This window comes from Ornithodoros turicata, unplaced genomic scaffold (genome assembly GCF_037126465.1).
Source record: "Ornithodoros turicata isolate Travis unplaced genomic scaffold, ASM3712646v1 Chromosome14, whole genome shotgun sequence".
Lineage (NCBI taxonomy): Eukaryota > Metazoa > Arthropoda > Arachnida > Ixodida > Argasidae > Ornithodoros > Ornithodoros turicata.
Window position 1 is genome coordinate 2500052 of NW_026999314.1, and position 62390 is coordinate 2562441.

The window sequence follows — 62390 nt, forward strand, 5'->3', positions numbered from 1 at the left end:
ACGAAGCTGCAGGCAATGCTCTCCTCAGCTAAAGGTGCGAGTCGCTAAGACAGCCAAAGAAGCGCCTGTTCTCCCAATGTTCATTAGGTTATCTGATTTCGTTTCCCATTTACTTGTCGTAAGGATTCCGTGCTCTCGCATATTATCATGCCGTGATGTGTTCCTTGTTAACTATTCCTGCTAAGTATGACGCTTCGTGGTAATTATGGGCTAATGTATGCTCAATTACCATGCATCTGCCTCTCTTTAAAGTCGGGTGCGTTTTATATGCTCAGTGTGCTCTTTAAATGCTCATATTGTTCCAAGGTGCATGCGGTCATATACCGGGTGTTTCACGAAGGTCCCCCGGCTGAATAATTCGTGAACAGGTGGCGCTAGCGAAGATATTTCTTTTTGGTAAAGATCCTTGGGACATCGGCCATGAACCGTGCAGTGAGCGGCTCATTTGCATGCGCTCACTAATTAAATAAACCTCCTAACTTTTAAATTTTATTTCGTACGCTTACGGTACCTCTGTTTTACGCATCGGGGCCTTCAGCAAAAAATATTCAAAGAAAAACAATGCGTCGACACCTAGTGATTTTTCCGAGTAATTAATCGGTTTCGTTTACATATTTCTTGCGCGGAGCAGTGTACCATTGCGCTCTTTGCATCAGGCATCCGGCTGTCAATTTTGTGTTCATCCGCCTGGTTGACTCACGGGGGTGACGAACGTTATCAAATGTTATCTCAATGTTATCCCCTCCCTTCACTAGTGAACACCGTTTACATTTGGACATAACCAGACCAGTCAGTATCTCATACACGCTATCGGTAAGAGATGTGGAAGCGGTGCTGATGTAACTGTTTCCTGCCTGTTGAAAGTGTGTCGCTTTCACAGTATAGCCTGGTCCGCACCATTGCATTTGATGCGTCCGTCTGCGTTACGTCTGTCTGCGAGCCGACCGCAAGCCTTTTCGGAGGTGACAGACGCATGGCCTCGGATAAATAAAGCTACGCAAAGAATGTCTGTAATTAGTGAGCTTTAGTATATCGTATGATATCGCCTTTGCGTGCGTAAGCAATAGCGTGGTGGGTCTGCGCAGTGCGCAAAGCCTGCTTGTGCCTTGCGCGTGCGCCGAACCACCAACTTTATCTCTTACGTACGCAAGGGCGATACCGTACGATATACTAAAACTCACTAATGTATGTCATTAGTCAGTTTTAGTATATCGTGCACTGTCGCCTTTACGTACGTAAGGCACAGCGTGGCGGTTCTGCGCAATCCGCAAAGCTGTTTGCATTGCGAGTGCGCAGAATCGCCAACGTTATCCCTTACGTACGCAAGGCGACGGCGCACGATACACTAAAAGTCTCAGATATCCCTCGCGGATCAAAGTCTAGCGCAGGAGTGACCTGTGCCATGACTTGTGGCACATGCGTGAGGTCACATCGTCTAAACAGTATAGCATCTATCTTAACTGCAGAAATCTATGCCATCATTCTTGCACTTAACCACATTCTTCAAGGCTGCATCCGGTCAGCAGTAATATATACAGATTCTTTAAGTTCTGTTAATTCTATTTGCAGCACACACAAACCAAAGAATTTTTTGATACAGCGTGCACAGTCCTTAATCAGTATGGCACAGAAGAGGGGATATTCGGTTATTTTATGCTGGGTGCCTGCCACACAGGCATACAAGGAAATGAGTTTGTCGACCGGGCTGCTGCTGCTGCAGCTTCAAAAGACGTGAGTCCTTTCGAGATACCCATGGAAGATATTAGGGCAGCACTTAGGACATAGGCGCCGACTGCGGGGGGGCGCGGGGGCCCTTGCCCCCCCGGAACGTGAACTAGGGGGGGCGCCGCCTCCCCCGGGAGGTCCCGCTAAGAGACTGACACCAGCCTTTGGGGCTCGGCGCGCCCGGATCAAAAGCGCGAAGAGGCACCAACCCCAAAAATGCATCTTGCAATTTGTAAAATATCTATCCGCCCACCATACTCATTATCACAGTAGAAGATGAGGCGAAGAAACACAGAGGATGACACAACACATAGACTGAATTTCGCCCAAAGCAATCCGATCAATGAAACGAAGCAGTCGTAAAGGTACCAGCAGCTGCCAGTGAGGTGTAACGGTAGGATCTTCGGAACGCATATCCGTTGGGAGCGGGTTCAACTCCCGCTGCTCCATTTCATTGACCATATGTTGCGCGCATTTCCGGTCAAACACCGAGGATTCAATGCATTTTGTTCCTTTTGCACTCAGTTTTCAAAGGCGTGATGCCTTCAGTTGTGCACATGTTCACTGTTTACGTTCTCTCTGTTCTTTCTTTTTCTTTTGTTTTTTCTGTTCTTCCTTCCTCTTATTCCTATACCAGTTCTGCATACATCATAGGATCCCGCCGGAGTGTGTGATTCTTCAACTTTAGTTTTGGGTTCTTCATTTTTGTTTTCTCCTTTTTTTTGTTTTTCCTTCTTTTCTTTGCCTTTTTCTTCCCCCTTTCACTTTTTTGTTGGAATAACAAGCCGACATCCATCTGGCTTTCTTTTCCTTTCTTTTTTTTTCTTAATAAATATATTCCCCCCCCCCTCCGTGCCAGAGTACTTACTTCGCGGTGCGCCCTTGCCCCCCTGGGAAAATGAAAACTCTCCGCCTCTGACTTAGGAAATCACTGTACACAAAATGGCAGAGCTTCTGGAACACTCAGACACAAAACAAGCTACACTTGATTAAACAACACATCCAAAGTTATGGAGATCGCCAGGAAAATCGTCTCTTGAGTGTTCTGCGAACGAGGTTGCGGATAGGCCACACCTTCCTTACGCACAAATTTTTACTCTGTGGAGAAGAGCCACCACTGTGTGAAAGCTGTGGTGAACTCCTCTCTGTCATCCATGTTCTTATCACCTGCCCACACCACGAAATCCATCGTCATCATCATTTCACAGAGTTTTATACGTATTTTTTTGCCTCTTCATCTAGCGCTCTTGCTTGGCGATGAGGCTTTTATCCCTTTCAGTAAAATTTTTAATTTTTTAAGAGACATTGGAATCGTAAGTCTTCTGTAGAGTTAGTCTTGTATTTTAGATGTTACTTCTCCCGTTTTTAAGTATTGCACCTACTTTTTACTAGTCTAACTTTCATCACAGTGTTGGCGCATTATAACCTGTGTTGTCAATGCGCCATTAAAACTCCAATCATCATCATCATCATATCCCTCGCGCACCCAAAGGCGATAGCGTACCATGTTCTTAAGTGCTCTATCGCGTACTGCTAGTGTAGAAGGGGATTCATTATTGAGGGGCGGTGACGCAAAGAGCTCCTGCACCGGATGACTCCTACCCTATAGTGACGCCACTGATCGTGATGTCGTTCCTTTTATTGATATTGCTTTTTTTTTAATTTCTACGTTGGCGCCACGAATCATCTGTGGCTATGATCGGCGTACAGAGGTGGACAGATAGAGACTGGACAGCAGAAAATGGCGGATACATGGATAGTATACGTCCTGGGCCGACTTAAGGGGAACTGGCCGACATTCGTCCGAGTCGTTTCTTGCAAAGCAGCGTTGCAAAGGTCCGTCACACTCAGACGCTGACAGACGGACGCGTTGAAACGCAGTAGTGTGGACAGCAGTTCTCTTTCCAGAGGGAAATAAATTTTTTATTTAGAAATCACTTCGCACTGATCCAACAAGGCCACAGATCCAAAACTTTTTACATTATCATTCGTGATTAGCGGAATGTTTCCTTCAATAGCTCTTTGATGTTTTCATGCGGAGAGTGTTTTATACGCCAAACTGGTCGACGTGTTACTCAAATAATACGAGGGCATTAAAGGGCTATGGAAGGAAAACAGACCAGTGGTAACGAATGAAAACGTAAAACGTTTTGGCTTCGTGACCTTATTGGATCAGTGCGAAGTGACTTATAAATCATAAAGTTCCCTGGGCAAGAGGGAAATTGTGGACGCGACACATATTCACGTATAAAAACACGTATAAAAAAAAACACGACAGAACAAGAACTAACGAACGGGCGGGACGGTAGATCAGCATTTCTTCCATATCTCTTACCGATAGGGTGTATGGCTTACTGACTGGTCCGGCTAGATTAGCATTTGTTCAGCGTAAACAATGTTCCCAAGTACAGGGAGAGGGTAGCATTTGAAGTTCTAGTTAGGCTTCCGCTTTGTCTTTTTAATAAATCTGCTGCTAGTGAGTGCTTGTCCCAGTCTTAGTCTTCACTGTTTGTGTTATATGCACTATGTTCCTTTTTTCCTATGGCATGTTAAATACACCTGTAGCGCCCTGCTACATCAGCGCAGTAAGCGCGTCAGCGCTATCATACAAGGTATATATAGACAGGTAGCGAAACTCCCATGGGCCTCCGTGTCTTCAGAATGACGCCATGATGGAGGCCGTCAGCGCCATCCATCCGTTGCGCCGACTACTACGATTGTAAATAAATGACGTCAGATATGACGTCAGCACTATGAATAATAAGCAGTGCATAATTAACCATGGCGTGTTTGCAGGTTTTGACGAAGACTACGTGACAACCACAAATAAACAGGAACTTTCACTTAATGGCCATTTCAAACCTAGAGCTAAACGTACACGTAGTGATTAGCCGTTTGTATCTGTTTAATGAGTGGTCGTAATGGGGCTGTTCCACAAAACATGGCATCGTTGGTGCACAGCTGATTCGCTAACACTCACGCTACCATGGCGGTCGCGCCATGCCGAAACCTTTCTTTTTTCTCTTTGTGTGGGGCCAACAACATGGGATGCATTGCACTCATCTGTTCACACGTGTTAATCTTGTCTACTGCTTCGAGATATGAACGTCGCTTTCTGTTTAACACAAAAGCGTATGGACTCCGTGTTACAATGCAAGGACACAGGAGCGTACTGTTACACCAGCGCAGCGAAGCAGGATCCAGAAACGTACTCGGATGGTAGATGATTTCTACGTTCGTACCTGTGCTACCAACACCCCGGATCGCTTGAGTCACGGAGATGACGGTGTTGCCGGGTCAGATTTAGTTTTTTTCCCCGCCTTCGCTACCTGGCTAAATCTACCTTGTATCATCTGCGAGACGCGAGCCAAACTTGCCCTGAGTCATCTTCTGGATTCATCGAGAATAGTTCATTAAAGCGATTCATATTGTGGAGCGTGGCAGCCTGATTCATTTTGCTCCACACACCCACTAACCGAAAGCGCTGCATTTGACCATTGCTCGCATTGACCGAGCATTGGGAGCAATGCTTGGTGCTCGCAATGCGCGCAATGTTCGCATTGCACCGTAGTATATCTTAACTGCTGACACATCACTTGACTGCAATTTTTGTTCCTTCTTTTAAACGAAAAATTTTATAAGTTGTATTACGTAGAACGGCTGGCAGACTTATCAGCGGGTGGTGCGCGATTCTCCCGCTCTGATGTCAACGTCTCGCTTCCCCTGTGCAGTTTTCCAGTGTGTCAAGCCCCCTGTGCTAACTTCCGCGTATCGATTCTCCCGCGCACAGCCTTTGAGAAAGGAAAGCAGAGCTCTATCCTGCGTCCTCTGTAGTATGTACGTAAGAACTTGAGTGTTCACCAGTGAGAACCCATCCTTTATGGGTCACTCTGCCCAAGCGGTGAAAACGCGAAGGGTGAATCGGGAGCGGAGGAAATGTGCTCATTGTTTCTTGCCGGGGGAATCGGAATGGGGAAGATGAAATTGGGTGAATCGTGCTACAGCCTTTATCAGTAAACTTCATTCTTCCTTGCGCCGCCAACGTTGCCAAAGTATCCTCAAAACCCAAATCTGTCTGCAGGAACTTGTCACCAACCGAGTGCTTCGCCTTTGTAGACCAAATCGGGGGATCGGCGTATCGTACCACTTTCCATATTGAATACTACAATCATAGAAATATTGCTTCACATCGTCCCGTGTACACTGGAGTATACTGGACCACAGTTCGCGTGGCGAATTCCCCCTAGCACCATTACTTATTTGCATATTGTTTTTATTGTATCGTTTGCCAGTGATATTTTCAATGTGCAAAAACATGTGCAGATTCTTTGCGTGAACGCATTTAGCATGAGTTTCGCGCAGGGTGCCTGTATTGCATCTGCAACACCACCAAACTTAGTCCATTATTCCTACCTAGTTACATCTTGCTGAATGTTTGTTTGGCAACGTACTCGGCGGAGTACTTGGAGTATTATAAATGGAAATATATTTGCGAACATTTTCCCAAACATGTGGCTGTACGACAAAAAAGGAGCTCAGGTGGTGATGGTGATGGTGAAAGGACTTTCCATTGTCGGCCTGACAGAGGTGGGCAACGTCATGGCTGACGTCCTGTGGAATGTGCGTCCTGGGCCGACTTCTAAGGGAACTGTGCTGTTCATATGTCTGAAAGTGTCAGGGGAAACCCCAGGAAAAACACCCAGGCAGCACAGCCGGCACAGAGAGACAAGGAACTCAGCTTGTGTAGTGTTAACTTGATGTGATCAACGGACTTCCCCCAATTACAGATATCGTCCACCATGCAGCTGGTCTGCGTCTACGTCATTTTATCTGAAACGCACCCCCATGGAAAAGGCAAGGGTAGGCCTCACCTAACGCCTCACAGTCTTTGCAGCAGCCTGCTTTTTATTTTTTTCTGAAATTCCAGAGTGAGTCTTAACTGGTCCTTAGTTGCTATGCCATGCGTATGTGGCGCTCCAGTTCCCCACGGAGCAGAGCCGTATATTAAAAGGGAGTCTGGCCATTAATGGGTCATGCCTATACCTGAAGCTCCACCCACTTTTTCAGCTTTCCGACCAATGAAGGCTAAAAATATGGGGCGCTATCAATAAACCTATCCTCACTATTTGTCCCCCTATCCAACATGGGCAGCGCCATTTTGGGTGGCAAGTGGATTGGATGGGATTGAAATGGATACCTCTCGCAATGTGCAAAACTAGTGGAGTTTTGGTGCAAATTTGATTAACGCCACCTAGGGAGCGTAAGGCACGTCGGGAACTGTCGTCTGCTTCCGTCGTTGTACCGCTGCCGGCACAACCACCTGCTGGGACACATTCTGTTGCCGGTATGATTTTTAAACAAATCTACATGAATAGTTGGAATATAAAAGGCAAGAATGTTTATATCCATGAAATTCAGCAATTAAATATAAGATTCTACAGCACACTGCCGTTTTTGTTATGATTTCATTATGATCGCCGTGTTCACTAGGCCTAACACTGGCGACAAAACGTATTATTTTTAGTTAGATATCGGTGGATGAGCATAAGATGAAACTGATTTCCGAGAAACGTATATGAGGATGTACATTTGCAGCGTAATATCAGAGTAATCTGTGAAAATTTTTTGTCACGAAATCCCCGCTTCACTGCGTTTGTTTTCGTCGCCATTTTGGGTGGCAGTAAGGTGTCATGGCGACCCCCTTGGTAAAAAGGAAACCAATCAGAGGACCGAAACTGTGATTGACAGGTCGAGCCTCTTTTTGTGACTCCTCCCAATGGCCAGACTCCATTTTAATATACGGGGGGGATATATTTATTAGACGAAAAGGAAAAAAAAAACGGGGAAAGGTCAGCCAAACGGGACGTCGGCTTGCTATTCCAGAAATAAGAAATAATAATAATACGGCTCTGCCACGGAGGCTCTGCCACGGAGGTTACTTTGAGCTATGGGATGTGCACGCTTAGAACACGGTTTACGCGTTTGTCCTTTCCGCTTTAATTTTACAATTATTTAAGGATATATTCACATAAAAAAAGGGCCCTCAAAAGAGGGGAAACGCTCAGTAAACAGTAAGCGAATGCAAAGAAAACAAAGTGGCTGTTCACTAAAGTGAAGCAGTGGGTGGTTTTGGCGGTAGACTATATCAAAATCAATGCTGGGCATGTCTTACAATACTTTGTATTATAACAAACAACAACTTCATTACGAGATGATGACTGTGGAGTTTCATCGCCAGGGGCGAAACTCTACCCCATTGCTGGTGTGGATGGGTGAATGAAATAATGAGCCCCTTCAGAATAAGGATCGAAGTTCTATGGTGTCCAGAAAGGTGAAGAGAGCCTTGAGGGCAGAGCGTTGGTGGGCTGGATGTGGCCAGGGACCAAGCAATTTTGTGAGAGAGAGAGGGCGCGAGTCTAGCTCGTTAACGGATCCCGAGAGTACGGTTCGGGAAGGTTGGTAGTGTGGGCAATGGAGAAGAATGTGCTCTAGATCTTCAACAGCACCGCAGTGACTGCAGTTGGGAGAGTCAACGTGCCTCAAGCGGTAACACCACTGTGCTGTGAAAGCCACATCGAGGCGCATTCGATGAACTAGTGCGGCATATTGACGAGAGATATGTCGAGGCATATGTATTATAATAGTGTAGAGGAGGTGGTGTCCCTCCGTGACACACGGCTTGTGATTGTGGCTGTTGATGCAGCAGCAGCGGGATGGCGAGAACAAGAGCGCTGCGATCCGGGCGGGTTCCAGCAATGAGGTGTGAGTGGTTCAGTGGTTGGATGCTTGAGTAGCTGCTGATTGCGTTGAGCGGTTGTTGAGTGCCTTCAGTGATTGTTGCTGAGCGTTGATTGTTGCTGAGTGGGCGATAGTACCACGACCGGTACGAGGGCGTGAAAGCTGGTTGTCGCCAATGAAATGCCGGGGAGGACAATCGTGAAGCAGGTGAAGGCCGTAAACTGAGCTTGCTAGTCTCCCTGCGGGTCCCCGGTGGAACAGTTGTCCCGCTGAGACTTGTCTGCAAGAAGGTGGTTCGCTGCTGGTTTGCCGAAAAATTTAGGGTGATGAATGGCCGAATTAGGCCGAACATGGTGTTCGTTGTGTCACCAAATGTAGACGAGGTGGTGTTCCTCTACACGAGTCTTGACCGGTGATGATGGAATGTCCCAGTGGGTAGGTGGTCGTGACCTCACGTTAGGACGGTGCCGGTAGAACTGGTTGCCAGCCGCAGTAGCGCGCGACAGCAGAGGCGCGTCGTCGTCGTCCACGGGCCGCCACAATAGTATTACTACTGTAATAAATTTTGTATTTGTATTACGAATTATAATACAGGTTTCAGAAAAGTATATGTATAACATAATACGCAAAAACGCGTATAGCAAGTATTATAATACTCCAGTAATACTTCTTGGGTTTTGACGTGTTTTGACGTGTGTTGGATTTTGACGTGTCTGACCTATGCACCATCAGCAAGCGGGTCAGCATACCCCACGTTTTAGGTCACCCGCTCTTTGAACACGTACTCCTCTGGGGATTAGTCAGTGTACCCTCTCTGGTCGTAAAATTCCCTGGAAAGAAAGGAACAACCAGAAGCGTTCCTAGTTCTGTGTCCAAGGTTAATGTGTGCACCAGGGCCGACTTTTACTTCTGTACGCGGGTGGGATATTTTCGCCCCCCCCCCTCCCACGCTGGCAGCGGGGGTCAGCTCACGAGGGACAGTTGCCTTCCTCAACCCTGGCTAGTCTTAAAAGGGACAGGTCTTAGACGCCTTGTAGCATATTCAATATGCAAATATCCAGGGGGGGGCGGTTTCTTTGTCGGGGCGCGTAGTGGGGGATGGGAGAGAGGGAAATCCAATATATAAACTGACTTTTTGGGGGGCCTGCGATCGCCCCACCCCCCACCCCACCCCCCGGATCCACCACTGACTCAAAGATTGAATTTTCAAGAATATGTTATTAAAGCCGAATAGTCAGTAATGCATCTATTGTTTCATACAACAGGCACTCTAAATTGTGAACTAAATGTTGGGTATGCCCTAGGCTTTTCAAAAAGTTATGTATTCATTTATTACGATAATGTATTATAATACAGTATTATTATTATAATACACATTTTCAAAAAGTATTTGTATTAGTACTATAATACGTGTTTCTGTGGAGTATATTATGCATTAGTATTATAATACAAAAGAAATACTATTACTGCCCACCTCTGACTAAAGTTGAACGCACATCAATATTTGCTCGATTTGTTTCCTTTCTTTTTTGTCATCGATGATGACACGTGGACAGGACAGTTAAACGTCAAAAAAGTATTTCAGTTACAATTATCCTATCGTGTGTTCCAAAAAAATTATATCAGTCCTTAATTACTTTTTATCATTAGAGTGACTCCTATTTGATTCATGATTCATAAAACTAATCTAAAGTATATTTTCTTTCCAGCTTTATCTATTTTTCATTAATTACATACATGTACACGATGTGCACTACAAAAAATATAACGCTAAGACGACTTGAGGGTGTGGGTTGTAACAGCAATGAACAACACAGACAGAGACTCCACGCATGAGCACTTGTATGAGTGTATCGTCTCTGCCTGTGTCTGCGTTTGTTCATTACCTCTACGTACAAAAATTTATTTGCTCCACGAGCAAACTGGATACACTATGACCTTAGTTGTCCGTGCGCCATAAAATCCTGAATCATCATCAGCAGCAGCAGCAAACTGGATAGACACAAACTGGATATCTGAGACGACTGGGTAGCACAAATGTGACAATGAAATATAAAGTATCATCTCAGCATACCTTACCGGCCTCGGTGGTTCAGTCTGTAGCGTGTTCGCCTTCTGATCCCGAGATCGCGGGTTCGAACCCTTCCGAGGACATCAGCAACTTGGTGTCATGGTACAAGTTCCTTAGACACGCCGTCTTCCGCGAGGGACGTCAAATGCGGGGTGAGCCTTCATCGCACGTTAAAGGACCCTCACGTGGGCAAAAGCAATCCAAACACCGACCACTGTGGCGTCGGTCATGATCTCAGTTGTCTGGCGCCGTAAACTCCCAATTATAATAATTATCATACCTTTGCTAGTCATTGTCGTAGTACTCGGAAATCTAATCTGAAAGTTACTAAGTAATTCTGTTACAAATACAGATACCTACACAAAAATGTGTGTAATATTTCAGTGGTTGTGTGAACAAGACTAGCTAAATACCATCAATGGGTTAGAGTATCGCCCCTGGCCATGAAACTCCCCATTCATCATCTCACAATCAAGCTGTTGTTGTTTTACTTAGTTTCTTAACAATCCTGCATGGGAAGCTTTCTAGGTGGAGTTTAGGAGACCGTACCCCATCAAATAGCTATATGAAACTCGTCGAGTTGGATGCGATAGAGGTTATCTCTAGTGTGTGTTAGCGGGGCTTTATCTGTTCATAATATCGGAAAGGGTGTGCACGACGACCTGGACGGATGTGCAGAAGGGAGATGGGCAAGGGAGAGCTCATCCTCGATACGCTACGTGGTGGCTTCGGCCTCAACTAATCTGGCTTGTCCCTGAATCTTGCTCATGGAAGGATACGAAAAATAAGTAACTCAGCGACCGCGACGAGCTACCCGTTTACCTCAACAGTGATTAAAACAAACTGTTTATTGCAAGTTTAGCTACGATAAGCTCTTCTTCCCCAAGCTCAACTCAACGACGGTCATGACATTATCACGCACGCTTTCGAATGACCGGTCGCTTTCACTACCATCCATGTCTTTCAGGATTTTTTTTGTGTGTGATTTTATAGCTATGTTTCTTTCATCATTGGTTTGCATTATGTTGCACAGTGCCGTTTGCTTGACACTTTTATGTCGCGCTTCTACACTGAGGTGTACATGAAGACGAGACTTTTTTAGACAAATTAATGGCTTAGACAGAAGGGCCTCATTTTAATATGCTTGCTTCGGTAAGCATACATGCTTTTACGCGGCCTGCGATGAATAGAAGCAAGCAACCTGGTATACATAAACACAAAGCAACAGGCGTAAGTTACCACTGTAATCGCGCATGTAACGCAATGGGGTACACATACCTTCACATGTGTCTTTAAGTTAGACGTGGAGATCTTTTAAGCGAAGATAAACTTTTCTTTTGGAGCACACACAAGACACTTGAAAACAAGACTTCCGTTTTCTTTCCACTCGTGGAAACGAAAAATACTACTGAGTGACGGCAGTGGACCAGACCCAGTGAATAAGACAGACACACTGAGTCATATGTACACCGATACAGGTGACTACACCTTGTTGAAAAATCAGCGACAAAGTCACAAAAACGTGTCACGGTATTTCACGCAAGGTAGATTTAACCAGGTAGCGAAGGCGGGGAAGAAAAGCAAACCTGACCCGGCAACACTGTCATCTCCGTGACTCGAGCGATCCTGGGTGTTGGTAGCACAGGTACGGTCGTCAACGAAAAATATTTACGACGCGCGCATGGGTCTTGTATATACTAATAGTTCATTCATAATTTAAGTATAGAAAGAGCTATTTTTTGCCCCACCAGTACACATATACGAAATCATCTACCACCTGAGTACGTTTCCGTATCCTGCTCCACTGCGCATGTGTAGCAGTAGGCTCGTTTGTGATTTATTTTTCTCTGTTCTCGTCTGGTATTGCTGCCTGGGTGATTCGTATGGTTCGGTCAGGAAAAGGGGAAGGGAATACAACGTAAACGAAGTACGCGAATGCAAACGCGCCTTGGCTAATTATGCACTGCTTATTATTCATGGCGCTATCATTCAACGGATGGATGCCGCTGACAGTCTCTATCATGGCGTCATCTGAAGACGCAGGGCCCTATGGGAGTTTCGCTACCTGTCTATATATACCTTGTTTCACGTGCAGCAAACGCCGTAAACCATCGTAGATTGTTCCAGTGTTGGCGGACTGCGCAGTGCTAGTTTTCGGACTTTTAGCATCGCTCTCGTTCCACATAGTCAAAGTTTCTTGCCTAGTTCACCCTTTCACTTTTCTGCTCCATCTCAAAAGTAGCGGTAGCGGAGCAGCATTTGCTCTGTTCAGATTTGTAGCGGAAATTACGTTTTCACTACACATCTAAAATGCAACGGTACCGCTCCTCCGCTATCACAATAAGTAGCCAATACAGTCGCGGCCCTACTAGTAGTACCGATGTACACCACTGGTGTGAGGTTATCATATTTCTGGTCGTTCTGTGAGATTACGTGCACGTTCAGCTGCTGAACGATTGGGCTGAACCGCTAGACGTGCATTGTGGAATGAATTTGTTGGTCTGTTTCGAATAAACATGTCAACCGCTGCATGACAAATGTCGATTTATTTCGTACAATATGCGCTCGCACATGTAGTTCTGTGGAATGTTGGTACATTTCGCTCCTTAACATATGTCGGCACAGGACAGGTCACCCACTTTCAGTTGATCTCGCCAGTCTTGGAATAATTCGTCAGCAGCGTATGAGCACTCTCCCTGTAGGCCATCCTTCAAACACTTCTCTACTGCTTTCAGGTAACTGTGAAGGGAAATAAAGATATAATCAATGCTCTTATATATGCGTTTCGAATCGGACGTGACTACTTCTAACACAGAATACTTTCTTTGCCCACGGTTTGGTGAGGTCCAAAGCGCATCATCCTTCTGTCACTGGAGCGTACCGTACCACACCAGTCGACCAGAATAAGAGTGTACCGAAGTCTCGTGCCTTACCACAGAGCTACGAAACGAGCGACCTGCGACCTGCCTGCTTAGACTGGCTGCACGTTGCTCAGGGGACAGTGATACGGAAGTTGGAATATTGTGGGACCACAATTTTGCATTGCACTGAGTGCTCTTCGACTTCGCATCACTCGTTCATTCCAAACTGCAGTGCTACCCTGCCATTTTGTTAAAGCCTTAATTATCCTAATGTGACCTTGGTGGTAACGTGATAGACGTCATTATGCGAGAAATATATCTATAGCTTTTTAAACACTATCTCCAGTTTCCAGCACACTGTGCGGACAACAGATACACTTTCCATTAGAATGAAAACTGCGATGTTTGGATTATACCCCATTGAAGATTTTCGTACTTGCCAATACTCATGATACATTGTTGATATATTATTGAAAAAATCTCGTGTTTTACTTTTTCTGGCACGTCTTTTTTTGCTAGTACTTTTTGGCACTGCTTTTTCTGGCATGTCGTTCATCTGACACCCAAAAAATGCGCTTTCTGATTAAATGTCTGTAACGATTTATTGTTTCATATATTTTTTTGGTACTTTTATTCAAAATATGCAAAAACCCTGTTCCTTAGTGTGCGAGTGTAACTCATAGGTACGACCGTAAGTCAATATTAGTTATAGGACAAGTTCTTTTTTTTTTTTTTCAATATGAAGGACATTCATACCAGCAGACGGCCCTGACTTTTGACGGATCTGACAGGTCCGCTTCATCCGCATCGACAACAGCACGATGAATAGGGTCGTTGTTCACCGTGTAAGAGCAGTCCAGAGCCACAGTGAAGCCTCGGTCTCTCGGGCACTCGGCAGACGCCACCGCTGCAGGAGAATTTGGAAAGAATTGCGTAAACAACATTAACGTACAAAACCGTTGCTTCATTCATATAGAAATCACGCGTTCAAACCGTTATTGCTTTGGGATTAGATTCGGACTGAAGCCACATCGGCTCCGTTTAGTACAAGGATATTTCATGTTCTGTAACTTAAAATAATGCTATATTGATGTACGGTACCAAACTGGAGGGAACTGGTTCTGCATGTTGCTCCGGTAAAATGTCAGCGTATCGTTTTGGCTAACGTTCATGGGTTGAAATCGGAAGGTGTCCAAAACCGTGACGGGGCACACCGGGGGTCTCGACGATGTCGTCTATATTTTTATGGGCCTTGTGGGTGACGTGGGGATTCGAGCGGGGCTGCGAAGCTTGTGAACCATTGTGTCACAAGATTCCAATATCTATAGTGCGGTATGGTAGCTGCCGATTCGTTAAATAGGGATCAGGGAATGGCGGGATATCCATGCGGGATGACTTGAAGACATACGTGGCGCGAATGTGGGCAGCCTACTTGTAGGAACTCGACAGTTGTTATTCTGGTAGCTCCTTCTTTTTATCGCTTGATACACTACGCGAATAACAAGGTGGAACCCGCCGGAAAGAAAAAGAGAAAGAAGAAAAGGAGTAGGAAAGGCACGAATAATTGCCGCTCTTTAGTTATAAACTGCAATCTCAAAAACGCTTGACTGGAACGTCTAACAGGTCATTTTGGCCTCGTTTATGCGTCATATTTTGCCGACACTTTATAGTTTCTTTTTCTTTTCTCTTTTTTTTTTGTGAGTGCAAATTCTGGGCAATTCTTTCTACGCCGAGAAAAAAACGGACAGAAAAATGTTTTTGGTACGCCAGTGTCTTAGGTTTTTTACGAGGCCTGATATTTCTATTTAGGACAGCTCGTTCTTAGCAACGGCAGATGAGTGTCCTTACATACCGATGGCCTGTCAACAACGTCGACGCCAACAGTTTCTGTTGGTTTGTTGATGATGAACGGGGTGATACGTCGCACAGCCAATACTTTAACGCGTTGCACGAGGCCTATTAGCAAGGTGGGCTACTCGACAATACATGCAAACGAATGCCAAAGGCGACGAAAAAGGTAACACGTTCTCAAACACAGCAGTCACCCTTTGTTGACTACACTCCTAACAACTATTTCAAAGAGGGTAAGGGAGAAAACGAATGAATGCTGGAATGCAATTCCCTCTGGGGGTTACCTCTCGAGTCTCTCCTTTTCCCTGCCTCGGGGCACCATTCTGTTGCCATGCACAGGCTCGGCTGCGTCCTAGCCCTTCTACCTCAACAATATGTCCCTCCTATGTTGATATAACGTACGAAACCTCCGCTTACCCAACATGGTGCCAAGTACGAAGACAATTGCGCAGAGCTTCATGTCGCTGTTCACTTAGGCTTCCTAGTTTGTGGTAAGGAGCTTCTAAATCTGCAATCATGAGCAACAGGGCGACCTTTTGCATGCATAGCAACAAAAATTCAAGCGAGACAAATTTCGGAATTATTGGATTCGCAAGCGACGTGGAGCAGCTAGTTTCATAATGAGTACACGCGAGTCGTTAGTCAGCGTTTGCTACACGTTGTATCTCTGGCTTCCCGGCGTCGGGACCTTGACGCCCCCATCGCCCGGCAGCAGCTGCGCAGTAGCCCCCTCCTGCACTCACAGTTCTGTCACTGCAGGAGAGAGACCCCCACGTATAGCTGTGTGTGGCTTTCCCGTGTCTGGGGAAAGGGGGATCCTGGCAGTTGAGTGGACCCGGATGTTGGTTTGAACCCTTCGGGGCCCGTCCTGGAAAACAGCACACTGCTTTGGCCCCTGCTTCCCATAGACGGGTGGTCCTGGAAGGCCCGGCCAGGACTATTCAGCTTGTCGCCATCTCGCTTTTCATCACTTTTTCTTAGATAGGTTTTAACTACCACACACTCTCTCTCACATCATCTTTCCCATAATCATCTCTGACACACTCACCATGGTTTTGGCGCTCTATGGCTTTTGTTGCCTTTGTGCCATTAAACACATAATCAATCAATAAACTTTTTCTTTCTTCTCCTCTCCTTCTATCTTTCCTCCTTTTCACCTTCTTTGGCGGCAAGGGTCAACCTTGGGCAGTCTTTTATTCTCTAGAAGCTGCACTTGGGTATAGTGCAGGCGCACCTGCTGCTGCGTCAAACGCCGTCCCCTGGTTGGGCTCCGTGGTGGGCGGCAGGCATCGAATACTTTTTTTTCCTTTTATGGCTTCCTCTTCTTTAAAACACCGAGATCGGAATCCAAAACGGTTTCGCACCGAGTACCAGCAAATTGATTTAAATACCTCAACACCCGAACCATGGTTTGCAAAGCTTCTCGTGGTCCACTCAAATGATGACACAAGACCACTGTCAAAGATGTCTCCTTTTGTAATAGCGAAAGCACTCGAACAGCTCATCGGTAAAAAATACAATGCCAAGAAACTGGGTTCTGGAGATATCCAAGTGCACGTTGAAAAGCGAGAGCAAAACAGTGCACTTTTTTCACTGACAAGCATCAATGGGATATCTGTCACTGTAAGTTCACACCGGAGTTTGAACATTGTTAAAGGAATAATTTCTGAGAGCGACCTTCTTGACTGTTCGGAATCGGAACTCCAAGAAGACCTACAACAGCATGGCGTGGTAGCCGTGAAGCGAATAGTCATGCGTAGGGATGGGAAACAAATCCCAACAAAGCACGTCATTCTTACTTTCAAGCTCCACAAGCTGCCAAAATGAAAAAAATGAAAACTGAGCAAAATTTCACGTACGGTGTAGCAAAGGCACAATTGGCGTTCCAAAAGAAAGGAACCTTCTCTGATGTGGTGCGCAGGGGAGTGGCACCACTCAGAGTATCGCTGGAGACCCAGACCTCTGGGACTCGCCTCCACACTCCCCAACACAAAGAGAGGGACACTGAGGGTTCTCCCTCGGTGGCCTCTCCGACGAACAGCCAGGAAGATGCAATGTTAACCTCAGAGGAGGTTGTTGCATCCCCCTCTGTTTGGGACGGGATTGCCAAGGGCCTGTCTCAAAACACAAGTCAGAGCATGGATCTCGATGACGACGACTGCTGCTCGCAGAAGTCTTCTTCGAGTCTACCAAGTCTTCCCTTGGGCAAAGAACAGAGGAGGAGAAAAGCTGGCCGAGGACGAGGAGGGAAAGCCAAGGAACAACAACAAAGGGTTCCTCCACCGAGAATACAAGCTCCTTAATCCCTTTGCATTCATGGACAATTGTTCCACAAGGTCTTTACGCATTAGAGTAGTCGTTCAGTCCTTATTCATTTCCCTTTTCTCTACACTTCTTGTGAGTTCCCAGAGCATTATTCAATGGAACTGCCGGGGTTTGCTGAAAAATCTTGATGACGTCCATTATATGTCAGGCAGACATCGTGGTGGACACGGATGTTTCGAGTGTTCAGAGTGTTCTGGAGGTGTGGCCCTTCTCACGGCCAGAACACTTCACACAAGAGACGTTCTACTTTCCACAAATCTTGAGGCCATTGCTGTACAGATCTGCACTGACCGTGTAGTGACGGTATGCTAGGGTCGAACAGAGGCAGCTTGAAGATCTTATTAATCAGCTCCCATCGCCTTTTCTACTACTGGGAGATTTCAATGCGCATCATTTTCTCTGGGGTTGTTCCAAAGTTGACACCCGAGGTAAAATGTTTGAGAAATTATTAGCATCCTTGCCAATCTGCCTGCTCAATGCAGGAAACGCTACTCATGTTAATGCTGCTTCGCAGTCCTTTTCAGCCATTGATATTTCGAAGTGCAGTCCATCTGTATTTCAGGACATTTCATGGACAGTGGACGAAAACCCCCATGGTAGCGATCACTTCCCTGTCATTTTAGAGATCAATCGACCATCAGGTGCTATTAGAACCCGCCCACCTCGTTGGAAGACACAGTTAGCAGACTGGGGCCTCTTTAAACAAGAAGCCACACTTTCTATAGAGTCCCTCCTAGGGCTGAACATTAACGACGCAAATGACTATGTCACAGACATTCTTGTAAAAGCAGCAACCAAGTCCATTCCACAGTCATCAGGTCAACTGCCCAGGCGTTGCAAGCCTTGGTGGTCGGAGGACTGTGGAAATACACGAAAAGAGCAAAACCGCGCTTGGTGCAGGTTCAGGCGGTATCCAACCCCAGTACTGGCGTGCCGACAAGCAAAGAGTGAATCATTGAAGGGCTTTGTCTCCTCCTTGAATAGCAACACCCCAACTAAGGTTGTGTGGGATCGACTAAAGCAAATAAAGGGCAATTACACAAGCTTCTCTATTCCCCTTTTCGAGAGGAATGGTACGGTGTGCAAAACTTTAGAGGAACAAGCAAATGTGTTGGGAGAACACTTCCAGAGTGTTTCTTCCTCCTCTCACTACACCAGGGATTTCTTAAAGGTCAAAAATGATGCCGAGAAATGCAAAATCACGTATGGCACCAGTGACAGCCATGCTTTTAATAAACCATTTTGTATGATGGAGCTGCTGCGTGCTCTGCCATCTCCAAAACAAACAGCACCTGGGCCAGATCGAATCTCGTACAGCATGTTGCAGCACTTATCAAAAACATCACTAGAAGGTCTTCTGTACTTTTTCAATTCAGTTTGGCATCAGGGTGAACTTCCATCTCGTTGGAAAGCGGCGACAGTCGTTCCACTTTTGAAGCCAGGGAAAGATCCTTCCAACGCATGTAGCTACAGGCCTATAGCCCTTACAAGTTGTTTAGGGAAAACCTTCGAGCGCATGGTTAACTACCGCCTTATGTACTTCCTCGAAGAAAATGGATGTCTCGACAGATATCAGTGCGGATTTAGAGCCGCCCACTCAACCACTGATCATCTGTTGCGGCTGGAAACTGTCGTCAGGGAGGCGTTTGTCAGAAAGCAGCATTGTATTTCCTATTTTTCGATCTCTAAAAAGCGTACGATACCGCATGGCGATATGGTACCGTTCGCGACTTGTACAATTTCGGCGTACGTGGTCGTATGCTCCACTGCATCGCAAATTTTCTACAGGACAGAACTTTTAGAGTTCAGTTGGGCACATCACTCTCACGTTCTTTTATTCAGGAGAACGGTGTCCCACAGGGTTCCGTTCTGAGTGTCACACTCTTTATAGTCAAAATGAACTCTATTGTCCACGCTATTCCGCCATCCGTCACGTACTCACTAGACGTTGACGATGTTCAGATACCGTGTTCATCTGCAAGCATTTCAAGATGTGAGAGACAACTCCAGCTCTGTGTGAACAAATGAGCAAAATGGTCATCTGAGAATGGGTTTAACTTCTCACCTGAGAAAACGGTTTGCGTACCTTTCTCAAGAGTAAGGGGTATGTTTCCAGAGCCAGAACTTAAAATGAACGGCCAAGGTATTACGGTCGAATCTGAGCATAAATTCCTGGGTATACTTTTTGACCGCAAGCTCACTTTCAACCCTCACATAAGGAACCTACAAAGCAAATGTGGGAAATCTCTGAACATTCTCAAAATCTTGTCACATAGATCCTGGGGTGCAGACAGAGAGGTTCTGCATCGCATTTACACATCTTGCATTCGTTCCAAGCTTGACTATGGATCTTTCGTGTACGGCTCTGCACGAAAGTCCGTCTTGAAAGCACAAGACCCTGTCCACCACCAGGGACTGCGACTGGTCTTGGGAGCCTTTCGCACATAGCCGGTCGAGAGTCTCTATGTGGAGTGCAACGAGTGGTCATTAGAAAGGCGGAGATTTTACATTGCCTCCACATGTGCACTAAAAGTACGAAGTTATCCACAGCACCCAGCTTTCTCTTGTGTTACTCAGACACGCTGCAAACAGTTATTTCTTAACAAACCGTCATGTACACCTCCTTTCAACTTGCGAATCCTGAAGGAAATTGAAACACACAGTTTTTCTGAGTACGATTCTACGCCTGTAGAAACTAATGAGAGGATTGCTCCGTGGCAACCACTGCCCGAAGACAACACATCTTTATTGAAGTACAAGAAACACGAAACCCCCACAGCCGTACTCCTGCAAGAGTTTATGTCCATAAAAGAAGGTTTTGGGGACCATGTCGCATGTTACACAGATGGCTCCAGAACGGACACCGGTGTCTCATGTGCAATGCTTACAGGCACATCTTGCAGATCGCACCGATTAGCAAACACAGCTTCCATTTTCACCGCAGAAGTCTATGGCATAATCTTGGCGCTTAATTACATACTACGACTTTCCATCAGGTCATCAGTTGTGTACACTGATTCGCTTAGTTGCCTGCAGGCCACCAAAAAACCACCAAAAAACCTGCTCGTTCTCCGAGCAAAACACCTGTCTAGCCGCATAATAAACAGAGGTCTTTCCTTGGCACTTTGCTGGGGGCCCAGCCACGTCGGGATACCCGGTAACGAGCTCGCGGACACAGCGGCTACCAAGGCACTCTCAGCTGACATAACCCCCTTCGACATACCAGCTCAGGATCTGAGGTTTGCCTTGCGTAGAGCAATTAACTTAAAATGGCAACATGACTGGGACACACAGACAAATAATAAATCACACTTGATCAAGTGTAATGTAGGCAAGCCTGCAGGAGTTTCTAAAGATCGGCTTTATGAAGTAGTCATGTCTCGTTTGCGTATTGGCCACACATTTCTCACACATGGTTTTTTAATTATCCAGAAGGACCCACCTCACTATGTGCACTGTGCTGAGCAGCAGTCTGTTCACATTCTCATCAGCTGCCCTCTCCAGGAACATCATCGCCAAACTCACTTTTCTGAGTTCTACCGGTATATAATTCCTCTTCACCCAGCCCTTTTGCTGGGTGATGAGCCGCTTGTCAGTTTTAGGAGTGTTTACAAGTTTTTTAGGGACACTGGATACCTAAGAGATATCTGAATCCACATACATTTTTTATCTTTATATCAGTTTTAAATTGATCGTCTTCTTTTAATTGGTAAATAGGCCATACCTCACAGTGTTGGCGCATTATAGCCTTAGTTGCTCACGCGCCAGTAAACATCAATCCAATCTCGGGCTTCATTGTGTTTATGAAATTTTGAGTTTCCTTCCCGCGACAAATCTTTGTTATTGCAATACGCATCATTAGTAGGTCAATCTTCGTCGCAACAAAATGTCAGCGCTGCTACACCTCTCGTAACAATCGTGGCCTGATCTGTACGTTGACGAATCGATGTGCAGAAAATATTCGATCCTTCACACATTGTTAGAATGTAGTTAAAGAGAACGGAAGAGCGTAAGGGGACTTACCGGACGTAACACTTGCGGTGGGTTTGCCGATATACTGACTGTGGAAGTTCTAAGTATGTACACGGGTAGGTGGGCGTGTCTTGCAACAATCTTTCCTCAGGCGGAGCAACCAATGGCTGGTGTTCTATACGTTCTTGTGGATAAGGTTCTTCCAACTGCCTCGTAGGATGATGAATGTTATCGCTTCCGCTTCTGGACGCCATATAGAGAGTTTCCTGTACATGTACTGTGAAGCCAGAACTCCCTGTCATTCGTATTTTGATACGGCGGTTTTCAGGAAGAAATTTTGTCGCTCATGATGAGTACGGGAAGGGCAGAGGAGAGACGCCGGCCCAATACGGTGACACGATGTTAGCAAACTGTGTTAGCAACTCTGGGCGACTAGCGTAGCAATCTGTCGGTACTTAAAAGCAAGGTCCTTATGATGGGAGCCGCTGACATTTCGAGCAGCAATAGTTCCTGTACTGGGAGGAGGGTGGAAGCAGGACATGAAGCACCTGTTTGAGATTTCCAACATGAGGCCTCACGTGTAAGGAAACCATAAAAAAATAGATGTAATAGGCAGTGGCGCCACTAGGTGCGCGTCACACCGTGCGGGAGCTCTTTGCGTCACCCCTCACCAATAATGGATCTCTTTTCATACAAGACCAGAAACAGAAATAAAAAGAAAACGAAAAGCTTACGTGCCCGCAGAGGGCTCCTCATATTGCCCCAGAGATAAAGAGGTACTGGTGCGGCACGTCATCCCCTTCCGTCGCGACACCCGGTGCGGATCGCACCCCCCGCACCCCTCTAGTGACGCCTCTGGTAACAGGATACTCAATACCCAATGCAGGATGTAAAATACTTGGAAGCGGGATTAATCAGAGTAGAGTATTGAATGCCTCAAAAATATAGTTGAAATTTGTTTAAAATACTGGAGGCAGCACCATGCCCATGGTAAGCCACTTATGACTGTTCGATCACCACGTCAGATCGAGAGCGAGACGTTTATGGGCGCCAGAACCACAGTAAGGGGAATCGTAATTGAGGGGCCAATATAAGTATGCCAACATCAGCTTACTTCCTCTCGAATGAAACTGCAGCTCATGAAACTGACGCTTTTCTCCAGAGTACTTTTGTGAAACTGTAGAGTATACTGGGTGTTTGCTCTAACGTGTCCAGAAATTTTATTTAAAGCGAGCGATAAAAGAGAAGCGAGCGCTACTTTTCAGCTACTTGACTAAGAAACAGGTGCTACTAGTGAAGCATACCAGTTTCTTACTCAAGTAGCAGAAAAGTACTACTTGCTTTTCTTTTATCGCTCGCTTTAAATATAATTTCTGGACACGTTAGAGCAAACACCCTGTATAGAGTAACGCATGACGTGGCCTAAGAATTTGGACAGAGTAACACACGAGCCCGGAAGGGGGACATAGCGTGGCAGGTGACCACATCATTGCTCGCTACGTTCTATTATTTTAAGCGATGGTAAAAGAACAAGGGGTTCCATACTAGTTAAATGGTCATTACCGATAGAATTCAAAGAGCTCCAGCTGAGCAAACTAATGCTCTGTCACGGTGATTGACAGGCACTGAGGAACGCTAGGAAGGCTAAATAATTAAATTCCGGGAAAACAGCCTTGTCCAGTCAAGTGGGTCGTTGGATGAAAGACTCTTCAGTCTCTTCAAGAATACGCTACTGCATGGTTCCACAATGAATTTTGGAACAAAAATTCGAGGGTTTTTCAAGGACCTTTTAAGGCTCAGCCGTCAATTTGTCTCTGATGTAAAACACTAGGGCCTAGAGAGAACTGATGTTCTGACGCCTGACGTTTTATGATTACACCCAGGCTTGTAAAAGATACTCACAAAAACTATTTAAGTTAAGTTATTGAGTACTGGGCAAAAAGGGAATTGAGTAGAGTACTAAATACGCAATCTTGAAAAGTATTTAAGATGGAGCATTAAATACTCTTAAAAGTATCTCGTTACTTTCAACATACTATGGCCTTTGTAGTCGCTGCGCCATAAAAACTCTAATCATCATCATCATTTCAAGATATTTTGACGTCCCAGTTGAAATTCGCTATCAAAGGAATACGAAGAGCGTGAAGTTGAAAATGTCATTACCAAGAATTTTATCGGCTCGCAGGAACAACCGCTTTTCAAAATTAGTATCTGATAGGCTACTCTGCTCTTTTTTTAAACACATTACCCCCTAATACTGAACAGGGCTGTTCAGATGCGAACGGATGCTCAACAGAAACGACAGCATTTACTGTCGTTTTACTGCATGTCGTTGCTTTACTTCATCAAGAATTATTAATATTTTACGTGTCCTCTCTCGCTACGGCTTTCGGCAGGAGCCTTCAATCTTTCCTGAAAGGGTCTCAATGGTTTACCTGCAAACCCTTCAGGACAACACATGGCCTCATGCATACTCCCAAACCAGATATGCTGCACGCTCTACCCCTTCCAACAGGGACGTGGATGACCCGAATATCTGAGACGCCAAAGCGCATGTACAGCACAAAACATATAGCCGAGAAAAAAAGAGAATCTTTCGCTGTGCGGGACAGTGGAAAACACTGAACATATCATCATGCATTGTCCAAAACATGCTGCACAAAGAGGCATCTTGAGGCTGACCCTTGGCCATCTCGACAGCAGGGACTTCAGCATAGAGAAAGTCTTAGGCGTATGGGACGCTAACCACAGGGACGCGGCCTTCAATGCTCTTGTCAATTTCATTGTGAAATGTGGACTAGAAACTCTATACTAGACGGAGCGTGGACATTACGGCGGATGTGAACGGCGCGCTCGGTCCTGCGTTGTCGCGGTCGAGACGCTCACCCCGGTGAGCTTTTGCGGTGCGCTCGCACATTCTGTGGTGCAATCGTACCGTTTCCTTTCTTTTTTCTTTTCTGCTTTGGGGTGTACCGTCTTTCTTTTTTTGGGGGTAGCAGAATTCGCTTGCGCGAATTCAACCTCCCCTTGTTATTTTACCAACCACCACCACCACCACCAGAATCTTTCGCTGGACCTCCGTGTGACGCACAGAGAAGTACCTTCAAAGTAACTTGGAAAATGAGTAGAAGTTACTGAAAAATTAGTTAAGTTAGATTACTAAATGCTGACCTTTGAAAGTATTTGCAAATACCAACTTACTGGCAAAAGTGTTTAAGATACGTAACTTAGATACTCTACCCAAGATACTGTAGAAGTGTGGTTACGCCCGATTACTCCCGGTGTGTACCCCCCCTCCCCCGATTCAAATCAGCAAAAGCATGGTTTTGACCCGAAATTAATCCGAAAGCTGCTGGACCAGGGGATCCGACTATAGCACACACACACACACACACACACACACACACACACACACACACACACACAACTACCACATAACTTTGGAAACTGTGTTGTGAATACATAAATATATTCCTACAAGCTGTTAAAACAGATTCCCGCTGCCTCTTAGATGCATGGACGAAGTATTGTTACTCCGTGTCCACTGGTGTAGGATGCACGTTATGCCGATCAAACCGAAGATTTACACCTGATTCATTACGATTCAACCAGAATTGAATCAGGTTCATTCCCACCCGAGTGTACCCGAATTATTCAAGCAAAATATAACCCGATAGTAAGCCTCCGACGTTGCTGAAAAATACAAACCGAAAAATAAAATCAGGCACTATTCGTGATCAGGACTTCAATATTTCACAAAAATATTTGTAAGCTACATGCATCACATGAGAGGATACACAGGTACTGCACAATAGCGATCAGTTCACAAGTGTGACGGACGTCTTCTGAATGTTAAAGATCGTACGACAGAAAGAGCAATTTACTACACATTACGGAGGGTGCCGCTAACTTGCTGGTGACTCCTATTGCAAAGAGTGCTAACTCATGTGGCTTCAAAACTATGGTTCCGACTATGGATAAACGGAATCTACACTATAGCAGATCCATGAGAACAAGAAAAAACATGCAAAATCAAGGGTTTTAAAGGACTGTGAAAAATTCCAGGGATTCCCAGACCTTGAAAACGACAGTTATTTTCAAATTCCAGGATATTCAGTGGTTTCAAAGACGAGTGGGAACCATGTGCTGCTGCCATCACCGTGCTCCGTTATAAAGGATGTTTGAATAACGACGACCAATAGTTCTAACGGCAAAGAAACCGGGGAAACAGTCGAAAGACATCAATAAGTCTACCACGATGAAGCACAGAAGCGGAAACCCAGCTCACTTCGGAAATTTCTAGCATCGGGATCCCAACAGGATGGTGCATGCATTAGAAACAACCACACAAATGCATTTTCTGATACCTCAATCTATATCCTGTTCGGCTCAGTACGGAGAATATCTCCGTATAGCTTACTACAGGATGTGTCCCAGACTGCCAGAATATATGTGCAGATGAATATAGACGTGAAAAAGCAACAATAGGCGCCTTTGTATTTCGCGTCTTTCACATATTTGCGTGAACAGCAAAGTGGTGGAGATGAAGCCGAACCTCCATACTACGTGCGTGAAGTCACGTATGAAGTGTGTGAGATGCCGTCAAAATGTGAAGTAAAACGTTACATCATTGGGTGTCTCGTAGGAGAGACTGAAGGCGATTGGAACAAATTTTACAACAAATTATGTTCTTCGTAAATGACAATGTAAGCCGTCGAACGTTTTCCGTTTATGTGTAGACGTGTAACGTTAGTGACTTGTGTAATGTTCCATTAACCACTCATGCCAGGAGTTGATGTGTATTGAATTATAGGGGTAATCGAATGGAAATACATGGAAATATTGGATGCCACAGTGTGGATAGAGACATAAAGAGAAGTGCTGAGACGCTCTCGTCAAGACGGCGGACTATCCCTTGAGGCATCCCATTCCCAAAAAGAACGTGGCCTTCTCGAAGGACACATGCTGCAGACGACTAGCGGGAACAAACCGTTCCGGGCAGACGGCTGCCAGTGCTCACCCTTTATAAGGCGCACCCAAGGTCGGCAGTTGACAGCTATTTCGTACTGTTTTTGTACATAAAAGTTGTTTGTTGTTGCCAAGTTGCAGTCTACCCCCTCCCCGAACCGAGCGAGAACTTCACTGGTGAAGTCGACAGGATTGTAACATTCACCATCACCGCAGACACTGGCATCACGGAGGGGGACGGTACATCAGAGAGAGCAGAGGGGAGAGGACGAGTGAAAGCAGCATCATGGTGAGAAACTTTGGGAGCTACGGGCCTAAGGAACGGAATGTTCGGAGCGGCACCTGATCTGGAGGTTTCGTAGGAGATATTTGGGTATGACGGCACCTAACAGGGAGATCTAACGTGAGCAACGGCTGGCACACGGGAAGAGAGACCCATCTGAGATTGTATGCGCGGACCCTTAGTGTGTGTCGCGAAACGGGACGGGTCCATCCGAATGTGTATCGATTACATGCTATTGAACGCGATCACCGAACCCTATAGCTTTCCGGTGGAAAACGGAGCCGAGTTACCTTACGATGTAGCCAAAGCGCATTATATCACACGCAGTTTGTCACGTGCCCGCCTTTTTGAACTTCCCGCCACTCGTTAGCTCGTTAGACGTGTAAGCGATTAAGTCCCCTTGAGCTAGCGCGTTGACATTTGCAGATCGCACTTCATGAGGAATCTCAGAAGCTGACGGATTCCGCGCCCTCGCGTGCTGTTTACACCTGGAAAATCATGTGATATGGGTTGATGAATTCCGCAGCGACGTATCACTGTGTCATGAACGACGTCTTCCGGAAACACAGGGGGTTATGCAACGGCATATATTGACGATATTGCGGTTGATTCGGATTCCTGGGTGGGACACTTCGACCACCACGAAAGGAGTTGGCGACAATTTCGGAGGTTGGGTTGGTGATTATCCCGTTAAAGTGCAAATTCGCCCAACCCAGTGTAATACCTTGGGCATCTCGTGGGATCAGGCACGCACTCGCACGATCCGAAAAGGGTAAAGGCTCAACCGCCGCCTAAGACAAAAACGGAATTGCGCATTGCCCTCGGGCTATGCAACTACTACCGTGACTACATCCCGCACCACTTATGAATCTGACTAACAAAAGGGTGCCGAATAATATTCCCCGGGTCAAGGAAGCGGATAATGCGTCCATCAGCGTGAAAATGGCGCTCGCGACTGTCCGGAAGCTGGCAGCACAAGAACCGAAAAAGGGGTATGTACTGGTCACCGATGCGTCTGAGCGAGCTATCGGGGCGTGTCTTTTTCAGACAGTGCAGAACAAGGACATACCGATCGCATATCTCAGTAAAAAGCTCACGCCGACACGATCGCGACGGTCGACGATAGAACCTGAAACGTATGCGATCGTGCGGGCATTAAGTCGTCTGGACACGTGGTTGTTTGGGGACAAAACCAAAGTGGCAACCACCCACAACCCTGTAACTTTTCTCGGTGGCTCAGCGTCCCCCAGGGCGCGTCTGACACGTTGTGCGCTTGCCCTGCAAAAATGCAATATTGAGATTGTTTACGTTCGGGGCAAATTGAGTGAATGTGTCGATGCTTTGTCCAGGCTGGGCACTACTTCCAAAGGAGCGACGGGGCCAACTTAGAGTGTACATATGTTGTTCTACATAATGGTAAATTGCCTGTGTAGCAAACTATCTACGAAGTGGAATGTCTGTAATTCCATCAAAAGCACTGCGGGCAATTACACCTACTCTGTTAACCACGTCTTCACATGCACAAGCTCCAATGCCATATGTATCATTGAATGCGGTGACTGCACGATGCAATACATTGGTGAAACGGGCCAAGAAATGAATAACCGCGTTGCCGGTCACACAGCCGACACATCTAACGAACTCCCCACAGCAGCTGCAAAACACTTTAACGTTCCTGGTCACAATTTTGACAACACTGACAAACGCTCACACACAACGTCCTCATGCAGCTAACTCTCTAAGTGCCAGCAACGCAAACACGCCAAAACACACGACGACATCAAAGGGGACCACAACGACCACTGCAGCCACGCATACATACACAGCAAACGACAACGCTCCAAAAACCATCTGCACAGGCACAAGGTTCCCGCAGAGGAGACACGGAAGACAACTTGCACGCACATACAGACACATGACATCGAGGAACACAAACAGTCCCCACAGTCACAACCCCAACGGCGTACACGCACATCACGCAGAAAACACCGATGACTATCCGAGCACCAATGCATTCGTGTGTGTTATACATACCTGGGTGAATGTCATTAAATTACTGTCAGTGCAAGGAATGCCATTGCACAGTCATTACTGCCAGACAGCCTCATGGCCATGATGGCCACTGAGGCTCTTTCTCTCACTTTACTTCTATGCAGAGTACGTTAGAAGTGTGGCGGCATCATTTTGTGTTACTGTTGGGCCAAATCGCTATGCAGTACATACAGTGCTTTCACAAAAAATTATATTCACATGTCATTCCGCGGTCTGGTAATAACATTTGCGGTCGGTGCATTTCATATTGATCCCTTCACAAAACGCAGCAATATTTAAACCTGCACAATCCCTTCTCTAGCTGCATGCATTTGTGGTAAAAGAAATAGGATGAAATTGGAGCAGCGACTCTGGAAGAAACATGGTGCCGAAATGCGAAATATCTGTGCATTTATGTCGACAATAAACAAAATAGTGCAGAATAGTGCATGTAGGTATTATTTAAAAAATCTTTTCAGGAACAAGAGCTGCCTCTCTGCCCCATAATCAAGCTCATCGATATAAACATCATTGAACATGAGCTCGAGCTCGAAGTGATAAAGACTCGGGAGAAGTGCATCGATTTTGTAAATTTATTTATGTACCACTGTAAATAAATATTTTCGCGTTTGGTTCACAAAACTTCGCATTGTCGTTGAAGTTATTTTAGGTACAGACATGACGCACTTTATTCCTTGCGTGCTGGTGCAAAGAAGGATACTGTTCTGCACCCAGTGGTCTAGATTTCTGTACCTTTGCAGTACCTTGCCGCTTAGATTAAATTTATACCTTCAAGTACCTGATAGAAACCTTCTAAACAGTATTTATTCTGCACCCAAAGGCGAGGATTTCTATACCGTTACTATACCCTATTCTTTTGATTAAATTCATACCTCGGGGTATATAATTTGAACCTCTACATGATACATATTTTAAACCCCAAGGGTTACTTTGTTATACCTTTGCTATACCCTGTTCCTGGGATTCAGTTCATACCTTGAGATGTTTAAGTTATGCCTTGTGAATGGTATTCATTTTGCACCCAAGGGTCTACATTTTTATACCTTTGCTATACCCTGTTCCTGGGATTAAATTTATACCCTGAAGTATTCAAGTTATACCTCATGTATGGTGTATACTTTGCACCCCAAGGTCTGAATTTTCATACCTTGCTGAAGGGATAAATTATTATACCTCACCTGGTGGTATAATTTTTATCGCTTTTGGGGGATGAGCCACACGACAAGCCATTTCTACCTTTAAAGGTATAAATTTGGCTGAGAGTGCATAGCTGCTTGTCATGTGAGGAAGGAAATAATGTCCCATGGAGTCCAAAATTGCCAAAAGAGCTTTGAGACCAGGCATTCGTGGGCTCGATTTAGCCATAAGCCAAGCAATTTTATCTGAAAATGGCAGTTTGGAAAGCTTGGCAGTGTGTGCAATGACACAGAATATACTCTAGGTGTTCTACAGCGCTGCAGTGACAGTATCTGAGAGAGTCAACTTGCCTCAGATGGTAATGACACTGAGCTGTAAATGGCCCATTGAGTCACAGTCCATGAGTCACAGTGCACTATCTTGGCGAGAAGTGTTTTGTGGCATCCAAAAACCAAGCTCTGGGTCAATATTGCTCAGTATAGACGGGAGGAAAATGCCAGTTGTCCATTGACAGGAAGACTATTTATACAATCCATTGATGTGTTAGTGAACGAGATCTGCTGTCTACATGACCAGTAACAGTCCTTTGCTATCTTTCACTGTGATTTAGTTAAACACCTCCCTCATGTGACGGTGTTCCCGGCACAGTTTTACCTTGCTGAACCACTTTTCGCGGCTCTTATCAAACGTAATATTACCGGTTCTTCGTAGGCTGCGGCGGAACGCAAGAGACGTTTACATGATGTTTACGTCGTTACCGTCGTGACAAATGGTCGACACAGCAGTTTTGCGGTACGTTTTATATGTTGCTCATCATGGACATTTTTCGCTACCCGATTTCCTGTCCGAAACAGCTACGACTGCAATGTCACTTCACCCATGAATTCCTTCATGAGTTACACGCGCGTGTTAGCACACCAAGTCGTTACACGTCTGAAAAATAAATACCTGACGAAATCGGCAGAAGAAACATATGCTTTATTAGAGCTTGCAGTGATTATCCTTTTTATGCAGCACATCGCGCAACACCATACGGCTCCATCGTTACTCAATTTTCTCAAATAGCCTCGTCCTCGATGGTAGCCGAACCGCCGAACCGCTGAAGCGTTGTTTTCCTAGTATTCATACGCGTGGTTTATTTATTTATTTATTTCGAATACTGTTAGTCCCAAGTGGGACCGTTACAGGGGGGTTCAGCACTACCACAATCACCAATCATAGCACTAATCATAAACAAAAGAACTAACAAACCAAATAATCTGATCGGGGAACCACAATACATAGTAGCGCTAACATTAGCATAACATTATATTAAATCAGTATTGCTCAGGGCTTCAATGAAGGCAGATTCATTTTGTACAGATATTATATGTTCAGGTAACGCATTCCAGATTGTGATTGTGTGTGGGAAATATGAATATTTGAACAAGTCTACCCTTGCTTGGTATGGTTTCACAGCCTTACTATGTCGTGCACGTAAGGACCGCGATGACAAAGATTCTAAGTATATCTGGCTATTGAGCCTTAGTTTATTATGATATAGCAGAAAGAAGAACTTTAATTTAGCTAATCTACGTCTGCTTTTTAGGCTTCTAATTGCAAGGCTTCTAACATATTAGATACAGAGCCAGTTCGCCTAAAGTTTGACATTATAAAACGGGCTGCCAACCTTTGAACTTTTTCTATTTGGGCCGTAAGATTCTTTTTGTATGGGTCCCATACTATACTACCATATTCCAACAGAGGACAGATCAGTGTTTTGTATGCAGTCAGTTTCACATCTCTCGAACTGTACTTCAGTTTTCTTTTGAGTAACCAAAGTCGGTTCCTAGCCTTCAAACATATTTCAGTGACATGTTTGTCCCACTGCATGCCACATTAATACCCAAATATTTAAATGAGTCAACTCTAATTAATTTATGCCCCTGGATACAATATTCAAACTCTGCTGTAGATTTTTTGTTTGTTAGCTGAGAGAAAACAGTTTTCCGACAGTCAATATGCATTCCCCAGTCGCCACACCATTTCGATATATTCTCTAAACATCCAGCAAGCAATTTTTGATCAGCAACGTCTCTGATAGGGCAATATATTAAACAATCATCTGCGAATAATCTAATAGTAACAGGACCATTAACACAAGATTCGATATCATTAATATAAATTAAAAATAAGAGAGGACCCAAAACTGATCCGTGCGGGACTCCTGATTTGACTTGCACATAATCAGATAAACCTGTCTGCAGATCTACATGTTGCGTTCCTCGTGACAGATACGCTGTTAGCCACTGAATTATGCGCGGATTTATTCCAGTACGTATCAGTTTCTGAATCAGTTTTTGATGTGGTATTTTATCAAATGCTTTGCAGAAATCAAGGCATGTTACATCGACCTGAAGCCCCTGGTTGATAGCGCTAGTAAAGTCATGAATAGCTTCGATTAGCTGTGTGGTTATTTACGCCTGTAACTTAATTAAATTAATGAATAATTAAGAGATACATGCTGAATACGACACAGAATTGCATAAAGACTCGTTATTCTGGAGTGTGACCCTCTTAAACACTGATTTTCTCACGTAAAACCATGCTTAACACTGGTCTGCATAGAACCATTGTGATTTATTTTGACAGCTTGGATTTCAAAGGATTGGAATTTGGATTGTATCTCATTACGGCCGAAGTCTCATTACGGCCGATGTCTCAATACGGCCGAAAGTCTCAATACGGCCGATAATCCTTTAATCCCCAAGTGTCTCATTACGGCCAAAGTCTCAATACGGCCGAAGGCAGTCTCATTACGGCCGAAGATGTCTCATAACGGCCAAATGTCAAAATGTGTATTGTAACCTGCATTGATATGCAATGTCGCAGCCAGGTATGGATATATATTCAGCAGGGTATAAGCCATGCACTGTGCCCTTATCATATTTATATACACATATTGCGAGACAAACGGTATGTTATCATACCACAGCACAATGCAACATATTGTGTAATGTGTACTCCCACAAGGTAGTGTAGGCTGTGAAGCAGGCTACTATGTGGAGTTAGCTACTTGTAGAGAGCTAGATGAATATTGGCTTTGTTGTGACGCTTTTGGAGCCATCCTACAGTCATTGGCCATGACAGAGCACCTATCTCAGTCGATGTCAGTTTATTTCCATTCGCCTTACAATGATACAATTCTTGCTTCTGGAATGAGTAAACCTGCAAGAAGCGATGAGCAACCATGAATAGGCTAGAATATTAAAAACAACAACAACAAGCATTTGTCTCTACATGGCTCGTTTTAATGTGCACAAGCTGCACACGTGTTGATACGTGTCTGCTATTTCATACAAGGTTAACATAAATATTCATTTAGACAAAAGAATGACAAGCCTTAAAAATGTGACTTCCTGGTAAACACAGAGCATGACCATGATATGAATATAGGTTCAGTAGTTCATTCCCTTAATGGAAACATGTGAATATCAAATAGTAATACATTACAATTCATGAAATGATGCATGCATAACTTTCCATTTCTGGTTTCTTTTCTATAAAAGTAGTGCACGAATTAACATTCGTGCACTACTACAAAATTTCTCACTTCACAACAGAACCTTATGATGATCTTAACAGCTCACCTCTTCGCCAGGACTCCCTGGGCAGCAACATCCTATTAGCCATGTTGTTGTTTTTCTTTTTCGGAATCCTTCGTGCAGCCACATACCATGCCTGGTATGGAAAACCAGCTATAAATAACAATGTATTTGAATGACTTCCTCTTGAAGTATTTATTCTAATCAGATATGCTTTGTGCCTACTATGGTGCGCGAAGGCACATAAGTACAACATTTGCAGACGTTCGACGTAAGCAGTTCTTGGAGATCAATTCAAGTACGCGGACTTGCGCTTTTATTTTTGAAGAAATACGACGACAAATTTTAACAAATGAAATATGGCTCACAATGATACTAGTAAATGCTGCTGTACGGTGATGCATTATCGGTATCTTATCGTCTTCGAATAAATTTGTTGTTCCTAAACGCGCAACCAACTAGAAACTGCGCAAACCTACGAACGGATACCGAGTTACATCTATTACAGGCACTTCAGCTGTTTTGATTAATTTAAATTACTCTTATGAGAATCCAACTATGTGTGGACAGCACACTACTAAGACAGGCAATCTACGAAAGCATTACTCACCAGAATTCCTGCTTGACTTGGTCTTGGTCAACACTGCGCGATATACGTTGGGGCTGTGGCGATTCATTCAACTCGATTTTTACCGGAACAACAGGCGCTGCTCGAAAGACAACGACGGAAAATAGAGAGCCGCTATAAAGTCCGCTAATTTGCACATTACAGCACTACAAAGCGATATATGAACAAGTCGTAAACAGCAACCGCTCGCTCACACACACAAGAAACGAGGTACCCAACGTTGCTAGACACCATCCGAACTCCGAAGTGAGAGTAGCAAAACAACAAGATATAAAAACACGAAAGGAAGAGTATTGATCCCCCCTCCTTCTATAGCATGCAAAACGTGATTTGCGCTGAGATGAACATATATGTTCATGACGCGAGTAATTTTCACTTTTCACTGATCCAAAGGAGGTCACGTGGGATTGCTCGACGCTTGCGAAATTGCGAAATCAACAATGAAAATGGCGAAACGAAACTTTTGAATCGTGCATTTGCTCTTCATGGTAGCTGCCAAAAAATCGAATCAAACTTATGGGACACTGGATTACAGGTATGTTGGCATCTTTTTCATTCCATTCCTGCATATCATTACACTATACGTGAATACATGGTGTCATGTCTCACGATGCTGGGGAAGTAGTTGCATGGGGAAGTGTGCATGGTTCTAGACTTTTAATTCTTGATCGCGTAATCGAAATATCGGCACCTCTCGCATTGTGGCTTGCATGTGACCAACCAAGTGCTGTTCCCTTACTAGCGCTTCCTACAAACGACAAAACGAAACATGTGGGAATGTATATTTTTGATTACTCATATGTAACAAGAAAATGTATAGTTTTCAGGTTGCTGCCACTACTCCATGTGCCCGCAATTGTCTTGCGTGTATGATTACACTAACGGCGTCGCCCACCACGGCGGAAGTGTTTTGCGTACACGCGTTTCAGCATGAAGCCTGCAGGTAACATCTGATGTTTACCCTTCGGATATTCTGAATTTACATATTGTCGCTTAGAGGAATTCCGAATGCCCAGAGTGACACACACTTTTAACATTGTGACATCAGTGCAGTGGCATAAGCTCTAATGTAGTGCCCCACGAAAGTGAACAAGGGGTAGTGGTTTATCCAGAATCCCAAGCACGAGAAGGGTGTTGGAAAAAATTGTTGGAATAGTTACGTCATTACAGCTTAACATATCATTACAGACGTATCTGAAGCTGAAATCGCAAGGGCACCCCCTGTAGGGGGTGCACAGGCAAAAAAGTTAGGGGGGGTCTTGATAAACCAATGACGAGTAGGACTCCTCCACCCCATGTCAAGCCTCATAAAACACCTCCTGAAATAGTTTCCTGGCTATGCAGCTGCATTATTATGACGTAATTGTCATTGTTGTCCATAATTCTTGAATATGTTTTGAATATATGAAAAAAAAAAGTCTGCTTGACAGCATATGCCTTATAGTCATCATCAAACAAGAGCATATGTCATTTTGTTCAGTGGCTTATGTACTTTTTTGTAAATTTCAGGTGGACGTAAATTGTAGAAGGCAGCTAGTGGGGGAGAAGATCATGGTCATAGGTCATGTGACTCCTGGAGCTCCCAGTGGGCTCCCTTGTGGAGTACTTTTCAGAACACACACACATACAGTTTGCTCACAGAACCAACGAGTAGGATGTTGCTTGAATACTGAGAGAAAATGGCGTAACACATACAAATATCGTGTGACACATATGACAATAAAAACATTTTTCACAAGGGATGCATGAGACACTGTCGCAATATTGTGTGCATGAACCATTGTGTGTGACACAAGCCGTGGGGGCACACCGCCTCGGACACATTTTGGGAAGCATAAAACACAGTATATACAGAGCTACTATGGTGGATGCTTCTTTTTTCTTTTTGGCCGTTATGAGACATCTTCGGCCGTAATGAGACTACCTTCGGCCGTATTGAGACTTTGGCCGTAACGAGACACTTGGGGATTAAAGGATTTTCGGCCGTAATGAGACTTTCGGCCGTAATGAGACTTCGGCCGTAATGAGACTCGGGCCGTAATGAGATGTTACCGGAATTTGAAGGGTGGATTTCTTAGCACGGATTTCAAAAGTTTTATTATTAAGAGTGGGTAACATGGTACACCGATTAGCGGTATCGAACCCGACTGGCGAAGTATTAATGCAAACTTTTTACATGCTACGAGTAAAAGTTTTATGTGGCGATTTGCGCACGGGTTACTGCCACCGCTGAAACACCATGCAAATGTAAGTTACATCCGTAACACGTGTGATTTATGCGGTGGCAACGAATCCCTGCATCATTTTTTTTTCAGACTGCCCCTTTTTAACTCCAATGAAGGAAAAAATTAGAGAACATTTTAAATTAGACCAGTTACACTACTCCTCTGTGCGGTTTCTGAACCCTGCCCCACTGGGAAGGCCACGTCGGCGATAGTTTATCGCTGTTATCAGCGAAGTCAGTTATCAAACCTGGAGACTTGGGTGCGATATCGCGCACGGCCAAAAAACACAAACTTCCTTTATCGCTCGCTGTAGCAGCAATGAGGTTCTGTGGCTTCTGAGAAAAGAAAAGAAACGGCTATCAAGAAATGATTTCACCAGACAGTGGGCCTCCCCACCGATTATCGTTAAACTTGACGCTGAGGACAAACTACAGATGTGTTTCTAACTCTATCTCTATTTTATAGTCTTCTTGTCATACACTTTATTTATGTTGTGTTTTGTTCTTTCACATAACTGTATCTCACCCTTACCTTGTCACCCATCCATTACATAATCATCCATATATCACAAAATGAAAAGAAAAAAAGAATAATGACCGAATCCTTCTCTTTGGTGATATGAGTGATGTGTATACGTGGGGGGGGGGGGGGATGAATGTGAAACCGCTGGCGTGGCCTTGCTCTCGCAAGTGCGTGATTCAAGGTTGCATTCGAGACAGCGTCTCAGAAAAGCTGCAAAACCAAATGGTGAATAATGGCATAGCGACTATAGGCAACCAACGGCCCTTGTATGCATGCTGGGCCTCCGGCGTGGTCACGTGATCCGTAAACCGGCAAATGACCCTTTGTTTAGGATTTGGCCCTCTGACGTGGCAGTAATGCCCTCAAGGCAACAATTTAGTCAGTGTCACTGGCGAGGGTTTACCCTCCGAAAACATTAGTTTGTCACAAGAGATAAACTGATGTTCTGAGGCTGGAACAACATAGAGGGGACAGATACAAACAAAGCCTCAAATTGCCTAAGAAATCAACGATGAAAGATGAAAGTCACTGAAAAGGTTAGCCAGCTGTAGGGATCGAACCCACATCTTCTGGATTGCCGGTCCAGGGCTCTACCAATTGACTTTCATCTTTCATCTTTCATTAGTTTGTCCCTTTTTTCTCTTAATTTGGACCATGCGGCCGCCGCAACGCTGTTTCCAAAAATGGATGGATGATTTAAGGACCTCTGTCGCGGCATAGTTGCCCACAACTCACCAAATGACAGTGTAAATGTGATTTTAATATTTCCCTTTTTCTTTGAAGGAAGGTGGTCATAATAAGAAAGCACAACAAAAGAAAAAGTAAAAAACCAGGACGCCCTTTCCTCCGGGAGACCCATAAATGATGCAAACGGGCACTAAAAGCTCCTAGTGGCTTAGTCGCCCTAATACCTGATATGTGGCCGTCCACAGCTGGGATTGTGGCACGCTTGAATTGTAAACATATGCCCCACGTGCAGCCATGGCAGCTTCATTTTTATATCTGCATACTGGCTTTGCAGTGCGTCCTCCAGAGGTGTTGCTAACACCCTGGAACGTTGATGTCTTGCATAGACACAGTGTTTCTGCCGACCCGAGAGCGTGTCACATCCCTACGCTATGCCGAGCAGAGCCCAATAGCCAAATGTCCCATACAGCCAGAGCCAAATGTCCCATCCTACAGTTGGCAACACAAAACGGCCGTCCACAGCTGGGATTGTGGCACGCTCCAATTCTAGACATATTCCACACGTGCAGCCATGGAGCATTCGCTCATTTTTATACTTGTATCTGTACTTACTGACTTTGCAGTGCGGCCTCCACAGGTGTTGCTAACACCCTGGAGCATTGATGTCTTGCAGAGACACAGTGTTTGTGCCGACCCGAGAGCGTGTGACATTACTACGCTGTGGCGATGAGAGCCAAAAAGCTCGAAACGGCCGTCCACAGCTGCGATTGTGGCACGCTTGAATTGTAAACATATGCCCCACGTGCAGCCATGGAGCATTCGCTCATTTTTATATTTGTATCTGTACTTACTGACTTTGCAGTGCGGCCTCCACAGGTGTTGCTAACACCCTGGAGCATTGATGTCTTCCAGAGACACAGTGTTTGTGCCGACCCGAGAGCGTGTGACATTACTACGCTGTGGCGATGAGAGCCAAAAAGCTCGAAACGGCCGTCCACAGCTGGGATTGTGGCACGCTTGAATTGTAAACATATGCCCCACGTGCAGCCATGGAGCATTCGCTAATTTTTATATTTGTATCTGTACTTACTGACTTTGCAGTGCGGCCTCCACAGGTGTTGCTAACACCCTGGAGCATTGATGTCTTGCAGAGACACAGTGTTTGTGCCGACCCGAGAGCGTGTGACATTACTACGCTTTGGCGATGAGAGCCAAAAAGCTCGAAACGGCCGTCCGCAGCTGGGATTGTGGCACGCTTGAATTGTAAACATATGCCCCACGTGCAGCCATGGAGCATTCGCTCATTTTTATATTTGTATCTGTACTTACTGACTTTGCAGTGCGGCCTCCACAGGTGTTGCTAACACCCTGGAGCATTGATGTCTTGCAGAGACACAGTGTTTGTGCCGACCCGAGAGCGTGTGACATTACTACGCTGTGGCGATGAGAGCCAAAAAGCTCGAAACGGCCGTCCACAGCTGCGATTGTGGCACGCTTGAATTGTAAACATATGCCCCACGTGCAGCCATGGAGCATTCGCTCATTTTTATATTTGTATCTGTACTTACTGACTTTGCAGTGCGGCCTCCACAGGTGTTGCTAACACCCTGGAGCATTGATGTCTTGCAGAGACACAGTGTTTGTGCCGACCCGAGAGCGTGTGACATTACTACGCTGTGGCGATGAGAGCCAAAAAGCTCGAAACGGCCGTCCACAGCTGGGATTGTGGCACGCTTGAATTGTAAACATATGCCCCACGTGCAGCCATGGAGCATTCGCTAATTTTTATATTTGTATCTGTACTTACTGACTTTGCAGTGCGGCCTCCACAGGTGTTGCTAACACCCTGGAGCATTGATGTCTTGCAGAGACACAGTGTTTGTGCCGACCCGAGAGCGTGTGACATTACTACGCTTTGGCGATGAGAGCCAAAAAGCTCGAAACGGCCGTCCGCAGCTGGGATTGTGGCACGCTTGAATTGTAAACATATGCCCCACGTGCAGCCATGGAGCATTCGCTCATTTTTATATTTGTATCTGTACTTACTGACTTTGCAGTGCGGCCTCCATAGGTGTTGCTAACACCCTGGAGCATTGATGTCTTGCAGAGACACAGTGTTTGTGCCGACCCGAGAGCGTGTGACATTACTACGCTGTGGCGATGAGAGCCAAAAAGCTCGAAACGGCCGTCCACAGCTGCGATTGTGGCACGCTTGAATTGTAAACATATGCCCCACGTGCAGCCATGGAGCATTCGCTCATTTTTATATTTGTATCTGTACTTACTGACTTTGCAGTGCGGCCTCCACAGGTGTTGCTAACACCCTGGAGCATTGATGTCTTGCAGAGACACAGTGTTTGTGCCGACCCGAGAGCGTGTGACATTACTACGCTGTGGCGATGAGAGCCAAAAAGCTCGAAACGGCCGTCCACAGCTGGGATTGTGGCACGCTTGAATTGTAAACATATGCCCCACGTGCAGCCATGGAGCATTCGCTAATTTTTATATTTGTATCTGTACTTACTGACTTTGCAGTGCGGCCTCCACAGGTGTTGCTAACACCCTGGAGCATTGATGTCTTGCAGAGACACAGTGTTTGTGCCGACCCGAGAGCGTGTGACATTACTACGCTTTGGCGATGAGAGCCAAAAAGCTCGAAACGGCCGTCCACAGCTGGGATTGTGGCACGCTTGAATTGTAAACATATGCCCCACGTGCAGCCATGGAGCATTCGCTCATTTTTATATTTGTATCTGTACTTACTGACTTTGCAGTGCGGCCTCCACAGGTGTTGCTAACACCCTGGAGCATTGATGTCTTGCAGAGACACAGTGTTTGTGCCGACCCGAGAGCGTGTGACATTACTACGCTGTGGCGATGAGAGCCAAAAAGCTCGAAACGGCCGTCCACAGCTGGGATTGTGGCACGCTTGAATTGTAAACATATGCCCCACGTGCAGCCATGGAGCATTCGCTAATTTTTATATTTGTATCTGTACTTACTGACTTTGCAGTGCGGCCTCCACAGGTGTTGCTAACACCCTGGAGCATTGATGTCTTGCAGAGACACAGTGTTTGTGCCGACCCGAGAGCGTGTGACATTACTACGCTTTGGCGATGAGAGCCAAAAAGCTCGAAACGGCCGTCCACAGCTGGGATTGTGGCACGCTTGAATTGTAAACATATGCCCCACGTGCAGCCATGGAGCATTCGCTAATTTTTATATTTGTATCTGTACTTACTGACTTTGCAGTGCGGCCTCCACAGGTGTTGCTAACACCCTGGAGCATTGATGTCTTGCAGAGACACAGTGTTTGTGCCGACCCGAGAGCGTGTGACATTACTACGCTGTGGCGATGAGAGCCAAAAAGCTCCAAACGGCCGTCCACAGCTGGGATTGTGGCACGCTTGAATTGTAAACATATGCCCCACGTGCAGCCATGGAGCATTCGCTAATTTTTATATTTGTATCTGTACTTACTGACTTTGCAGTGCGGCCTCCACAGGTGTTGCTAACACCCTGGAGCATTGATGTCTTGCAGAGACACAGTGTTTGTGCCGACCCGAGAGCGTGTGACATTACTACGCTGTGGCGATGAGAGCCAAAAAGCTCGAAACGGCCGTCCACAGCTGGGATTGTGGCACGCTTGAATTGTAAACATATGCCCCACGTGCAGCCATGGAGCATTCGCTAATTTTTATATTTGTATCTGTACTTACTGGCTTTGCAGTGCGTCCTCCAGAGGTGTTGCTAACACCCTGGAACGTTGATGTATTGCATAGACACAGTGTTTCTGCCGACCCGAGAGCGTGTCACATCCCTACGCTATGCCGAGCAGAGCCCAATAGCCAAATGTCCCATACAGCCAGAGCCAAATGTCCCATCCTACAGTTGGCAACACAAAACGGCCGTCCACAGCTGGGATTGTGGCACGCTTGAATTGTAAACATATGCCCCACGTGCAGCCATGGAGCATTCGCTCATTTTTATATTTGTATCTGTACTTACTGACTTTGCAGTGCGGCCTCCACAGGTGTTGCTAACACCCTGGAGCATTGATGTCTTGCAGAGACACAGTGTTTGTGCCGACCCGAGAGCGTGTGACATTACTACGCTGTGGCGATGAGAGCCAAAAAGCTCGAAACGGCCGTCCACAGCTGGGATTGTGGCACGCTTGAATTGTAAACATATGCCCCACGTGCAGCCATGGAGCATTCGCTAATTTTTATATTTGTATCTGTACTTACTGACTTTGCAGTGCGGCCTCCACAGGTGTTGCTAACACCCTGGAGCATTGATGTCTTGCAGAGACACAGTGTTTGTGCCGACCCGAGAGCGTGTGACATTACTACGCTTTGGCGATGAGAGCCAAAAAGCTCGAAACGGCCGTCCACAGCTGGGATTGTGGCACGTTTGAATTGTAAACATATGCCCCACGTGCAGCCATGGAGCATTCGCTAATTTTTATATTTGTATCTGTACTTACTGACTTTGCAGTGCGGCCTCCACAGGTGTTGCTAACACCCTGGAGCATTGATGTCTTGCAGAGACACAGTGTTTGTGCCGACCCGAGAGCGTGTGACATTACTACGCTGTGGCGATGAGAGCCAAAAAGCTCCAAACGGCCGTCCACAGCTGGGATTGTGGCACGCTTGAATTGTAAACATATGCCCCACGTGCAGCCATGGAGCATTCGCTAATTTTTATATTTGTATCTGTACTTACTGACTTTGCAGTGCGGCCTCCACAGGTGTTGCTAACACCCTGGAGCATTGATGTCTTGCAGAGACACAGTGTTTGTGCCGACCCGAGAGCGTGTGACATTACTACGCTGTGGCGATGAGAGCCAAAAAGCTCGAAACGGCCGTCCACAGCTGGGATTGTGGCACGCTTGAATTGTAAACATATGCCCCACGTGCAGCCATGGAGCATTCGCTAATTTTTATATTTGTATCTGTACTTACTGGCTTTGCAGTGCGTCCTCCAGAGGTGTTGCTAACACCCTGGAACGTTGATGTATTGCATAGACACAGTGTTTCTGCCGACCCGAGAGCGTGTCACATCCCTACGCTATGCCGAGCAGAGCCCAATAGCCAAATGTCCCATACAGCCAGAGCCAAATGTCCCATCCTACAGTTGGCAACACAAAACGGCCGTCCACAGCTGGGATTGTGGCACGCTTGAATTGTAAACATATGCCCCACGTGCAGCCATGGAGCATTCGCTAATTTTTATATTTGTATCTGTACTTACTGACTTTGCAGTGCGGCCTCCACAGGTGTTGCTAACACCCTGGAGCATTGATGTCTTGCAGAGACACAGTGTTTGTGCCGACCCGAGAGCGTGTGACATTACTACGCTGTGGCGATGAGAGCCAAAAAGCTCGAAACGGCCGTCCACAGCTGCGATTGTGGCACGCTTGAATTGTAAACATATGCCCCACGTGCAGCCATGGAGCATTCGCTCATTTTTATATTTGTATCTGTACTTACTGACTTTGCAGTGCGGCCTCCACAGGTGTTGCTAACACCCTGGAGCATTGATGTCTTGCAGAGACACAGTGTTTGTGCCGACCCGAGAGCGTGTGACATTACTACGCTGTGGCGATGAGAGCCAAAAAGCTCGAAACGGCCGTCCACAGCTGGGATTGTGGCACGCTTGAATTGTAAACATATGCCCCACGTGCAGCCATGGAGCATTCGCTAATTTTTATATTTGTATCTGTACTTACTGGCTTTGCAGTGCGTCCTCCAGAGGTGTTGCTAACACCCTGGAACGTTGATGTATTGCATAGACACAGTGTTTCTGCCGACCCGAGAGCGTGTCACATCCCTACGCTATGCCGAGCAGAGCCCAATAGCCAAATGTCCCATACAGCCAGAGCCAAATGTCCCATCCTACAGTTGGCAACACAAAACGGCCGTCCACAGCTGGGATTGTGGCACGCTTGAATTGTAAACATATGCCCCACGTGCAGCCATGGAGCATTCGCTAATTTTTATATTTGTATCTGTACTTACTGACTTTGCAGTGCGGCCTCCACAGGTGTTGCTAACACCCTGGAGCATTGATGTCTTGCAGAGACACAGTGTTTGTGCCGACCCGAGAGCGTGTGACATTACTACGCTGTGGCGATGAGAGCCAAAAAGCTCGAAACGGCCGTCCACAGCTGCGATTGTGGCACGCTTGAATTGTAAACATATGCCCCACGTGCAGCCATGGAGCATTCGCTCATTTTTATATTTGTATCTGTACTTACTGACTTTGCAGTGCGGCCTCCACAGGTGTTGCTAACACCCTGGAGCATTGATGTCTTGCAGAGACACAGTGTTTGTGCCGACCCGAGAGCGTGTGACATTACTACGCTGTGGCGATGAGAGCCAAAAAGCTCGAAACGGCCGTCCACAGCTGGGATTGTGGCACGCTTGAATTGTAAACATATGCCCCACGTGCAGCCATGGAGCATTCGCTAATTTTTATATTTGTATCTGTACTTACTGACTTTGCAGTGCGGCCTCCACAGGTGTTGCTAACACCCTGGAGCATTGATGTCTTGCAGAGACACAGTGTTTGTGCCGACCCGAGAGCGTGTGACATTACTACGCTTTGGCGATGAGAGCCAAAAAGCTCGAAACGGCCGTCCACAGCTGGGATTGTGGCACGCTTGAATTGTAAACATATGCCCCACGTGCAGCCATGGAGCATTCGCTCATTTTTATATTTGTATCTGTACTTACTGACTTTGCAGTGCGGCCTCCACAGGTGTTGCTAACACCCTGGAGCATTGATGTCTTGCAGAGACACAGTGTTTGTGCCGACCCGAGAGCGTGTGACATTACTACGCTGTGGCGATGAGAGCCAAAAAGCTCGAAACGGCCGTCCACAGCTGGGATTGTGGCACGCTTGAATTGTAAACATATGCCCCACGTGCAGCCATGGAGCATTCGCTAATTTTTATATTTGTATCTGTACTTACTGACTTTGCAGTGCGGCCTCCACAGGTGTTGCTAACACCCTGGAGCATTGATGTCTTGCAGAGACACAGTGTTTGTGCCGACCCGAGAGCGTGTAACATTACTACGCTTTGGCGATGAGAGCCAAAAAGCTCGAAACGGCCGTCCACAGCTGGGATTGTGGCACGCTTGAATTGTAAACATATGCCCCACGTGCAGCCATGGAGCATTCGCTAATTTTTATATTTGTATCTGTACTTACTGACTTTGCAGTGCGGCCTCCACAGGTGTTGCTAACACCCTGGAGCATTGATGTCTTGCAGAGACACAGTGTTTGTGCCGACCCGAGAGCGTGTGACATTACTACGCTGTGGCGATGAGAGCCAAAAAGCTCCAAACGGCCGTCCACAGCTGGGATTGTGGCACGCTTGAATTGTAAACATATGCCCCACGTGCAGCCATGGAGCATTCGCTAATTTTTATATTTGTATCTGTACTTACTGACTTTGCAGTGCGGCCTCCACAGGTGTTGCTAACACCCAGGAGCATTGATGTCTTGCAGAGACACAGTGTTTGTGCCGACCCGAGAGCGTGTGACATTACTACGCTGTGGCGATGAGAGCCAAAAAGCTCGAAACGGCCGTCCACAGCTGGGATTGTGGCACGCTTGAATTGTAAACATATGCCCCACGTGCAGCCATGGAGCATTCGCTAATTTTTATATTTGTATCTGTACTTACTGGCTTTGCAGTGCGTCCTCCAGAGGTGTTGCTAACACCCTGGAACGTTGATGTCTTGCATAGACACAGTGTTTCTGCCGACCCGAGAGCGTGTCACATCCCTACGCTATGCCGAGCAGAGCCCAATAGCCAAATGTCCCATACAGCCAGAGCCAAATGTCCCATCCTACAGTTGGCAACACAAAACGGCCGTCCACAGCTGGGATTGTGGCACGCTCCAATTCTAGACATATTCCACACGTGCAGCCATGGAGCATTCGCTCATTTTTATACTTGTATCTGTACTTACTGACTTTGCAGTGCGGCCTCCACAGGTGTTGCTAACACCCTGGAGCATTGATGTCTTGCAGAGACACAGTGTTTGTGCCGACCCGAGAGCGTGTGACATTACTACGCTGTGGCGATGAGAGCCAAAAAGCTCCAAACGGCCGTCCACAGCTGGGATTGTGGCACGCTTGAATTGTAAACATATGCCCCACGTGCAGCCATGGAGCATTCGCTCATTTTTATATTTGTATCTGTACTTACTGACTTTACAGTGCGGCCTCCACAGGTGTTGCTAACACCCTGGAGCATTGATGTCTTGCAGAGACACAGTGTTTGTGCCGACCCGAGAGCGTGTGACATTACTACGCTGTGGCGATGAGAGCCAAAAAGCTCGAAACGGCCGTCCACAGCTGGGATTGTGGCACGCTTGAATTGTAAACATATGCCCCACGTGCAGCCATGGAGCATTCGCTAATTTTTATGTTTGTATCTGTACTTACTGGCTTTGCAGAGGCAAATTATATTGCTCTTGGTGGAAATATCATACCAGACATGGTTGATGAGATGTAGCGTTGCGCACGGAGGCAGCCCACCAGATACAGCCGGCTTTCGTGCCATGGTCAGCAGGTCAATTAAATGGGCGCTGAAAAGAGAAAAAAGGAAAATGCAAGGTTCAGAATTTACGAATAAATGGATGAACCCAGCACTTCTATTGAACCTGCGCAATGATGAAGTTTTTATCAAGTTTTAATTTAACTTTTGTTATTCAACCTTTTAACTACAAACACATCACGTCCTTTTACAAATGTTTACGTACCCTGCCACATTATTTTTAGTCCTTTTGGCAACTCACAGGGTCCGTCACACGGTACGCCCGCCGTTTTCTTTATGGTTATTTTGGCACCTTTTGGGCAGCGTGTTCTCTTTTCCTTCTCTTTTTCTTTTCTTTATTTCCGTTATGCCGTTAGTTTCTTTTTTGGTTATTTTGGCATCCTTCGGGCAATGGCCTCTTATTCTTTACTTCGCGGACATAATCATTCACCGTCATCCGTCATGCTTCCACCTACCATCGTCACATTATCATTCTGCTCATAACTTCTATATTTTTAATCCTTTCACCTTTACTTACTTTTAATCCATCACCGTCACAAGTCATTAATCACCTCTCATGAAATCATTACTCATCCCACCATAATCACCACCACTGCTGAAATTACGCAGTGGGTAGCAATAAAGAAATAACTTGTAAAAAGGAAAAAGGAAACAAAAGCAGGTCAAAACAACAGGAAAACTTGTGAACTACGTCGTAAATCACTCCAGTATGAATGATGCGCGGATGTATGCATGAAAGAGTGGCCCCTACCGCGGCATAACGCACGCAAGCCAGCAAATGAGCAAGGTGGCTGAAAAGCCACCATGAATGCGTACCAGGCAAATGGTTTTTAAGCCCCTGTAGAAGCATGAAAGCGGGGCCCCTGTCGCGGAGTAATTCACATAAGCCAGCAAATGTGTGCTTCTTTTATTCCTTTATAATTTTTCTGGCGTGAAAGAGTGGCCGCTGCGGAGGCGTAACGCTTCGCAAGCCAGTGAATGAGGGGCGACTGTCGCGGCGTAAAGCACACAGCCAACCAGCGAATGAGATTTTTTTTTTCTTTTTAGTTCATTCTTTTTCTTTCTTTCCAGGGGCGGTAACAAAACCAATAGCCATGAATAAATGAGAGAATGGATGAAGTATGCATCGAAAAATGTGGCTTTGCCCATTGCGTAACTGCGTGTATAAATGACATGTTTTTTCCTGGAGTGTAAGACCCTCACTAAAGTCCCTTCCTCGAGTTTATACTTACAGGAATGAAAACAAAGACCTGTGGCCCAACGTCACCCGGGCCCCCTCATTAATGATGAGTGTAGGCATATGAGCACTATTGCTGTAAAGCCTGACAAACACCTGAAATGGCGGCAATAGAAAACGGCCGTCCACAGCTGGGATTGTGGCACGCTTGAATTGTAAACGTATGCCCCACGTGCAGCCATGGAGCATTCGCTTATTTTTATATTTGTATCTGTACTTACTGGCTTTGCACTGCGGCCTCCGGAGGTGTTGCTAACACCCTGGAACACTGATGTCTTGCAGAGACACAGTGTTTGTGCCGACCCGAGTGTGTGTCACATCCCAACGCTGTGCCGATGAGAGGGATTGTGGCAAGCTTGAATTGTAATATATATATATATATATATATATATAAGCAGGAAAAATCAGAAGACGACAAAGAGCTTACAGGAAAACACAAAGGGGCCTTTGTCGCTTTTGCGCCAAAAAACCCCAATCAATCAATCAATCAATCAAAACACAAAGGGGAGTTTATTAACACATGTAGGGATAGGGGTCGACGTTTCGGCAGTCAGCGCTGCCTTCGACGGGACTGGGGTTTGGTGACAAGAACAAGCTTTATATATGGGAGAGGGTTATGTACAAGGGAAAGAGAGCAGCGCATGCGCTTTTGTCATGACTAACATAGGTTGGTGACTAAGTGAAAGGGGAATGACCGGGTCTGTGCAGCAGGACCCTGAGGAAATACCCGTGAGCCTGAAAAAGAGACAAAAGAGTGTATGTATTGTGCTGGATTAGGAATGCAGGTTGCGAATAGTAGAAAGGATTCCTGGATCTTCGTTTATCTGACACTGGAATTTATGAATGAGATAAGACTCGCGCTGTTCCCTGAGCCGCTGGGAAAGAAAGCCTGACTGCAGGATGAAAATAGATATATTGGTGATTGAGTGTCCTGGTTTACTGAAATGGCGCGACACTGGCAGATTAGGTTTCTTCGCGACGTCAGATTTGTGGTTATTGAATCGCGTTCTAAATGAAGTAGCTGTCTGTCCGATATATTGGGCGTTGCATTCATTACATTGAAGAAGATAGACAACATTGGAAGAATTACGGTTAAAGTCGCCATTAATGTTGACCCGATAATTAGAATTGGTACTATCTGCAGAGTTAGCGGCTTGCATTGATTTACAAATTTGGCATCTAGTTGCATTACAAGGGTGGCAACCAATGTTATTTTCTGGAAGTTTGTTAATTTTGGCATTTACTAGTCTGTCTTGGATGTTCCGCGCCTGGCGATAACTTACGCGCGGTGGCTGTGAGAATATTTCCTTCATCCGATCAGATTGTGAAAGAATTGTGTAGTGGCGGTTGAGTATCCGGGTAATGTTAGGAACGCTGCCATTGAATGTGACAGTGAGATTTACTGCAGAATTTCCTTTGGCTCGAGGAGATCTTTGGAGCAATTGTTGGCGATCTGTGGATCTTGCTCTGGCTATAGCGTCTTTAACAAGTTTGTCCGGGTATTCACGATCAATGAAGGTTTGTTCTAGTCGTTGGAGATGGTTGTCTAGTTCGGCATCGTTAGTGCATATTCTGCGGTAGCGCAATGCCTGACTATAAGGTATGGCTAACTTAGTATGCCTTGGATGGCAACTGCGGAACGATAAGTATTGCTGAGCATCTGTAGGCTTCCGGTATAAGTTGGTTGAGATGCCGCCGTTTTGTAACTTGACTTCCACATCCAAGAAGGTAACAGTGGAGGCGGAGTAGTGGGAGGTAAATTGAATGTTAGGGTGAATTTGGTTGAACCGGTTGATGAACGTGAGAAGGTCACTTTCAGAATGAGGCCATATGATAAAAATATCATCTAAAAATCTCTTGTACACAAGTGGTTTCAACACGGAACATTCGAGAAATGTTTCCTCCAGGGATGCCATGAAGATATTTGCATAGTTGGGGGCCATTCTCGTGCCCATAGCTGTCCCGTTAACTTGCAGATAGTGCTTGTTATCAAATTCAAAGTTATTGGAGGTCAAAATCAGTGTTAGCAGTTCGGTGAGGACAGTAGGATCATACGGCTGGTCAGGTTGATTTTTGTATGCTGAAACGGCCGCTGCTATACCATCTGCGTGGGGAATATTAGTGTAAAGGGACGTGAAGTCTAACGTTGCCAAGAGACAGCTTGAGGGAACGGTTACTTGCGATACAGTTTGAAGGAAATGGTTGGTATCTTTGACGTAGGAAGGTAATTTAGGGGGGATAGATTTGAGAACGTGATCGACGAAGGACGATATATTTTCTGTAGCGGTACCGTTACTGGACACAATTGGTCTTCCGGGATTGCCTGGTTTATGTATCTTAGGGAGCATGTAAAATCGGCCTGGTTTAGGGTCTTTAGGAAGTAAGTATTCGTAGAGCGCATCGCCAATTTTCTTAGTGGTCTTTAACCGTTTTAGTGTTTTACATATATCTGCGGCAATTTCATTAGTGGGGTCGGATTCGAGAGGTTTGTAAAAGTCTGCACAATTAAGTTGACGGAGTCCTTCCGCCACGTAAGCTGGCTTATCCATTACGACTATGGCACCTCCTTTATCAGCCTGTTTGATGATGATACCTTCGTTGCTTTCTAGCGCGGACAAGCTTTGCTGTTCTGCTTTCGTAAGATTGTGCCGGAATTTCCGATTGTTTGAGCTTGCATAAGTACTGAGAATATCTTTCTGAACAGCTTTGATATACATATCAAGACTTTTATCTCGGTTCGGGTTGGGAGTAAAATCGGATTTTATACGGAAAGGATTTAGGTTTGATTGCGGTTTGTCGTAGAAGTATTCCGTAAGGCGTAGTCGCCGCGCAAAGTTGTCAAGATCCAGATGTAGCTGATATTCATCGATTTTACTGTTATTGGGACAAAACGATAATCCCTTCTCCAGTAGAGAGATTTCCGCGGGTGTAAGGTCACGGGAAGAAAGGTTAACTACGCTACATTTGGTTAGTGTGGGGATGTCGGGAGCAAACTGGCTGTTGCTGTCTAACGGGGTATCTGGACGTAGTTGTGAAGTATTGCTACGGGCTTCGGAATTAGGGGGTGCCGAATCTGTGGAAGTATTATGAGTTGGAGGGCAATCGATTTTGTCTCTAAAATATTTCTTTTGCTTTTGGAGCTTCAGGTGGATGTTTTTCTTTTGGAGGAATTTGTCTAACTCTGATCTATGAGAATGTGACAACGGGGTAGTGCTGTTAATGGCATCGGCGTCTTCGGATAGAGACTGGATAGTATCTTGGCAGTGAGAAATTAGAATTTTAGTTAGGTCTAAAGATGCTTTGTTAAGAATGGACAGCCATTGCACATTGCGTTCATGGTTCAAGGGGAAGGTTGATGTTTTATGGATTTCTAGCCCACGCGGAATCCTGTCGTTTTCATGATAAGTAGCCAAAGTATCACGATGGGAGGTGTAGCGTGCAACTTTATCCGCGATTTTTCTGAGTTTAAAGAACGCCTCAGTGCTACTGCTGACAATTTGTGGAGAGTGAATTGGTACTGACTCACCGGCTAGTCAATCCTGCTGCTTGGCTCGTGACGATTTCTCGGCACGTGTGGTTCTTTGTGTCCATGCTGCAGCCTCCTGGAGTGTCGGCCATACGGGGTCCGGCGTTCCAGTGCTTGCTGTACGTGTGGGTAGGCGACGGAGCAGCCTGGGTACCAGGGACCGCAGTCGGTGGGCGATCTGGGTGACTCCTTCGAAACTGGGGTGGAGGCCGTCAGCTGCAAGGACTCTGGTTGGGGGCTGTCGGTGGAAACCATGGTCCAGGAAATACAGGTCACGGGCACCTCGGCACAGGGTCATCAGTCGTTGGTTGAACGCAAATGCCCGGGGATTGCACTGGAATTCGCGTCGCCTGTCAAGATAAGGACGACGGCGGTTGTAGGATCTGGGTAAGACGAGGGTACATACCACAAGTTCGATGTTTCCCCGAGAGCGAATGTGGTCGATGAGTTGCACATAGCGACGGATGGCCATGTCGGGATCGGTGTCCGGCATGTCATTCGTCCCACAGTGCAACACCACGACACGAACACTTGCGGGCAGCTGGTCCACCTCTTCTTTGAAGTCTGCGATTCGGCCTCCGCTCTTGGACACGAACATTGTCGGGGCAGTACGGGATCTGGGGTCGAAGTGGAAACGGAGATATTTAGTTTGTGAGTCACCAAGTACAGCTATAACAGGAGCATAAAAAGGGTACTTCCTGATGGGCATCTTCGGTCCTCCTCTGTCGGTGGTCATCGTAGAAATAGATTAGAAGCTTAGGAGGGCGGTTGACCACGAGAATGAAATAAGCAGGAAAAATCAGAAGACGACAAAGAGCTTACAGGAAAACACAAAGGGGAGTTTATTAACACATGTAGGGATAGGGGTCGACGTTTCGGCAGTCAGCGCTGCCTTCGACGGGACTTTGTAAATCACGGGAATTTGTCACGGGAATTTGTAAATCAATGCAAGCCGCTAACTCTGCGGATAGTACCAATTCTAATTATCGGGTCAACATTAATGGCGACTTTAACTGTAATTCTTCCAATGTTGTCTATCTTCTTCAATGTAATGAATGCAACGCCCAATATATCGGACAGACAGCTACTTCATTTAGAACGCGATTCAATAACCACAAATCTGACGTCGCGAAGAAACCTAATCTGCCAGTGTCGCGCCATTTCAGTAAACCAGGACACTCAATCACCAATATATCTATTTTCATCCTGCAGTCAGGCTTTCTTTCCCAGCGGCTCAGGGAACAGCGCGAGTCTTATCTCATTCATAAATTCCAGTGTCAGATAAACGAAGATCCAGGAATCCTTTCTACTATTCGCAACCTGCATTCCTAATCCAGCACAATACATACACTCTTTTGTCTCTTTTTCAGGCTCACGGGTATTTCCTCAGGGTCCTGCTGCACAGACCCGGTCATTCCCCTTTCACTTAGTCACCAACCTATGTTAGTCATGACAAAAGCGCATGCGCTGCTCTCTTTCCCTTGTACATAACCCTCTCCCATATATAAAGCTTATTCTTGTCACCAAACCCCAGTCCCGTCGAAGGCAGCGCTGACTGCCGAAACGTCGACCCCTATCCCTACATGTGTTAATAAACTCCCCTTTGTGTTTTCCTGTAAGCTCTTTGTCGTCTTCTGATTTTTCCTGCTTATTTCATTCTCGTGGTCAACCGCCCTCCTAAGCTTCTAATCTATATATATATATATATATATATATATATATATACGTATATATGCCTGCCTGCGTACTGCTGATGAGGCCCAAGAAGGCCGAAAGAGCTGTCCAGTGCTAGCATGGCGACGTTTGACTTACAAACTATACGTGCAGCCAATGAGATCCGGTTATTTTTTTCCTTAGTATACTTCACTGGCTTTGCACTCGGCTTTTAGTGGTGAGTTAGCTCATCCTGACGGGAGGAATCATGTGTTACGTGACCTTATGACGACATCCTCTTAAACGTTGCCTGCCTGCGTACTACCGATGAAGCCCAAAAAGGCCGAAACAGCTGTCCAGTACTGGCATGACGACGTTTCATTTACAGACATATCCTATACGTGCAGCCAAAGAGCTCCGCCTACTTTTTTCCTCAGTATACTTCACTGGATTTGCACTGGGCTTTCAGTGGTGAGTTAGCTCACCCTGACGGGAGGAATCACGTGTTACGTTACCTTATGACGCCATGCACTCAAACGTTGCCTGCCTGTGTACTACTGATGAGGCTCGAAAAGGCCGAAACAGCTGTCCAGTACTGGCATGACGACGTTTCATTTACAGCCAAAGTGCTCCAAACGTGCTTCTCGTGCAGCCAAAGAGCTCCGGCTATGTTTTCCTTAGTATACTTCACTGACTTTACACTGGTTTTTCAGTGGTGAGTTGGCTCACCCTGACCGGAGGAATCACATGTTACGTGACCTTCTCCCTATTAAAAATTCCACCAGAAATTTCTGGTGGTCCAGTAAACATTTTTTTGCTGGTCCACCAGCCAGGACTTGGTGGTCTACCAAGCATGCCTGCTGGACAACCAGGTGACCTTCCACCAGACCACTCGCTCACCAGGCAGGTCTCTGTAGGTCTGGTAGCTTGGTGGAAGGAGGTCCATCAATCCGGCTTTGTGGTCCACCAAACAAGGTTGGTAGGCCACCAGACACGCAGTGGCATTGAACTGCAAATAAAATTCGTCTACTGATTGATTTTTGTCTGCATCAAAAAGAGGCCGTCTTCACTGCAGCTGTAGCACCTGGAGAGAAATGAGATGAACTAAAAACAAATTAGCGGAATTCTCAGAATTCAACAGAAGACAAACACGGTATCAAATATTTTCCATTACATATACACAGTCCTTCCACCTTTATTGAATTTGCCGTACCCGTGACAAGGAACATGCAACGTACAGCTCAATACACATGGAGCACCTGTTTTGAGGCGGAGTTCACGATAACGTAATAGTTTGAAATTGCTGTGACCACTGAAACCTCCACGCTTCGTCATCAACACATTTTTTAGCACATCTCGGAATGGTAGGGACAAATTTTTCACGGCAGACGAACACGGAACCAATTATTTTGTGCTACGTGACACACGCGGTCTTTCCAAATTTATCGAATGCACCGTACCCGTGACACGGATAATGCAACGTACAAGTCAATACGATACCGAAGCTCAAAGATACAGAAGATAAGTGAAATAGATCAAGGGCAGAAATCACTTTTAATCAGTTTCATACGTGTTCGGCTGCTTACAAATGTATTCGTCGTTATCGACACGAACGAAGACAACCTGGCTTTCCACGTTATTGTCAAGGTACATGCAAAACCCTTAAGATGCAGGCGGACAGTCACTTCTGAACACATGCGTAGCATTTCCGAAACCAGCTGGACTGACAAGGAGACGCTTACAAAGTAACGCTAATCTTTGACGCTGACCCCAAAATGAGTATATCTCTGTGACCTGACAATAGCTACCGTCACTCATTTTCAGATAATATGAACAAGTCCGTTGGGCACAAAAGTAGTGGGAAACATGAACAGTTATATGCTCTACAAGTGCCCTGTAATAGTGCTCAACTGTGACATGTTTTCCTAGCTCCTGATAGAGCAATTCTGCAGCTGTGTTAGAAAGGCCTATGTCAGACACCGGTGCATCAAGGCCACGGCAAGACCCACTTTCTTCCTTCACTCTGAGAAGCTTTTTTGCACATGTGCTTGTTGGGCTGTATCTTTTGCGTCTAGCGCAAATCCTTTAGTTTCGGATTAGTTATCTTTTCATAATAAAAGGCCCGAGCAGCGCGAGGTGTGTGATGACGAAGTGGTGTACCACATTCTCTCGCTGACTGGACCGAACTGGATGTCTGACTGATGCTCTCTCGGTAGTGTTGAAACCACACGCACAGATTGTCCACGGCTGAAACCTCAACAAAGGTTATGGGCCCAGATCAGTTTCAAGACACCGAGTAACCTGAAGCGGTGAGCAAGTTCATATTCTTTTGAGAAACCAAAATGGCGGAGGGAACGTCGACTAACCACTCGGTCCACTTAGAGAAGCTTGACTTCAGCAATTATCCCAGATGGCGTTTTAAAATGACGATATACCTCAAGGCGAAGGGACTTTGGTCAGCCGTGGAAGGCGAACGCCCAACTGACCAGGATGTCCGGCGTGAATGGGACAAGAAGGAGATCGAGGCCACTAACGTCATGGTCCAGTCGCTGTCAAGCGCACATACGAGTTACGTCGTAAACCAGACGTCTGCAAAGGACATTTGGAACAAACTCGAAGAGGTTAACCGGGGTCGTGTACTCGAAAAGAAAATTGCTCTAAAACGGGAGCTCAACGGGATTAAGTGGACCAAGGAAGAAAATGCAGCACAATACATGCACCGCGTAGAATCCCTTTCTGAGCAGTTACGGAGTTTAGGCGAGACTATCGAAGATGCTGAAGTAGCAACTATAGCCATTCAAGGACTGCCAAGAGCATATTATGGGGTATCCCGAGGCTTGGACGTTTGTTCTATGTCCGATATTACCCTACAAAAGGTCAGATATGCCGTCCTACAAGAAGAACAACGTCAGAAAAGGGACTCAGTTGATGAAGCCGCTTGTAAAGCAAGTGTTCGGTCGAAAAGGTACCAGCACGAGGATAAATATGCTTCGCAAACCAAAGCGCTAAAGTGCTACAATTGTGGGAAAACTGGACACTTCGCACGAAACTGCTGGACCCGTTCAGCAGGAAACGCTGGAAGTGGGACGCCACGTCAGAACAGGAATCGAGACGAGTCATTCAGGATTCGAAATCCCGACATAACTGAAGGAAAGTCGAGGCAAACGGCCAGACTAGCCAGAGCACCCACAGCACAGGATAGAAACGGACGACTGACAAATGAATTTGCTTTTGGCGTTAAGGAATTTAAGTGTGCCTCTGGAGATTGGTCCATTGATTCGGGAGCCACAAGCCATATGACCGGATGCATGGATATCCTAAGGGACTTCGAACCTGAAAAGAAGAGGCAAGTTACGGTGGCCGATGGCAAGACTATTGACGCTGAAGGGTCCGGAACCGTCATTTTTCGCGTCCTAGATGATGATGTGGACAACAGGCTAACAGCAAGAAACGTTCTTTATGTTCCTGGTATAACGGATAACCTGATTTCCGTGTCTAAGCTTACCGACAGCGGTATGCAAGTTATCTTCAGCGACGACGATTGCACCGTCCACAAGGAAGAGAACTTCGTTTTCTCAGCGGTGAAAACTGATGGCATCTACAAAATGAATGCACAAGCCATACCGGTAACAGAGCGGGCGGATCATGCAAAGATCGACAGTGCAGAAATGCTGTGGCACCGTCGTATGGGACACTTGAACGTCGACGCGCTAATGACAATGTCACGAACGAATGCGGTGGCGGCCTACCACTCCTTTCGAAGGGAATGGAAACCTGCGAGAACTGTGTCATTGGGAAGCACTCAAGAGAACCTTTCAGGGCGCTCTCAAGTCACAGCTCAGAAGTACTAGAATTGCTGCATCTAGACCTATGTGGCCCTTTTCCAGTGGAGTCAATAGGGAGAAGCGAGTATTTTATGGTTATTGTAGATGACTGTAGTAGACGAGCAGCAGTTCATTTCTTACGCTACAAAAGCGAAGCCACTGAAGCATTAAAGGAACACACATGCACCGCCGAAACCCAACTTGGACGGACTGTCAAAAGGATTCGTACTGACAATGGGGGTGAGTTCGTCAACGATCGTTTGGCACATTTCTTAAAAGCAAGGGGAATAGTTCATGAGAGGACCGCGCCATATTCACCGGCTCAGAATGGCGTTGCAGAGCGAATGAACAGAACATTAGTCGAGACAGCTCGAACGCTCCTGCACGAAGCTGAACTGCGTATGTTTTTTTTTTGGGCCGAGGCAGTCAACGCTGCGGCATACATAAAAAACCGTTGCAGCAAGAAGGTTCTCGATGGAGGCATACCCAAAGAAATATACTCGAAACGCTACCAATCGGTACGATACTTTAAAGTTTTTGGTTGCCTTGCCTACGCCTGGATTCCTGGCAACCAAAGAAACAAGCTCGATAAAAAGAGCCAGCAGGTTATTTTCGTGGGATATTACCAAGACAAGAAAGCTTATCGTCTCTATCATCCGTCCAGCAAGTCAATCATTGCTAGCAGAGACGTAAAATTTATAGAAGACAAAAAGGGTTCACTCCTGTTGAACAGCGACAGTAACAGCCAGGAGAATTACGAAAGTTTTCAGTACTCAAGTCAAATCCCACCACGAGAACCAGAACCTCCTCATGATAACGTATTTGTTGATATGGATGTAGCTGAATCACAAGCAGAAGGTGGGAATGTTGTGACCCCCCAGGTGGGAAACAAGACAGTGAGTATGAAGCTACTGACGCATCTGATGTGGAGCCTCCACAGAACGACGCTCCAATAAGACGATCGACGAAAATCAGTAGACCACCTAGTCGTCTGCAAGTTGATCCAAAGAAGGCTAACTACTGTGAAATGGCGACAGAACAGCAAACGGAGCAAAAGCAAACTGACCCACGTTCTTACGATGAAGCAATGGCGTCGCCACAACGAGCACAGTGGATCGAAGCCATGGCAGAGGAACTCAAATCTCTTCATAAAATGGAAACGTGGACCTTAGTACCAAAGAAAGCAGACATGAAAGTGGTCAAATCAAAATGGGTCTATCGCATCAAGAGAGACGCCGCAGGAAATATAGACAAGTATAAGGCACGCCTTGTTGCCGTAGGGACATCGCAGGTTGAAGGCGTGGATTATTTTGAGACTTTTTCACCCGTTGTCAAGTTGACAAGTTTGCGAATCCTCCTTACATTAGGCCTTGAGGAAGGAATGGCGATGCGCCAACTTGATGTGAAGACGGCGTACCTTCACGGAAGACTCGAGGAAACTGTCTACGTGGAGCCATCTTTGGGCTATCCCGGAGCTGCCAATAAAGTATGTCTACTAAAGAAGGCACTTTACGGCCTCAAGCAATCCGGGAGGACATGGTACCTAACCCTTGATGAAATCCTCAGGAACTTCGGTTACAGGAGGCTTGAAGCGGATAGATATGTCAATAAGCGGATCAATATGTGTTTACATATTGATCCAAGGACATCAGAAGGTTATTCTAAGCGTATATGTGGACGACATGCTTATGATGGCCACTTCATCAGCCCTGCTAAAAACAGCTATCAAGGACCTAGGGAACAAAGTAGAGCTGAAAGACTTGGGAGAGCCAACCTATATTCTCGGAATTGAGGTACTACATGACAAACAGAACATGACCCTAACGATCAGTCAAAGAAAATACATTGACGAGATCTTAAATCGCTTCAAGATGGAGGATTGCAAACCGATAAAAAACACCAATGGAAGTTGGACAGAGGAATGACACGACGACTGCGACTGCTGCAGAGAAGAATCCGAATTTACCATATCAGTCCCTGATAGGAAATTTAATGTATTTGGTGCAAGGGACACGTCCAGATCTTGCATTTGTCACTCACTACCTGAGCCAGTTCAACTTAAATCACACGCTAAGTCACTGGAGGATGGCGAAAAGGGTGCTCCGCTACCTGAAAGGAACCCGGAACGTTGGAATAACGTACAGCGCACGCAAGGAGCCCATAACAGGTTACACCGATGCAAGCTGGAACGAGTGCGGCACTGGCAGATCGAGGAGTGGTTACGTGTTCACAATGTCTCAGGGTGCAATCAGTTGGAGATCGACGAGACAACAACTAATAGCTTTGTCAACACGCGAAGCGGAATACATTGCGCTCACGGAAGGCTTAAAAGAAGGAAAGTGGATTAAAACGTTCATGGCAGAACTTGGATTCAATAACTATGGAACTGAGACCTTAGAAGTCCGTTGTGACAACCAGTCTGCCATCAGAATAACTGAAAACCCGATGTATCAAACGAACAAAGCACATCGATCTCAAATACCTATTCGCCAGAAATGAAGTGGAAAACAAACGGTTCAGGATCACATTCTTACGCACTGAGGACATGATCGCCGACGCTTTGACGAAACCAGTGCCGAACGCAAAGAACACCGTGTGCGACAAAGGATTCGGCTTCACAAACTTTCCGTGATGTGTAGGATTTGCTGGACGCAGGGGGGAATTTGTTGGGCTGTATCTTTTGCGTCTAGCGCAAATCCTTTAGTTTCGGATTATTTATCTTTTAATAATAAAAGGCCCGAGCAGCGCGAGGTGTGTGATGACAAAGTGGTGTACCACATTCTCTCGCTGACTGGACCGAATTGGATGCTGACTGATGCTCTCTCGGTAGTGTTGAAACCACACGCACAGATTGTCCACGGCTGAAACCTCAACAGTGCTGATGTGGTTCGAGAGTGGAAGGGTTTTAACCATGTCACGCAGTGTGTCTCCCATGATCACCCTCTCAGCAATTTGAAGGGGCACGCCTTTACCTGCGGAGACATGGTCTCCAAGTCTACCGTTTCCACCTTCAAACGGAAACATAGAAGTGCACCACAGGGGACCAAACATGCGTACACTTTTGCCAAGGTGCAGCAGCTGATGCACGTTGAACCGTACGGCCTCTTCTCCATACAGTCTCGCAGTGTCCCACACAAACGTCATGAACAGTTGTGTAGCCATTGCAACAACAGCATCTCTAACGCTTTGTTGCAGAAGCAGGAACAGACCTCGTGTGAGCAGTGAGGCATGGAGCAGAAATGACCTGAGAAGAACAGCGTACAGGGTGGGCAGCATGAAGTACAGGACCCAGTTTTTCCATTCGGAGGCCTTCCAAAATCAGTGCTCTGAGAGGGGACGAGTAAATCTTGTGAAGGATGGTGGTGGCCTCAGAGCATATAGCCGTTTGTTGATGACATTCATCTTTCTTCCAATGTAGAACACCTTGCCGACTGATGATATCCAAAGTTTGGTGAGATGCTCTGCCACCCCGAGTAGTGCGCAATGCATATAATCAGGGAGCACACCCCAAACTGTGTCCAGACATTTTAATAGGACCCAGACCAATAGGGCTGGGACCTTTTATTCCATCAACGTGTCTTCTTCGGACATCATCAAGTTGCATGGCCTTGAGCACACAAGCATGAGTCCTCTCAATGAGAACTTCTTGCACGGCTGCAGCATACTTCAGTGTGCCTGTAAGATGAGAGGTCCATGTCACTTGCGCTGATCACCGTACTGGGGTAATGTCTCACAGCAGTAGCAAGAATTTACTAACAAAATTACAACTTGCCAGCGATTTGTGTTGTTATCAGTAAAATAAATGCCTAATACGGTTAAATAGCAAGTAAGCTGATGACAAAGACCATGTGTCACTTTTTCCTTGTCTCCAGTTTTCCTTTATGGTTCTGTAGCCAGCAGAATGCCATCGGTAGCCTGCTATCCTTTTTTTTTTTTCATGTACCACTTCACATTCTAATGGCGAATTTGGGTGGTCATTTCGTAGCAATTTTTTTTTGCCAGATCTCGAGCAGTCATGTTCGCTTGGTCAAAATGTAGCAATCTCCCCTCAGGCGTTTGTGCTAGAGCCAGCTGCTGCTACATAAGGCTGTGTGTAGGAAACGTCATCGGAAACCTGTCAGGTTTTGTTTGAGAGCACCATGTGTTGGACAATCTCAATAGCTACTGTGCACATTCTGTGTACAGACACTGTGTACAGACACTGTGTACAGGGTGTGTTCTTTTAGGCACTACAGAGCACTCCACAAAGTGAGTGATAAAAGAAAAAATGAACGCTACTTTCTGCCACTTGAGTTACAGAACAGTTACAAAGAAGTAAAGCTTGCTTTTTCTTTCATCGCTGGCTTTGTTAAGTTCTTTGTATCGTCTAAAAAGACACACTGAAAATTGTAATGTCATTTCATGATATCATTTCGATTGGTCTGTCTCCTGCCTATAGTTCATTGTCTCAGTGTGGTTGGTTATTGGGTATATCAAGCTGCAGCATGAATCTAAAACTTACAAATGCATATGCTTTCATCACAATGTATACTTGAATGTAAGGAAGCTGTCAGTGCTCACCATTCACTAATTCTCATTTCTTTAAACACCACGAGCAACCATAGGATCCATTGAATTGCTTCCTGTTTAAAATGGAGGCCCTTGATGGTGAGTCAGCGATGCAGCAGATCGCAAAAACGCTTGACTTAACAACTTCACTTGCAGCCCTCCAGACAATTGTTCCCATATTGGCAAATTGCTCCACAAATGCACTCATGAAGAGGTGGACTGGTGGGCACATCTTTCCGGACCACAGCGCGCCCACAACTATATTGTCCCAGCGCATTCTAACTGGAAGCTCATTGATGATAAGTTGGATTGGCCAGAATGACGAGTTGTTTGATTCGATGATTCGAATGCTGGGGACCCTTCGCTGTTAAAGCTCACAGTGAAGTCACTCCAGGTCATCTTGAGGTTTCTGCGTATAGCCCTGCAGAGCTGACCATCTGTGATGTCTGCGTATACCACTTGGGGACGAGGCTGTGAAGCCAGTGTTCTGAGACGGTACTGCAGAGATTATCCAATGTCCTTTAGCAATAGCTGAAGTCGCTTCTTTAAGTCCAGTAGAATAAAGTAAATTCCTGATGAGAGCAACGGAGCTTGTGTTATGTCTACATCGCACAAGGGACATGTGAATCTGCAGCCCTTTGCTGATCTTGCGCGGTTTCCCAGGTGAGCAAGGCGCGTGGTGCAAAAATAATGAACTTGCAGGAAACGCACTTCTCGCTTCTTCCAGATTTTCCTCAACATGTATTTCGACCTGTGGAGGACTTCACAACCAAAAAGTGTGTTTATTAGGTGCAATAGTCCTTCCAGTTGTGTCCACGTAAGACAAGCTGCGACCACATATGCTAGCACCAGCAGTATTGCTTGTGCGTTTGTTGTCTCCTGATGTGGTAAAGTTTCATTACAACATGCTGTGAGGAATGCTTGGAATTCTTCTTCAGCCTCATCAATGTTGTTAGGATTTGCCTCCTCGTCTTCATCTCCTCTAGCCTCCCCATCTGATATGTCACCGGTAAACCTACAGTCGAAATGTTCTTCAGCTACCTCTTCTCTGCTACTGCTGTCGTGAGAGGGAGACGACTGAGCAGTTTGTGCAGAACTCTCATCAGCATCAGCAGTGCAACTGGAACTACACGTGTGACGCGGAGCAGAAACAGGAGAAGGCCTCTGGAACGGAGACAAAACTGCCATTCAGCATTTGCAAGCAGACAAATAAAAGTCACCGGTAGTATCACAGAAACTGCATTCATTCCATGCAAAAATTCTGTGTTATGTGGTCCGAAATCTCCTTGGAACTGTGACACGGCCAGCACAGCTTTAGGACACCTCAGGGCACACAAGTTAAAGAAGATAAGCACCATCTGCGTCTGAGGCCTCTAAAATGCTATGTATGCTAAAATGCTA

General features: G+C 45.9%; 1 protein-coding gene and 2 long non-coding RNA genes across 3 annotated transcripts; 1 reads left to right on the forward strand and 2 right to left on the reverse strand.

The window, feature by feature from the left end:
• Nucleotides 1–13061: 13061 nt before the first annotated feature.
• LOC135372349 (uncharacterized) lies at nt 13062–21702 on the reverse strand. Its single transcript, XM_064605979.1, has 4 exons — nt 21595–21702; nt 15664–15754; nt 14152–14302; nt 13062–13273 (listed from the first exon to the last, which is right to left on the reverse strand). The coding sequence occupies exons 2-4, from the start codon at nt 15704–15706 to the stop codon at nt 13141–13143; spliced, it is 327 nt and encodes a 108-aa protein (XP_064462049.1). The 5' UTR covers nt 15707–15754; nt 21595–21702; the 3' UTR covers nt 13062–13140.
• Nucleotides 21703–32969: 11267 nt separating this feature from the next.
• LOC135372340 (uncharacterized) lies at nt 32970–34412 on the reverse strand. Its single transcript, XR_010415956.1, has 3 exons — nt 34178–34412; nt 33613–33703; nt 32970–33190 (listed from the first exon to the last, which is right to left on the reverse strand). It is a non-coding gene; the product is annotated as an uncharacterized LOC135372340 (long non-coding RNA).
• Nucleotides 34413–34664: 252 nt separating this feature from the next.
• On the forward strand, nt 34665–36198 carry LOC135372288 (uncharacterized). Its single transcript, XR_010415941.1, has 3 exons — nt 34665–34730; nt 35023–35138; nt 35705–36198. It is a non-coding gene; the product is annotated as an uncharacterized LOC135372288 (long non-coding RNA).
• The last annotated feature ends 26192 nt before the right edge of the window (nt 36199–62390 follow it).

What these genes read in the sequence shown, in the direction of transcription:
- LOC135372349 (XM_064605979.1), bottom strand. Translation starts at nt 15,706, where the DNA reads ATGAAGCTCTGCGCAATTGTCTTCGTACTTGGCACCATGTTGG. An exon ending in CGTACTTGGCACCATGTTGG is followed by an intron (nt 14,303 to 15,663) that starts GTAAGCGGAGGT and finishes ATTCTCCTGCAG; the next exon opens with CGGTGGCGTCTGCCGAGTGC. An exon ending in AAAGTCAGGGCCGTCTGCTG is followed by an intron (nt 13,274 to 14,151) that starts GTATGAATGTCC and finishes TTCCCTTCACAG; the next exon opens with TTACCTGAAAGCAGTAGAGA.